Raw genomic sequence first — 68,689 nt, forward strand, 5'->3', positions numbered from 1 at the left:
AGAGATAGTGCTAGGGGCTAGAGTAGAGATAGTGCTAGAGGCTAGGAACTAGATTAGATAGTGCTAGGGGTTTGGGGCTAGAGTAGAGAGAGTGCTAGGGCCTAGGGGCTAGAGTAGAGATAGTGCTAAGAGCTAGAGTAAAGACAGTGCTAGGGGCTAGAGTAGAGATAGTGCTAGGGGTTGGAGCTAGAGTAGAGATAGTGCTAGAGGATTGGCACTAGAGTAGAGATAGTGCGAGGGGCTAGATTAGAAATAGTGCTAGGGGTTAGGGGCTAGAGTATAGATAATGCTAGGGGCTAGAGTAGAGATATTGCTAGGGGCTAGAGTAGAGAAAGTGCTAGAGGCTAGAGTAGAGATAGTGCTAGAGGCTAGGAACTAGAGTAGCGATAGCGCTAGACGCTAGGAGCTAGAGTACAGATAGTGCTAGGGGCTAGAGTGGAGATAGGGCTAGTGTTTAGGGGCTAGAGTAGAGATTGTGCTAGAGGTTAGGAGCTTGAGTAGAGATAGTGCTAGGGGTTAGGAGCTAGAGTAGAGATAGTGCTAGGCACTAGAATATAGATAGTGCTCGGGGTTAACGGCTTGAGTTGATATAGTGCTACTGGCTAGGAGCTAGAGTAGAGAGTGAGCTAGGGCCTAGGGGCTAGTGTAGAGATAGTGCTAGGAGCTAGAGTAGAGACAGTGCTAGAGTAGAGATAGTGCTAGGGACTAGGAGCCTAGGGGTTAGGAGCTAGAGAAGAGATAGTGCTAGGGGCTAGCAGCTAGAGTAGAGATAGTGCTAGGAGCTAGAGTGGAGATAGTGCTTGGGGCTAGGGGCTAGACTAGAGATAGTGGTAGGGGCTAGTCACTAGAGTAGAGATAGTGATAGGGGCTAGGAGCGAGAGTAGAGATACTGTAGTGCTAGGGCCTAGGGGCTAGAGTAGGGATTGTGCTTGTGGCTAGGCACTGGAGTAGAGATAGTGCTAGGGGCTAGAGTAGAGATAGTGCTTGGGTTAGGAGCTAGAGTAGAGATAGTGTTGGGGGTTAGGAGCTAGATTAGAGATAGTACTAGGGGTTAGGAGCTAGAGTATAGATAGTGCTTGGGGCTAGAATGTAGATAGTGCTAGGGGCTAGGGGCTAGAGTAGAGATAGACCTAGGGGCTAGAGTAGAGATAGTGCTAGGGGTTAGGAGCTAGAGTAGAGATAGTACTAGGGGTTAGGAGCTAGAGTAGAGATAGTGCTTTGGGCTAGAATATAGATAGTGCTAGGGGCTAAGGGCTAGAGTAGAGAAAGTGGTAGGGCATGGGAGCTAGAGTAGAGATAGTGCTAGGGGCTGGGGGATAGAGTAGAGATAGTGCTAGGGCCTAGGGGCTAGAGAAGAGATAGTGCTAGGGGCTAGGCACTAGAGTAGAGATAGTGCTAGGAGCTAGAGTAGAGACAGTGCTAGGGGTTATCAGCTAGAGTAGACATAGTGCTAGGGGCTAGAGTAGAGATAGTGCTAGGAGCTAGATTAAAGATAATGCTAGGGGCTAGAGTAGAGATACTGCTTGGGGTTAGGAGCTAGAGTAGAGATAGTGCCGGGGGTTAGCAGCCAGAGTAGAGATATTGCTTGGGGTTAGGAGCTAGAGTAGAGATAGTGCTAGGGGCTAGAATAGAGATCGTGCTTGAGGTTAGGGGCTAGAGTAGAGATATTGCCAGGAGCTAGAGTAGAGATAGTGCTAGGGGTTAGGAGCTAGAGTAGAGATAGTGCTAGGGGGTAGAGTAGAGATAGTGCTAGGGGTTAGGAACTAGAGTGGAGATAGTTTTAGGAGCTAGGAGCTAGAGTAGAGATAGTGCTAGTGCTAGGGGTTAGGAGCTAGAGTAGAGATATTGTTGGGGGTTAGGAGCTAGATTAGAGATAGTGCTAGTGGTTAGGAGCTAGAGTAGAGATAGTGCTAGGGGGTTAAGAGCTAGAGTAGAGATAGTGCTTGGGGCTAGAATATAGATAGTGCTAGGGGCTAGGGGCTAGAATAGAGATCGTGCTTGAGGTTAGGGGCTAGAGTAGAGATATTGCCAGGTGCTAGAGTAGAGATAGTGCTAGGGGTTAGGAGCTAGAGTAGAGATAGTGCTAGCGGTTAGGAGCTAGAGTAGAGATAGTGCTACGGGGTAGAGTAGAGATAGTGCTAGGGGTTAGGAGCTAGAGTGGAGATAGTGCTAGGAGCTAGGAGCTAGAGTATAGATAGTGCTAGGTGCTAGGGGTTAGGAGCTAGAGTAGAGCTATTGTTGGGGGTTAGGAGCTAGATTAGAGATAGTGCTAGTGGTTAGGAGCTAGAGTAGAGATAGTGCTAGGGGCTAGAGTAGAGATAGAGCTTGGGGTTAGGAGCTAGAGTAGAGATAGTGCTTGGGGCTAGAATATAGATAGTGCTAGGGGCTAGGGGCTAGAGTAGAGAAAATGGTAGGGCCTGGGAGCTTGAGTAGAGATAGTGCTAGGAGCTAGGGGATAGAGTAGAGATAGTGCTAGGAGCTAGAGTAGAGACAGTGCTGGGGGCTAGCAGCTAGAGTAGACATAGTGCTAGGGGCTAGAGTAGAGATAGTGCTAGGAGCTAGAGTAGAGATAATGCTAGGGGCTAGAGTATATATAGTGCTAGAGGCTAGGAACGAGAATAGAAATAGTGCTAGGGGCTAGAGTAGAGAGACAGTAGTGCTAGGAGCTAGAGTATATATAGTGCAAATGGTTAGGGGCTAGAGTAGAGATAGTGCTATGAGCTAGAGTAAAGATAGTGCTAGGAGCTAGAGTAGAGATAGTGCAAATGGTTAGGGGCTAGAGTAGAGATAGTGCTAGGGGCTAGAGTAGAGATAGTGTAAATGGTTAGGGGCTAGAGTAGAGATAATGCTAGGGGCTAGAGTAAAGATAATGCTAGGGGCTAGAGTAGAGATAGTGCTAGGGGCTAGAGTAGAGATAGTGCTAGAGGCTAGGAACTAGATTAGATAGTGCTAGGGGTTTGGGGCTAGAGTAGAGAGAGTGCTAGGGCCTAGGGGCTAGAGTAGAGATAGTGCTAAGAGCTAGAGTAAAGACAGTGCTAGGGGCTAGAGTAGCGATAGTGCTAGGGGTTGGAGCTAGAGTAGAGATAGTGCTAGAGGATTGGCACTAGAGTAGAGATAGTGCGAGGGGCTAGATTAGAAATAGTGCTAGGGGTTAGGGGCTAGAGTATAGACAATGCTAGGGCCTAGAGTAGAGATATTGCTAGGGGCTAGAGTAGAGATAGTGCTAGAGGCTAGAGTAGAGATAGTGCTAGAGGCTAGGAACTAGAGTAGCGATAGCGCTAGACGCTAGGAGCTAGAGTACAGATAGTGCTAGGGGCTAGAGTGGAGATAGTGCTAGTGTTTAGGGGCTAGAGTAGAGATTGTGCTAGGGGTTAGGAGCTAGAGTAGAGATAGTGCTAGAGGTTAGGAGCTTGAGTAGAGATAGTGCTAGGGGTTAGGAGCTAGAGTAGAGATAGTGCTAGGCACTAGAATAGAGATAGTGCTCGGGGTTAACGGCTTGAGTTGATATAGTGCTACTGGCTAGGAGCTAGAGTAGAGAGTGAGCTAGGGCCTAGGGGCTAGTGTAGAGATAGTGCTAGGAGCTAGAGTAGAGACAGTGCTAGAGTAGAGATAGTGCTAGGGACTAGGAGCCTAGGGGTTAGGAGCTAGAGAAGAGATAGTGCTAGGGGCTAGCAGCTAGAGTAGAGATAGTGCTAGGAGCTAGAGTGGAGATAGTGCTTGGGGCTAGGGGCTAGACTAGAGATAGTGGTAGGGGCTAGTCACTAGAGTAGAGATAGTGATAGGGGCTAGGAGCGAGAGTAGAGATACTGTAGTGCTAGGGCCTAGGGGCTAGAGTAGGGATTGTGCTTGTGGCTAGGCACTGGAGTAGAGATAGTGTTAGGGGCTAGAGTAGAGATAGTGCTTGGGTTAGGAGCTAGAGTAGAGATAGTGTTGGGGGTTAGGAGCTAGATTAGAGATAGTACTAGGGGTTAGGAGCTAGAGTATAGATAGTGCTTGGGGCTAGAATGTAGATAGTGCTAGGGGCTAGGGGCTAGAGTAGAGATAGACCTAGGGGCTAGAGTAGAGATAGTGCTAGGGGTTAGGAGCTAGAGTAGAGATAGTACTAGGGGTTAGGAGCTAGAGTAGAGATAGTGCTTTGGGCTAGAATATAAATAGTGCTAGGGGCTAAGGGCTAGAGTAGAGAAAGTGGTAGGGCATGGGAGCTAGAGTAGAGATAGTGCTAGGGGCTGGGGGATAGAGTAGAGATAGTGCTAGGGCCTAGGGGCTAGAGAAGAGATAGTGCTAGGGGCTAGGCACTAGAGTAGAGATAGTGCTAGGAGCTAGAGTAGAGACAGTGCTAGGGGTTAGGAGCTAGAGTAGAGATAGTGCTAGGGGGTAGAGTAGAGATAGTGCTAGGGGTTAGGAACTAGAGTGGAGATAGTTTTAGGAGCTAGGAGCTAGAGTAGAGATAGTGCTAGTGCTAGGGGTTAGGAGCTAGAGTAGAGATATTGTTGGGGGTTAGGAGCTAGATTAGAGATAGTGCTAGTGGTTAGGAGCTAGAGTAGAGATAGTGCTAGGGGGTTAAGAGCTAGAGTAGAGATAGTGCTTGGGGCTAGAATATAGATAGTGCTAGGGGCTAGGGGCTAGAATAGAGATCGTGCTTGAGGTTAGGGGCTAGAGTAGAGATATTGCCAGGTGCTAGAGTAGAGATAGTGCTAGGGGTTAGGAGCTAGAGTAGAGATAGTGCTAGCGGTTAGGAGCTAGAGTAGAGATAGTGCTACGGGGTAGAGTAGAGATAGTGCTAGGGGTTAGGAGCTAGAGTGGAGCTAGTGCTAGGAGCTAGGAGCTAGAGTATAGATAGTGCTAGTGCTAGGGGTTAGGAGCTAGAGTAGAGATATTGTTGGGGGTTAGGAGCTAGATTAGAGATAGTGCTAGTGGTTAGGAGCTAGAGTAGAGATAGTGCTAGGGGCTAGAGTAGAGATAGAGCTTGGGGTTAGGAGCTAGAGTAGAGATAGTGCTTGGGGCTAGAATATAGATAGTGCTAGGGGCTAGGGGCTAGAGTAGAGAAAATGGTAGGGCCTGGGAGCTTGAGTAGAGATAGTGCTAGGAGCTAGGGGATAGAGTAGAGATAGTGCTAGGAGCTAGAGTAGAGACAGTGCTGGGGGCTAGCAGCTAGAGTAGACATAGTGCTAGGGGCTAGAGTAGAGATAGTGCTAGGAGCTAGAGTAGAGATAATGCTAGGGGCTAGAGTATATATAGTGCTAGAGGCTAGGAACGAGAATAGAAATAGTGCTAGGGGCTAGAGTAGAGAGACAGTAGTGCTAGGAGCTAGAGTATATATAGTGCAAATGGTTAGGGGCTAGAGTAGAGATAGTGCTATGAGCTAGAGTAAAGATAGTGCTAGGAGCTAGAGTAGAGATAGTGCAAATGGTTAGGGGCTAGAGTAGAGATAGTGCTAGGAGCTAGAGTAGAGATAGTGCTAGGAGCTAGAGTAGAGATAGTGCTAGGGGCTAGAGTAGAGATAGTGTAAATGGTTAGGGGCTAGAGTAGAGATAATGCTAGGGGCTAGAGTAGAGATAATGCTAGGGGCTAGAGTAGAGATAGTGCTAGGGGCTAGAGTAGAGATAGTGCTAGGGGCTAGGAACTAGATTAGATAGTGCTAGGGGTTTGGGGCTAGAGTAGAGAGAGTGCTAGGGCCTAGGGGCTAGAGTAGAGATAGTGCTAAGAGCTAGAGTAAAGACAGTGCTAGGGGCTAGAGTAGAGATAGTGCTAGGGGTTGGAGCTAGAGTAGAGATAGTGCTAGAGGATTGGCACTAGAGTAGAGATAGTGCGAGGGGCTAGATTAGAAATAGTGCTAGGGGTTAGGGGCTAGAGTATAGATAATGCTAGGGGCTAGAGTAGAGATATTGCTAGGGGCTAGAGTAGAGATAGTGCTAGAGGCTAGGAACTAGAGTAGCGATAGCGCTAGACGCTAGGAGCTAGAGTACAGATATTGCTAGGGGCTAGAGTAGAGATAGTGCTAGTGTTTAGGGGCTAGAGTAGAGATTGTGCTAGGGGTTAGGAGCTAGAGTAGAGATAGTGCTAGAGGTTAGGAGCTTGAGTAGGGATAGTGCTAGGGGTTAGGAGCTAGAGTAGAGATAGTGCTAGGCACTAGAATAGAGATAGTGCTCGGGGTTAACGGCTTGAGTTGATATAGTGCTACTGGCTAGGAGCTAGAGTAGAGAGTGAGCTAGGGCCTAGGGGCTAGTGTAGAGATAGTGCTAGGAGCTAGAGTAGAGACAGTGCTAGAGTAGAGATAGTGCTAGGGACTAGGAGCCTAGGGGTTAGGAGCTAGAGAAGAGATAGTGCTAGGGGCTAGCAGCTAGAGTAGAGATAGTGCTAGGAGCTAGAGTGGAGATAGTGCTTGGGGCTAGGGGCTAGACTAGAGATAGTGGTATGGGCTAGTCACTAGAGTAGAGATAGTGATAGGGGCTAGGAGCGAGAGTAGAGATACTGTAGTGCTAGGGCCTAGGGGCTAGAGTAGGGATTGTGCTTGTGGCTAGGCACTGGAGTAGAGATAGTGCTAGGGGCTAGAGTAGAGATAGTGCTAGAGGCTAGGAACTAGAGTAGCGATAGCGCTAGACGCTAGGAGCTAGAGTACAGATATTGCTAGGAGCTAGAGTAGAGATACTGTAGTGCTAGGGCCTATGGGTAGAGTAGAGATTGTGCTAGGGGCTAGAGTAGAGATTGTGCTAGGGGCTAGGCACTAGAGAAAATACTGGTACAGGAGCTGAGGAGAGTAAGTGAGTGAAGCCTGACCTCTGCTGGTGGAAAGAAGGAGTTTCATCTGTCATGGAAATGTTCTGTAGCCCTCACTAAGGAATAAGGCTACTCTGTTGTTCAATATATCAAACCCATTCACAAAATCATGAAATCATGTGATTAATGGATACAGTATTATGTGTGTGAGGGGCCATGTCAGGACCTATGACGTGGTAGCCTAAAAAGCACTAGTTTTATCTTCAATCTATTTATGCTGTATAAATATTAACATAATTTCACATCTGTGTTTTTTTTGTTGACTTTTATAAGCAAGTAAAGTAGACTCTGTATTCGTTAAATTGTCATATTTATACAGTTACAAATAAATAAATATGAATCAATCTAATATAAGAAGCTAGATAAGGATAAGTATTGCTTGCTCAATTTACAAGACACATTCATTGTCCTATTTCTGTGCATTTCGTCACATCTTTCTGTGATGTATAATTAATGCCCAAACAAGTCAGATGATCAGTGGTCACCACTCGATGAGTCCCATTCACTAGACTCTCACCGCTCTTCGCCCTGATTGGTCCGTGAAAACAACGACCATTCACCACAGTCAACCAGTGAAATGTGTTTTCCCTACGCAAACCCCTCGCACCACCATTGGGATGACGTCACGGGTCCCACACAACGGAGAGATACGCACTGAGTTTTAAGACAAGGTGGTCGTTCAGTGCGGTAAAAAAAAAAGACAAGAAATTAGCATTATAGATCACGCCGAAGAGTTTTTTTGAAGACGATCTGGACTGTCTGTTGATAAGGGATATCATTTCTCTTAAGGTAGGTGATAATATTTTATTGAACACCATATGTCTGTGAACATTGCCTAACTCGAAGTCGCGGACTGTTGGACAATTGCAACTCGACATGGTTGTTCTTGGGCTGTGGCCCTGTGCAGGTGTTGTATTATTTCATCATTATCTTGTTGTAGCGAGCACGCAGTGGGCTGTTTCTCCGCAAGCATTGTATCCAACAATCATTTTTCACGTAAATTGCCGCTATTGAATGAGAAAGTCGTGTCGGACATATTATTAGCTATGATAGAATTCGTGATAAATTATTTTTTTTATTCTTTTTATAAATGACTTCTTTTTATTTAGGCCACTTTCAAAATATTAAGCTATCATAGCAAATCAACAATTGGCCTATATACGACGCTGTAGAAAAAAATGGTATCAAGCAGTTAGTTGTTGATAAAACCGAAGATATTAATGGAACAAAACACTCTACTCATATGTCATCAATGCAACAACACTGTAGGCTAACATGAGACCCTCCAACAACACTGTAGAGACGCCTGATAATAGACTATTACACCGCAAAGCCATATACATTTTGCCTATAAAGGACGTGGCAGGAAAAATAAACCTAATCGAGAGCGTATTTCAGACTATCAACCGCACAATGTTGAAATATCATCCCAGTTCTTTCCATTTGAACAGTCATCTCTTGATGAGTGTGATCTATGCCCCAGGCGGCTGTGCTTCTATTAGGCCTAGTTCACTACTATAACCCTGGACATTTACTCATTTAGGAATGGGATCTTATTGTGTTAGAGATGTTCCGTTCTCTCACCATTTACTGGAACCATACACTCACAGTGTAATCCTGGAACCATACGTTAGGGTTGGGCTGTATCCAATATGTCATCATACCAAGACGTTAGGGTTGGGCTGTATCCAATATGTTGTCATACCAAGACGTTAGGGTTGGGCTGTATCCAGTATGTTGTCATACCAAGACGTTAGGGTTGGGCTGTATCCAATATGTTGTCATACCAAGACGTTAGGGTTGGGCTGTATCCAATATGTCATCATACCAAGACGTTAGGGTTGGGCTGTATCCAATATGTCGTCATACCAAGACGTTAGGGTTGGGCTGTATCCAGTATGTCGTCATACTGTCCTTAAGATATATGGTATTACCGTTTAGGGGTTGCTAAAATAGGAAAAAAATCCCATTGGGCGTCTACCAGAATGCTAATAAAATATGCACAAGTAATAGCGCATTTCAATGGAGGCTTCTAACTACATATGCTAATGAGCACAAAGAAAAATAAATGAATTGCAAAGACAGGCAATCCAGCTAAACTCAACAAAAAAAGAAACATCCCTTTTTCAGGACCTTGTCTTTCAAAGATAATTCGTAAAAATCCAAATATCCTCACAGATCTTCATTGTAAAGGGTTTAAACACTGTTTCCTATGCTTGTTCAATGAACCATATGAATATGCACCAGTGGAACGGTCGTTAAGACACTAACAGCTTGCAGACGGTAGGCAATTAAGGTCAAAGTTATGAAAACTTAGGACACTAAAGAGGCCTTTCTACTGACTCTGAAAAACACCAAAAGAAAAATGCCCAGGGTCCCTGCTCATCTGCATGAACGTGCCTTAGGCATGCTGCAAGGAGGCATGAGGACTGCAGATGTGGCCAGGGCAATAAATTGCAATGTTTGTACTGTGAGACGCCTAAGACAGCGCTACAGGGAGACAGGACGGACAGCTGATCGTCCTTGCAGTGACAGACCACGTGTAACAACACCTGCACAGGATCGGTACATCCGAACATCACACCTGCGGGACAGGTACAGGATGGCAACAACAACTGCCTGAGTTACACCAGGAACGCACAATCCCTCCATCAGTGCTCAGACTGTCCACAATAGGCTGAGAGAGGCTGGATTGAGGGCTTGTAGGCCTGTTGTAAGGCAGGACATCACCAGATATCACCGGCAACATTGTCGCCTATGGGCACAAACCCACCGTCGCTGGACCAGTCAGGACTGGCAAAAAGTGATCTTCACTCACGAGTTGCGGTTTTGTCTCACCAGGGGTGATGGTCGGATTTGCGTTTATCGTCGAAGGAGTGGGCGTTACACCGATGCCTGTACTCTGGAGCGGGATCGATTTGGAGGTGGAGGGTCCGTCGTGGTCTGGGGCGGTGTGTCACAGCATCATCGGACTGAGCTTGTTGTCATTGCAGGCAATCTCAACGCTGTGCGTTAGAGGGAAGATATCCTCCCTCATGTAGTACCTTTCCTGCAGGCACATCCTGACATGACCCTCTAGCATGACAATGCCACCAGCCATACTGCTTGTTCTGTGCGTGATTTCCTGCAAGACAGGAATGTCAGTGTTCTGCCATGGCCAGTGAAGAGCCCAGATCTCAGTTCCATTGAGCACGTCTGAGACCTGTTGGATCGGAGGGTGAGGGCTAGGGCCATTCCCCCCAGAAATGTCTGGGAACTTGCAGGTGCCTTGGTGGAAGAGTGGGGTAACATCTCACAGCAAGAACTGGCAAATCTGGTGCAGTCCATGAGGAGGAGATGCACTGCAGTACTTAATGCAGCTGGTGGCCACACCAGATACTGACTGTTACTTTTGATTTTGACTCCCCTTTGTTCAGGGACACTTCCATTTCTGTTAGTCTCATGTCTGTGGAACTTGTTCAGTTTATGTCTCAGTTGTTGAATCTTATGTTCATACAAATATTTACACATGTTAAGATTTCTGAAAATAAACGCAGTTGACAGTGAGAGGACGTTTATTTTTTTGCTGAGTTTACATGTATAGGTAGGAGCTACTGAATGTCATTTTTGGTGAGTTTGGACATTTACAAGCGAATGTGAACGAGAGACATTGTGCAAATGAACAAAGTTTTGATGCGTGCTGGTCTGAAGGAAGAACAGCATGAGGACAGGAGCAGCGTGTGTAGGCTACACACTGTCTGTGTGTAGTCGTTAGGGCAACGGGCCTGTGCTCTGCTCGGAGATGAGGGGAGAGGAGAAAAAATGCAAGGAAATCAAGATGGTGGCAGCTGTACAAATAACTAATCGAAAGAGCTTTGACTTTGCCAACACGGCAGAAAGCTAACACAATATGATGCCCGTCACCATATTAATTCAGCCACTTACTTAGATTAACTAGCAAGTTAAACTTAGGGGTCTCATTAATGCAGGAAAAAAGATTAAAGAAGATTAAACACATAAGAAATATGTTGCTGTGTTTTGTAAACACAGATGTAAAATGCTTCTTATTGTAATTTTAGCTCAGCGTCAGACATTTTGTGCTTCAGTTACACCTCTCCACTCGGATGAGAATTCAGGAACTGGCATTCTGTCAGCAGACAGCGCTGGATGTGTAGCTCATTTTCTCCGGTACTTTTCTCTGCGTAACCAGCCTCCTTTTCTCTGGTATAATGCAAGATTAACTTTAAAGAAAACATTAGGTAATGTAGCTAGCTACATTCTTTCTGTGATAAACATTATAAATATGATGGCCATGCATCGTTTTTGCAAAAAAGTCTTGGCTTTTTTCATTGTAAGCTCATTTACTTGTGAGGCTGCCAGACAAATAGCATTGCACTTCTGTTGTCATCTGAGGAAAATGAAGCTATTTTCTGCTGAATGTGTTACATTATTTTCTGTGAAGGAAAACTAGACGTCCCTACAGAAGAGTATTATTACTGAGAGCTCAAGAGGTATGTTTAGATATTCAGAAAAATTAACATATATATATTTTTTTACATAGAACTAAGTATAATGATTATGGCTCTGGAGGAAAAGGCTTGAAACATCGATAGGATGGGTGTCTCTATCGCACACTTGAAACATCCAAAATTCTCCAATTTACAGACTTGGCATAACCCCCTCCGGACCACCTACCAGCCATCCTCATGTACTTTGTGCCCCCTCAGATTTTTGGGGTGCATGACGCCCCTGTGTGTAGGCCTAATTTATTGAATAGAAACAAAGCACAGCACTGCATATATAATGTAATTGTGTTTTGGTTCTTAACCACACATTTTGAACAAAAATCATTCTACTGTAGCCTACCTTGGGAATCTTCTGGAAGAGTATTAGGGCCAAGTGATGAACAAAAACTAAACAGCCGTGGGAGGTGGTACTGGATATATTTTTTTTGCATGGATAGTACTTTAAAAAAGAGGCAATATTTTGAGAATAAAGTCAACATTTTTTGAATTAAGTCACAGGTATATTTCAAGATTAAAGTAAAGGATAACTGCATGTCTCCCTGTCCCTTTTTGTGTGCTCTCCACCGTTGAAATGCCTGCGTTAGAAGACTGGTGAAAGTATACTTTAGAATTGGCTTTAGTAAGAAGGAAATCCTTGCTGTTTTAGCACATAATAACCATATTATTATAATCATTAGGACCTGGAAGAGGTTGTGCCACAGATTGTGTCTTTTCAGGAGGAATCACACAGACTGGATGAGGTATTTCATCCAAGTACGTGTGGCTACATACATAGGTAGAGATGTGTGTGTGCTGGTGGAGGGAGGGGTGTCTCTATCGCACTCGTTCACACATGGGTCACTGCACTGCACACACACACACACACACACACGGTATCCCCACAGCAATACCGTTTTATTGGCCATGGTGCGTTGTCAGAATGTGAAGAGACCCTGTCATCAGTCCCTGTCATGGTGCCCTTTTGAATACGCTAAAATGTTATCGTCAATCCCCTGCGTATGCCAACACCTTGCATAGTATTTTAGAGAGAACAGCGAGGCCAGCAGCCTACATGGCAAAATGAAAGGTTAACTCTTTGTGTGATGGCAAGGTGTTTTATGTACAATTCCAGTGCAGTAACCTCATAGGCCTATGTGTATTATCTTGTGAATCTAAGCTATGGATTGCGTGGAGAAGAATATCGCTTCCCTGTCGGGTTCATAGGCTGCCCCCAAACCCCTGTCATGTACCTTGCATAGCCATGGGGCAGGGGGACAGGGGTTTGGCTAAAGCCCCGTCTGAAACCGTAATTTTACGGTCCATTATTCTAACCTAACAGGTCTAGCCACTAGCCTCTATAAGGTCAAGCAGCGGTTGCCTAAATTACCGTCATAACTAGGATGATGCCCCTGTTTTGGGATAACCTACGCGTCCTTCATTCCTCACATCCTTGAAGACATCAGCGATAGAAAGGACATATTATGCTAGGCTACCAACCAAGTCATGTCAGATCAGTGATCATGGGTCCAAAAAGTTGGACACGATCTGGGGCTTTCCCACCCGGACCCCATATGCATAAAACTTTTTAAAAATATAGAGACCCGTTCCGAACGGACACAAGGAACACTAGACACGTTGTGAATAAACCTGGTCGGATCCAGAACCGATCCGATCCCAGTGAGGGAAGCAGCAGAAAATCTTTTTTTTAAACTACTTAATTAACCGGAGCTGATGAGGCGTGAGAGGAGGGAGAGGGGTGCCACTCTAGCAGGCAGGGGAGGGATCATACTCTGAACGAGTGCCGTGGGGAGCAGGGAGGAGGGAGGGAGAGGCACCAAGCCGACTCACGCTATAGTAGACTAATAACTGCCATAGCTAAGTTATTTATCATCAAATATGTCTTGACTGCATCAAACCGTAACGAGAAGCTAGTTAAGCTAGCTAACGTTAGCTAGCTAGGCTAATTGAGGCTACAGTGCATGTGCTTTCACATCCTACAGTTACAAATAACAACTCCATTCAGAATATTAAGTAGCAGCCAACCTGTTGGCTCTTGTGCATTGTAGCCTATCCTTCACCTTTAACTTTTAATTCCATCATTTTAATTCCTTCTTCCATTGATTAGATATCTCCTAACTCTTGCCACACAATGAGCAAGGCTCTGTCTGTAGCCTATTGCCGCCTTGATGACTTGTGATTGGTCAGCAGCAAGCTACACGTCCTACGCTCCTCTCCAAAGCAAGAGCAGCAGCAGCACTATAAATTACTCTCTCTCTCTCTCTCTCTCTCTCTCTCTCTCTCTCTCTCTCTCTCTCTGTCTCTCTCTCTCTCTCTGTCTCTCTGTCTCTCTGTCTCTGTCTCTGTCTCTCTCTCCCTCTACTGCAGCAGTGACGTTCGGAAATGCACGGGCCATTCCAGACGAGTCCGTTAAAATTACACATACCTGAGACCCGTGACGATCAGATTCGACCCAGATCAGTGGCATGGGACATCAGCTTGACATGGGACATACACACACAATCCCCGGTCCCCAGGATCCCACGTTAATTTGTTTTATTTAGTGTGTTCACATAGCCTGCTAGCCTGTAGTCATTAGGAGGCCATAAGGGGGAAATACTACCCATAGTAAAGCACCATGGGTAAAGTCATTAATAGTTGCCATTATGCACCGATTTCGCCTAGGCTACTCAGCAGAATGTTGGAGCAAATTCACAAGGCAGACTGACAGGGACTCAACCCCAGGTCTCTTCTCATTCGGTGACAGACGGACTCAACCCCAGATCTCTTCTCATTCGGTGACAGACGGACTCAACCCCAAGTCTCTTCTCATTCAGTGGCTGACAGGGACTCAACCCCAGGTCTCTTCTCATTCAGTGACTGACAGGGACTCAACCCCAGGTCTCTTCTCATTCGGTGACAGACAGGGACTCAACCCCAGGTCTCTTCTCATTCAGTGACAGACAGGGACTCAACCACAGGTCTCTTCTCATTCAGTGACTGGCAGGGACTCAACCCCAGGTCTCGTCTCATTCATTCAGTCAATCAATCAAATGTATTTATAAAGACCTTCTTACATCAGCTGATGTCACAAAGTGCTGTACAGAAACCCAGCCTAAAACCCCAAACAGCAAGCAATGCAGTTGTAGAAGCACGGTGGCTAGGAAAAACTCCCTAGAAAGGCCGGAACCTAGAAAGAAACCTAGAGGGAATCCAGGCTATGAGGGGTGGCCAGTCCTCTTCTGGCTGTGCCGGGTGGAGATTATAACATATGTTCAAATGTTCATAGATGACCAGCAGGGTCAAATAATAATAATCACAGTGGTTGTCGAGGGTGCAAAAAGTCAGCACCTCAGGAGTAAATGTCAGTTGGCTTTTCATAGCCGATCATTCAGAGTATCTTTACCGCTCCTGCTGTCTCTAGAGAGTTGAAAACAGCAGGTCTGGGCCAAGGTAGCACGTCCGGTGAACAGGTCAGGGTTCCATAGCCGCAGGCAGAACAGTTGAGACTGGAGCAGCAGCACGACCAGGTGGACTGGGGACAGCAAGGAGTCATCGAGTGAGCGAGAGAGTGTACATACTTAAATTCACACAGGACACCGGATAAGACAGGAGAAATACTCCAGTTATAACAGACGGACCCTAGCCCCCCGACACATAAACTATTGCAGCATAAATACTGGAGGCTGAGACAGGAGGGGTTAGGAGACACTGTGGCCCCATCCGACGATACCCCCGGAGAGGACCAACCAGGCAGGATATAACCCCACCCACTTTGCCAAAGCACAGCCCCCACACCACTAGAGGGATATCTTCAACCACCAACTTACTATACTGACACCGAGTATAGCCCACAAGATCTCTCCCACGGCACGAACCCAAGGGGGGCGCCAACCCGGACAGGAAGATCACGTCAGTGACTCAACCAGTGTCAACCAGTGTGCTCCAGTGTCTTTCCGTTCACCTTCACACTCCTGGGCCAGACTACACTCAATCATAGGACCTACTGAAGAGATGATTCTTCAGTAAAGACTTAAAGGTCGCTCTCACATGGGCAGGCAGACCATTCCATAAAAATGGAGCTCTATAGGAGAAAGCCCTGCCTCCAGCTGTTTGCTTAGAAATTCTAGGAACAGTAAGGAGGCCTGTGTCTTGTGACTGTAGCGTCCAGTAGGTATGTACGACAGGGCCAAATTGGAAAGATAGGTAGGAGCAAGTCCATGTAATGCTTTGTTGGTTAGCAGTAAAACCTTGAAATCAGCCCTAGCCTTAACAGGAAGCCAGTGTAGAGAGGCTAGCACTGGAGTAATATGATCACATTTTTGGGTTTTAGTTAAGATTCTAGCAGCCGTGTTTAGCCCTAATTGAAGTTTTATTTGGTGCCTTATCTGGGTAGCTGGAACGTAGAGCATTCGGGTGTCTAACCCAGTAGTGACAAAAGCATGGATACGTTTTTCTGCATCATTTTTGGACATAAAGTTTCTGATTTTTGCAATGTTACGTAGTTGGAAAAAAGATGTCCTTGAAACAGTCTTGATATGTTCGTCAAAAGAGAGATCAGGGTCCAGAGTAACGCCGAGGTCCTTCACAGTTTTATTTGAGACGACTGTACCACCATCAAGATTAATTGTCAGATTCAACAGAAGATCTCTTTGTTTCTTGGGACCTAGAACAAGCTTTACTGTTTTGTCCGAGTTTAAAAGTAGAACATTTGCCGCCATCCACTTCCTTTTGTCTGAAACACAGGTTTTTCAGTGACAAGAACGTTGTCTGTTTGTGCTCATAAAGCACCATGGCTGTTGGCGTGTTTGCCTACAGTCTGAAATTGCCAGGGGGAAAAATGGTGTGTGCGTGAGTTAGTAGATAGATAAGCGCGAGTGAGCAGTGACGCCTGTTTGAATGAGTTATTAGATCGTTAAATTGATAAGCATTAGTGCACAGTGACGCCTGTTTGAACGAGTGTATTAGATTAATGGCCATTTGCTGGTTTTTCCCCTACTTTTAACCACCCACACACACAACCTGAATACACACACACACACACCTGCATACGTACAACCTGCATTCACACACAACCCGCCCGTCTCTACCTATATATGTAACCATGGTTTCTCCTTCTGAAAACAATCTGTGGCACAACCTCTTCCAGGTCCTAATGATTATAATAATATGGTTATTATGTGCTAAAACATCAAGGATTTCCTTCTTACTTAAGCCAATTCTAAAGTATACTTTCACCAGTCTTCTAACGCAGGCATTTCAACGGTGGAGAGCACACAAAAAGGGACAGGGAGACATGCAGTTATCCTTTACTTTAATCTTGAAATATACCTGTGACTTAATTCAAAAAATGTAAACTCTATTCTACAAATTTTGACTTTATTTTCAAAATTACATTTTAAGTTTATTCTCGAGATATTGCCACTTTAAAGTAGGATCGTGCAATTTTTAAAAATCCAAGTACCACCACCCGTTGCGGTTTATTTCTTTTTTCGTTTGACTTGGCCTCAATACTCTTCTTTACGTCCCTGATCAATCTATTGAAGCAAAAAAAAAACTGCTGACTTACAATAGAAAACGTGCCTCCTGTCAACACAGCTGCTCCAGCTTCATCCTGTTGGGCTGTTTACAAACAAACACATGACTGGCTCAACTGCTCTGGCTAATCTTCATAATGTCACAGGTGAAATTAAGGTGATCTGCTTTATCTCTTAACGTATTGTACAAGTTGACTGCAGGTATTTACTTAAGTAGCTACGAATATTAAAATGTGTTGAAAAACTTCCAGGAAATAGATTCAACGATATTGAAAAAGGGTCTTCAGTTGTACAGTCAGGAGTCTCTCTCCTACAGTTGGTAGTGGTACAAACAGCTAGGTCTTCAGTTGTACAGTCAGGAGTCTCTCTCCCACAGTTGGTAGTGGTACAAACAGCTAGGTCTTCAGTTGTACAGTCAGGAGTCTCTCTCCCACAGTTGGTAGTGGTACAAACAGCCAGGTCTTCAGTTGTACAGTCAGGAGTCTTTCTCCTACAGTTGGTAGTGGTACAAACAGCTAGGTCTTCAGTTGTACAGTCAGGAGTCTCTCTCCCACAGTTGGTAGTGGTACAAACAGCTAGGTCTTCAGTTGTACAGTCAGGAGTCTCTCTCCTACAGTTGGTAGTGGTACAAACAGCTAGGTCTTCAGTTGTACAGTCAGGAGTCTCTCTCCCACAGTTGGTAGTGGTACAAACAGCCAGGTCTTCAGTTGTACAGTCAGGAGTCTCCTACAGTTGGTAGTGGTACAAACAGCTAGGTCTTCAGTTGTACAGTCAGGAGTCTCTCTCCTACAGTTGGTAGTGGTACAAACAGCCAGGTCTTCAGTTGTACAGTCAGGAGTCTCCTACAGTTGGTAGTGGTACAAACAGCTAGGTCTTCAGTTGTACAGTCAGGAGTCTCTCTCCTACAGTTGGTAGTGGTACAAACAGCTAGGTCTTCAGTTGTACAGTCAGGAGTCTCTCTCCCACAGTTGGTAGTGGTACAAACAGCTAGGTCTTCAGTTGTACAGTCAGGAGTCTCTCTCCCACAGTTGGTAGTGGTACAAACAGCTAGGTCTTCAGTTGTACAGTCAGGAGTCTCTCTCCTACAGTTGGTAGTGGTACAAACAGCTAGGTCTTCAGTTGTACAGTCAGGAGTCTCTCTCCTACAGTTGGTAGTGGTACAAACAGCCAGGTCTTCAGTTGTACAGTCAGTCTCTCTCCTACAGTTGGGTCTTTGTTTTTCAGATTTCAGTTTTATACTGAGATCACTCTCTATAAAACTGTATGGTAGGCTTGGGCGGTGTACTGGGGTATTTGGAAATGTTTTCAATATCGTTGAAGTTATTTTGTCTGTTCAGCTGTTCGATCCTTTGGGTGAATAAACTTGGTTTGAGCTTTACTAATCGTCCGTGAGTTTTACTTGGTTCATTTAGAACCTAACACTGTACAACTGAAGACCTAGCTGTTTGTACCACTATCAAGTCATTAAATGATATTTCTGTAAAGGGTGGGTTAAATGGAGAGATAAGAGAGGCACACTCTAGCTTTTCACTGGGACAAATGAGTCAGTGTGGTGCAGGGTTTGCCAGGTGACCGGTACAGCCAGGAACAGGTGAGGTCCGTTTTGCCTGATGACTATAATACGGATCAGGGAGAAGGAGGTTAGAGGTTGTTGTATGTGTTGTTGTCTGTGTCACACTGCTTTGCTTCATCTTGGCCAGGTCGCAGTTGTAAATGACAACTTGTTCTCAACTGGCCTACCTGGTTAAATAAAACAAATTCAAAAAGAGAGGTCATGTGGTGTTGTTTTAGATGCTAGTTTCTGTGAGTATACACTACTGTTCAAAAGTTTGGGGTCACTTAGAAATGTCCTTGTTTTTTGAAAGAAAATAACATTTTCTGTCCATTAAAATAACATCAAATTGATCAGAAGTACAGTGTAGACATTGTTAATGTTGTAAATGACTATTGTAGCTGGAAATGGCTGATTTTGAATAGAATATCTACATAGTTTTAGGGATTTTTGAATTCAGTAGAATACCTTTGTCTGACAATCCTACTGTGTGTGTATGTGTGGTCAATCTCTATTACACACTCAACTCGACTACCTACCATCTGTTAACAGTGTGTACAGGTGATGTTTTTATTTAACTTTATTTAAGTCAGTTAATGACGGCCTAGCAACAGTGGGTTAACTGCCTTGTTCAGGGGCAGAATGACAGATTTGGATTTAGCAACCTTTCGGTTACTGGCCCAACGCTCTAACCACTAGGCTACCTGCCGGGTTTAATAACCCTTCAGGTCACATTAAGGCACACACACAGAATGTGTGGTGATTATTCATATTTTCAGCAGGTGAAGATTAGGACTACTCAACACACAGATGACAGGAAGATTAGGACTACTCACAACACACAGATTACAGGAAGATTAGGACTACTCAACACACAGATTACAGGAAGATTAGGACTACTCACAACACACAGATTACAGGAAGATTAGGACTACTCACAACACACAGATTACAGGAAGATTAGGACTACTCACAACACACAGATTACAGGAAGATTAGGACTACTCACAACACACAGATTAGAGGAAGATTAGGACTACTCACAACACACAGATTACAGGAAGATTAGGACTACTCACAACACACAGGTTACAGGAAAATTAGGACTACTCACAACACACAGATGACAGGAAGATTAGGACTACTCACAACACACAGATTAGAGGAAGATTAGGACTACTCACAACACACAGATTAGAGGAAGATTAGGACTACTCACAACACACAGATTACAGGAAGATTAGGACTACTCACAACACACAGATTACAGGAAGATTAGGACTACTCACAACACACAGATTACAGGAAGATTAGGACTACTCACAACACACAGATTACAGGAAGATTAGGACTACTCACAACACACAGATTACAGGAAGATTAGGACTACTCACAACACACAGATTACAGGAAGATTAGGACTACTCACAACACACAGATTACAGGAAGATTAGGACTACTCACAACACACAGGTTACAGGAAAATTAGGACTACTCACAACACACAGATTACAGGAAGATTAGGACTACTCACAACACACAGATGACAGGAAGATTAGGACTACTCACAACACACAGATTAGAGGAAGATTAGGACTACTCACAACACACAGATTAGAGGAAGATTAGGACTACTCACAACACACAGATTACAGGAAGATTAGGACTACTCACAACACACAGATTACAGGAAGATTAGGACTACTCACAACACACAGATTACAGGAAGATTAGGACTACTCACAACACACAGATTAGAGGAAGATTAGGACTACTCACAACACACAGATTAGAGGAAGATTAGGACTACTCACAACACACAGATTAGAGGAAGATTAGGACTACTCACAACACACAGATTACAGGAAGATTAGGACTACTCACAACACACAGATTACAGGAAGATTAGGACTAGTCACAACACACAGATTACAGGAAGATTAGGACTACTCACAACACACAGATGACAGGAAGATTAGGTTAAAAATGTAAAGAAAATATTCTTCTTGATCTGACCGGTCTCAATTGGAACTTGTGGTTTTCTATCATGTTCTTAGTAGACTGTTAAGGCTCTGTGTTTTGGACAATCATCTGACATGTGTGGATGTTAACCTCTATTTAAAGACCCACCCCAGCTTCCCTAGAACCTCATTTATCACCTGATTTACTTAACAAAAGGCCCATCTCCAATAGGAGGTCCAGGCACTAGCTAGTTAGGTAATAACTACACACAATAATACCAAAGACTGTCAGCATGTAAAGAAGCTAGTTAGCTGTAAAACATTCAGGAGTTTACAATCTCACCATGTTCAACCTGCAGATTGATGTGCCTCACAGAGTGGAGTTTGACATTGGCAATTGCACCATGCAATGCACCCTGGACTGAAGAGGCAGACGGACAGGAGAAATGTTAGACCCTCTGTTAAATGAAAGCTTTCTTGAGATAGGAATATCGTTAAAAAAATAAGACCAATGGCTCGAAGACAACCTCCGTCATGATAACATCAGCCAGTATTGAAATCTGACATGTATGATAGACTTTTTACATCTGAAAGTCATATTCCTATTAACTTCCAGTGTAGTGAGAGAGACTTTATCACGGTGCTACGTCACACCGGACGGATTTCTACCTGCTTGAACGCCAATAACTCGGATAAACATGAAAACATGAAATGACCCCGAGATGACCTGGTCAGGTGATGTTCTCCAGTGTGAGTGGGAGGAAGGGAGGTAGGACTGACGCTCGGCTTTAGGTATTTCCAGTAAACACTGTGTGTGTGAAAATAGCCCAGCGAGGGATGGAGGGACAGCACTGGCCCACTTCCTTCTGTCCTCCAGTTTGTTGTGCTGTGGTATTTCCAGCTGATGGGGGAGAGGCAGTGTTTCACTACTAAACAGACCCAACGTAGGACTTAATGGTCTTCTAGGCCTAGAATCTAAACCAGCAGAATGTTTTACATGTACGTCTACCTTGTTACATATACTTTATTTCTTGAGTCCGCTCGCTCACACACAGCTAGTAGTCACAGCCAGTAGCTACTTCATTGTTTTACAGTGTGTATTATTTACTCCATTTACTGTGTTTTAGTCTCTCCTTACTCTCTCTCGTGTGTGTGTGTGTGTGTGTGTGTGTGTGTGTGTGTGTGTGTGTGTGTGTGTGTGTGTGTGTGTGTGTTGTTAGCTGGGCAGAGAGGCTAGGCCACTCCATTTCAGGTTCCGGGGTGTGAGTCACGATGCACTCAGGCTTTGTATGATGTCATGAGAAAGATATGCAATACTAGTCTCTTTGCACTTTACTACTTCCTTTAGGGTGTTAGCAAATGTATACGTTGGAAGATCGTGTGTGTGTGTAAACACTTCCTCATAGAAGGGTTAAAACTGCTAGCTGGCAGATTTCTCTGGTATGACGGCTCTGTTTGTACTAGCTGTGAACAGAGCTTTGTGTTTCTAGAAATACAACTAGAAGGATGTGGCCATGCGCAGGGGTGCAACTTTGGTTTTAGAAGTTGGGGGGGACATAATTATTATTATTTATTTTTTTATCCAATCACATAAACACTCCAAACACCTGACCGGTCGGAGGCGTCCGCATGGTCCTAAAGCCCACCGTTGCCTTGTTTTGTATCACATTCCAATAATAAAACTTGGAGGGACAGAAATGCAGTGAAAGTTGCGCCCCTGGCCATGCGTATGACTTACACAGGGAAACCGGTGATACGCCAGTGATACTAAGGTTATTAACCTGGACATGTACTAAACCTCTACTACTGGAGAGCTTTGCTGCAGACCTTCTGTCACAAAAGCCTGCACTGTCTGTAGCTGTCCAGGAGTAGGGTTGACCACCCCTGACCTAGTTCATAGCTCTCTAGGGGGGGAAAGCTTTATGTTCTAGAAACGTGTGTTGTCATGGCAACAGTTAAATCACCAAGGGACTCTTTTCAGAATGTCTTTAACTATGGACTCCTGGCCAACCGCTGGCTAATGGGACTCTTAAGGCCTCCGTGCCATGACAACCGCTGGCTAATGGGACTCTTATCTCCGTCCTGTGTTTATTTTGCAGGGCTGTGAAACTGCAACACTTCTTTTGTTTGTTCCTCTCCTCCAATCTCTCTCCTTTCTTTTCCATTTACTTTCATAAATGGTCCTTCCTCATTCTCTCTCAGTTCAGTCACATTCAAATGAGCTCTTCCCCTCCTTTCCCCTCTCTTTCTCCAGGTGTCTCTGTTGTCTAGCAGATGAATTTTGAGCAGCCTCCTCCGTACCAGGGCCCAGGCCCCACGGCCCCCAATTACCCTGCGCAGGGCTATCCTCAGCAGGGATACCCTCCCCAGGGCTACCCGGTCAACATGGAGCAGCCTGGTGGATTCCCTCCTCAAAACCCGGCCTACCCCAACTACCCTGCTGGCCCCGGGGGCCCTCCTGGACCCTACCCTGGCCAGGGACAAGCAGGCCCCTACCAGGGGGCGTACCCAGGACAGCCCCAGTTTGGATGGCAGGGAGGACCACCCCCAGGACCCATGTATGGAGAGGCACCCAAAAACACAGGTGAGAGAGAGGGGATGAAGAGGGAGAAGGAGGGGAGAAAGAGAAGAGGGGTGAGGAAGGGAGGGGAGGAAGATAAGCACGAGAAGGTGAGGGGAGGAAGAGGAGAGCGAGGGGTGGAGAGGGTAGGATAGGATATTGTTTGCCTTGACTACTTGGTATGCAAACAGACTGGATGTGCTTTGGGAACAATGTTTATACCAGTGGTTCTCAAACCTCTCCTCGGGGACCCCAAGCCGTTCCAGGTATTTGATCTATTCTAGAGCTAGCACACCTGATTCAACTTGTCAACTAATCATCAGGCCATTGACTAGGTGAATCAGATGAGCTACTTCAGGCCATTGAATAGGTGAATCAGATGAGCTACTTCAGGCCCTTGACTTGGTGAATCAGATGAGCTACTTCAGGCCATTGAATAGGTGAATCAGATGAGCTACTTCAGGCCCTTGACTTGGTGAATCAGATAAGCTACTCCAGGCCCTTGACTAGTTGAATCAAATGAGCTACTTCAGGCCCTTGACTAGGTGAATCAGATGAGCTACTTCAGGCCCTTGACTAGGTGATTCAGATGAGCTACTTCAGGCCCCTTGACTAGGTGAATCAGATGAGCTACTTCAGGCCCTTGACTAGGTGAATCAGATGAGCTACTTCAGGCCCTTGACTAGTTGAATCAGATGAGCTACTTCAGGCCCTTGACTAGGTGAATCAGATGAGCTACTTCAGGCCCTTGACTAGTTGAATCAGATGAGCTACTTCAGGCCCCTTGACTAGTTGAATCAGATGAGCTACTTCAGGCCCTTGACTAGTTGAATCAGATGAGCTACTTCAGGCCCTTGACTAGGTGAATCCAGTAAGGGAACCAGTGGTTCAGACAGTTCTGACTAGGGCTGAAAAGCTACCAGTAATTTACCAGAATCTTCAGTAATTTAGGTAATTAACAGAACATTTATGGCAATCTATCATCAATTTGGTCATTTATACTTGAATATGTTTTCCAAAAATGTATTCATTCAGTGCCTTTGGAAAGTATTCAGACCCCTTGACTTTTTCCACATTTTGTTACTTTACAGCCTTATTCTAAAATTGATTCAATTGTTTTTTTCCCCTCAATCTACCCACAATACCCCATAACGACAAAGCAAAAACAGGTTTTTATACATTTTTATACACCAGTTTGATGCCAAAGCATTGACGACAAATACATACTGACGTAGTCAAATCAATAGGTGTGTAAAAAGATAAAGGATATTTCATGCTGAAATCCTCATATTAAACACATATGGTATTCACTAAGTTGATAGTTCATATTTGCGACTCATTTCAGGAAACCAGGCGTTTAAATATAAACAATTTAAAAAAAAATCCAAATGCTTATTTTGGGCAGAAATGGCTTCTGGAACATGTGAACTTTCATGTGCCTTAATAACAAACTTGTAGGTCATCTGCAAATATGAATACAATTGTTAAATTACGAGCCTAGTTGGTTTAGCCACTGAAAAATACAGGAACCTTCCAGCTAGCCATGATTGGCTGAGATAATGGTTGTGCTGGACATGCCAAGATATGAGTTCGGATTGGTCTGCCATGTAGGACGCTTCTGTCTATAACATGAGCTGGTCAGTATGTGTAGGTAGTCCTTTCTAACGCAGCTTTTTTGAAAGACATCATGTAGTAGAACTGCAAACATGTTGGTCTCCACTTTCTGGAGGACTGGGTTTTGAAATCAGTGAAATGCCCGGTTGAATTAGAATATGATAGCTAAGGAGATGGAGAACATTCTGGCTTTTGATTGCAAATATGCAGACGAAGTCGAAAAGAGAACGCAGAAGGCTGTTGTATAAAACACCTGTCTCCGGATTACATCTTCAAACTAAGGGCAACCATGGCAGAGAGGGAGAAGCGTCCATCCAAGATAAAATAGTCTAGCTAGCTACATTTTCAGATATTACACGTTTCTAATTTTGTCAAAGTTAACTGGCTGACTCGCTAGCTAACGTTACGTGTATGGGCTGTGTAGTAATATTATTTGTGTCTCAGAGCCATTTGCATTGCTAGTTATAGCTAGCTAGCTAACATTGAACCTGGTTAGTTAGCTCCTTGCAGATTCATGCAGGGTAGTAATGTTATGAGATGGGATTATGGTTCATAGCTAGCTACATGTCTAAACAAAAGACTCCGCTATGCAAGTAACAATTTCAATAGAATGTTAACGATGTCGCTGCGACAACTGTCGATAGACGTAGCTGGTAAATTTGCTCTGGCTATGTACTCCGATTCCAGAGAGCAGAATAACTGACGAATATGCAAACGCTTAACACCCGTTGAATATGGCTGGTGTCAGTAAAAAAGCATGATTAAATTGTTGCCAGCAGCACAGTTGCAGTCACCAACGCTCTGGATAACATAAAACAGCCTAATCAGCTCTGCTAGGCCGAGTAAAATGGGCAGAGTGAGCTGTTCCTTCATTTGTGTCTGGAAGTAGCTAGCCAACATTAGCTTGGGTGCTTGACTGTTGTTGTTAGATCAGAACGCTCGGATCAACCCTACTCCTTGGCCAGAGCGTCCAGTGTGCATTCTGAATGCTCCGAGAGCAAAACGCTCTGAGTTACGAACGCCTGGAGTGCACTCTCAGCAAACTTTGGCGCTCCAAATTGAATTTACGAGCACACCCCTAGTATAAACCAGCCTTTAGTCTTGAAATCTTTGGTTGTTTAGTACATGGCCTCACATGTGAATCCTTAAAGAGCTGGGTGGGGATAAAGCTTAAGAAGGTGTGAACGATACTGAATGGGTGTAGACAAAGAGCTCTCCAGTAGGTGCACCAAAATATTCAAGGTCCATTTTCTCAAAAGTGGGGTTACAAGTTTATCAACTTTCAAAGCAGAATTACTTTCCCAATGTTCCTCGACTGTAGTGTATGATATACCATTTTCTAGCTATTTATTTGATGTGAAAAACACAATTTCAAATGTTGCTACATAACCCCGAATCGAGCCACGTTGGTTAAATTTAGGGTAATGTTTTGCAGCTTTTATCATTCAATTTATTTAAAATCATCGTATTTAATGATTTCATATATTTTACGTGTGATAAACCCACACAGAGGGCCAGAGATAATTACAGACACCTGTGATAAGTACCCAAAAGGGTCACTAGATAGATGTCTTGTGATTACATAACATCTTTGAAAGATACCAAAATTCTGGTAGTTTGCTGGTAAAATCTGAATGTTTCCAGTAATACACCCTCCCTCTGCAACCCTAATTCTAACACAATTGTCTTTCATTCAGTAAGTTTCCATTACCTCTGCTATTAGAATTGGCAAGTATTAGGATTGGCAAGTATTAGGCTATTATTGTGTCTTTGGCATCATTAAACTGAAGACTTCTATTTTTTATCAAAGATTCTCTGTAATTAGTATTACGCGATTAAACTGATTAATCATGTAACTGTAATTAACTGGGAAATCGGGGCACCAAGGAAAATATTCAGATTACAAAGTTATAATTTCCTAATAACTTTTCAGATATTTTATATCTGATCAATTAGTCTTCGAATTAATGAATTATTTACTTTACCTCACGTTAGTCTCATTCCAAACGTCGTAAATTGTTGGTTATCTGCACGAACCCAGTCTTCACTGAGTCATCCATACATCAATTTTCTTAAATCATTTATTTACTAACTAAGTAATTCACAGAAATGCATACAAAGTAAATATGGTTACAAGAAATGATAGGGGAATTTGCCTAGTGGGATAAACCGGTATCGCGGCTTGGTGGACAAAAAGGGAAGTGGGGGTCAACTGAGATGAGACACTACAAAGTTGATAATTATAACAATTGAAATGCTAATCCTTTGCACTTGAACGCTCACTCATTCGGGAACAATTGCAATCAATATATATATTTACGCTCAGTGTGTCGTCTTGATCGCTGTTGAAAAGTTTGTTTCTTTTGTAGAATTGTCCGTCTCTCTCTCTCTGTCGTGGTTAGAGGGGATAGTTCAGAGTGACATTCATTCATGTTGTTGTAGAATGGATGTTTAAGCGGTTGTCGTTCTTCGTGTTCAATGATACCGAATTCCTAGCTGCAGACTAGTAATTAATATCAAAGACCTGTTCTTATTCTGTCGGTATCGATAATCTAAGAGTTTAACCACGTGGTATGGTTAAAAGATTCAGCAATGGTCTGCAACCTTTGTCCTCCCGCAATGGAGAAAAACATGGTCTACTGAGAATTTCTCAAAGTTGGGGTTTTATTCGGAATTTGCAGAAAAGGGCCTGTCCCAGGATGCCCGACCCTAACTGGGCTCATGGGCGGTCCTCTGATTTAGTTAAACTCAAAAGGGAATTGGAGTTTCCTTCATTAAACAGTCCAAAATCACATTACACAATTTTACAAACAGTATCATCCTCACTCATTCATCTTATACAACAATTAGATGTAAACCTCATATCTGAGGCTATTATATAAACAGCGTTATGGTAATGTGGCTGCACCGTTTCCCATGACTTTTACCAAGTTGTAACAAACGGACCAGTTCATAGCTGGATTCTTCACCGATCTTTTATACCTTCTCCGGAACATTAAATGTTGTTCGGACATCAAGTTCTGTGAGGTGGAAGAAATTCCTTTGTTCTCTATGAAACTTCACTCCGTCTCTATACTGTGTGGCCATGAGGCAGGGTCTTCCCTAGGAATTTACGACCTCTCTGACCACAGCAGCCTGGATGTAGGAGCAGAGAGAGGCAGGGAGAGGGGGATGGGGCTTGCTGTACCCAAAGAGGGCAACGTCATGACACTATTCAAATGACACTATTCAAAGGTCAAAGGTCAATTTGATAGAACACTATCAGCGTCCAAAGTAAAAGATTAACAAGGCTGTTTTATATTGTCCTTTTTATATCAGTATCCTGGTGTGTGTTCTTAAAGTGGAAGGTTTTTATTTTGAAGCTAATCACATGATAGCCAGATCAGTTTCTGCTTGAATCAACTTTTTTGTCCTGGTCATACCGTGATTAAAGGGGTATTGTTTTAAAGGAGTTGTCTAAAGCAGGAAGTGAACTTTCCAGACTGCCCTTTGTTTATCTGTGTAAGACCCTATCAGCGGTGAATAGTGGACTGCACATTTAAGAAACCAAGCAATGGGAGGTTAATGCTGCATTCATAACCAAGTGGGAGGTGGACAATTTACCAGTTGTGAAGTCGTAAATACTAGTTGGATGCATTTATGTGCTTTGAACTTGAGAAACACTGATTGGCTAATGGCCAACAATTTGCCTAAGCCATAAACTAAAGTACAGCTATCATGCTTGTAAACAAATTATAGTGTTAAAAAAACATTAATAGATTGCTTTTTATAAATACATTTTTGTTGCACTAAACTGCCGAGAAATGCTGTTTATCGAGGTAATTACCTTAATAGATGACGTCAGAGGTCAGCATGTGGGAGAAGTGGGAGCTCAGGATGATAGATGAGTTTCACACTAGTAATTACCAGTTGGAGGGCCATTCAAATATATTTTTTCTAGTTGTACTTGGTAAATACTACCTTCCCACTTGGCTATGAACGCAACATAACTTACTGCCTGGCAACTGTTGCTAGAGCGCAGTCCCTTTGTACTGCGGCAGTACCTTGTCACTCAGGTAACACACAGCTTACCTCACTCAAGATGGCAGCTTTCAGAAGTTTTGTGTGTGTGTGTGTGTGCACATTAATGACTAACAGCAAATGTACCAAAGATAACAAGAAGAGTAGGTTGTTAGGCCGACGTGTCTGTCACGTGTGTATTCCAAGGGTGGTAGGTAGCCTAGCGGTTAGAGTTGGGCCAGTAACTGAAAGGTCGTTGGTCTGAATACCCAAGCCGACAAGGTGAAAAATCTGTCTGTACCCTTGAGCAGGTCTATTAACCATAATTTGCTCCGGGGGCACCGTACTATATGGCTGACCCTGTAAAATAACACATTTTACCGCACTTTTCCGGTGTATGTGACAATAAAACATGTTTTACTGGCAGTTGTAAAGATTTAACTTTAAATGAATGTCTACCTCTCTTTCTCCTCTCTCTAGTGTACGTGGTGGAGGAGAGGAGAAGAGATGATTCAGGAGACACGTGTCTGACTGCCTGTTGGACGGCTCTCTGCTGCTGCTGCTTGTGGGACATGCTCACATAACCTCTGACCCCTGACATTTACCTTTGACCCTTACCTGCTCTGACCCATAGCCTCCTAACCCTTAACGCAAAGTCCCTTTCATCTTAACCTAACCTTTGACCCCTGAGTCTAAACCACTGACCCAGTCTCACCTAACACACTATCCCTCCATCTGACATTACCACCTTAATCCTTCTCTCTCTCCTTAACTGTTGCACTCCTGCTGTCCAGCCCCAACCCCTGTACCTCCTGACCCATGGTAGCATTATATGATAAGCTCTATCTTCTTGTGCTCCCGCACCTGACCTAGCCCCTCCCAGGGCTGTGCTCTGCTCTGTAGCAGTGTAGCCGGTGTATGTTCCCTAAATCTCAGGCGCTGTACTGTAGATAATGATTCTTGTGGAACACAAACTCCTGCTCAAAGACGACACACAGAATATGCACTCAGATCTCAGGCGTTCTGCTGTAGATGGCACGCATGCACGAACGAACACCCACACATGCTTACACGCTCTCTCCTGGGCACTTTAACCTCTTACCTCTGCAAGGTACTTCTCCTGCCTCCCTCCATCCCTCCTCCCAAACAAACCTCTAGTCAAACCACCCCTTATTCCCTACACCATAAATCCTAAAACACCATATCAAATGACTCTCTCTACGCCCTATCCGTCATGGCTACCTTGCCCAATGGTAGCCAGTAAGCTACAGTGTCCCCCACCCCCCACTGTACGATGATGAAGTTTGAATCGTCCTCTCTGTTATGTTTGCACAACAGCTACTGTGGTTGCCTGTTTTTCTTAGGATGAATCCTACGACAACAAATTGAATGCATTTTGAAAGACCATGACAATGAAGATTTCATGTTTGATTTTGTGTAATATTGTTCCTATGCTTGCAAAAAATGTTCCTGTTTGAATTTTTAAATCCTGAATGAATATGATTTGATTGCTATTTTCTTTTAAATACCCTCATTCCTTGAAGGAGAGAACATGAAACATATTTTAAATGGTGAATGTTTATGTCGATGACTTTGCCTTACATGAGAATCTTGCGTTAAGAATAAATTATTCCCAAAACAGTCAACATTGTCTGGTGTCTTTCACTCTCTGGTGGTCTTAGTCAGTAGAGGTAGTATCTGGTGTGTGTTTTACAGTAGAGGTAGTATCTGGTGTGTTTTACAGTAGAGGTAGTATCTGGTGTGTGTGTTTTACAGTGGAGGTAGTATCTGGTGTGTGTTTTACAGTAGAGGTAGTATCTGGTGTGTGTTTTACAGTAGAGGTAGTATCTGGTGTGTGTTTTACAGTAGAGGTAGTATCTGGTGTGTGTTTTACAGTAGAGGTAGTATCTGGTGTGTGTTTTACAGTAGAGGTAGTATCTGGTGTGTGTTTTACGGTAGAGGTTGTTTCTGGTGTGTGTTTTACAGTAGAGGTTGTATCTGGTGTGTGTTTTACAGTAGAGGTAGTATCTGGTGTGTGTTTTACAGTGGAGATAGTATCTGGTGTGTGTTTTACAGTAGAGGTTGTATCTGGTGTGTGTTTTACAGTAGAGGTTGTATCTGGTGTGTGTTTTACAGTAGAGGTAGTATCTGGTGTGTGTGTGTTTTACAGTAGAGGTAGTATCTGGTGTGTGTGTGTTTTACTGTAGAGGTAGTATCTGGTGTGTGTTTTACTGTAGAGGTAGTATCTGGTGTATGTTTTACTGTAGTAGAGGTTGTGAGTGTGTTTATAGATTTCTATGGTTAGTAATTGGTTCCAGGATAGATCCGAGTCTTTTTATACTGCTGAACTGCCATGACCTTGGCTGGGGAGTCAAGTTGGACTGCCGTGACCTTGGCTGGCGAGTCACTTTGGACTGCCGTGACCTTGGCTGGGGAGTGGGGAGGTGGATGCAGGGATGGAACCCCAGTGGGGAGGAAGACAGGAGGTGGATTTGACGGGTGATTGCAGGGATTGAACCCCCGTGGGGAGGCAGACAGGAGGTGGACACAGGGATTGAACCCCCGTGGGGAGGCAGACAGGAGGTGGACACAGGGATTGAACCCCAGTGGGGAGGCAGACAGGAGGTGGATTTGACGCGTGATTGCAGGGATTGAACCCCAGTGGGAAGGCAGACAGGAGGTGGACACAGGGGTTGAACCCCAGTGGGGAGGCAGACAGGTTATAGCAGGGATGAACTCCAGTGGGGAGGCAGACAGGTTATAGCAGGGATGAACCCCATTGGGGAGGCAGACAGGTTATAGCAGGGGTTGAACCCCAGTGGGGAGGCAGACAGGTTATAGCAGGGGTTGAACCCCAGTGGGGAGGCAGACAGGTTATAGCAGGGATGAACCCCATTGGGGAGGCAGACAGGAGGTGGACGCAGGGATTGAACTCCAGTGGGGAGGCAGACAGGTGGACGCAGGGATTGAACTCCAGTGGGGAGGCAGACAGGTGATAGCAGAGATTGAACTTCAGTGGGGAGGCAGACAGGTGATAGCAGGGATTGAACTGCAGTGGGAAGGCAGACAGGTTATAGCAGGTATTGAACCCCAGTGGGGAGGCAGACAGGTTATAGCAGGTATTGAACCCCAGTGGGGAGGCAGACAGGTTATAGCAGGGATTGAACTCCAGTGGGGAGGCAGACAGGTTATAGCAGGGATTGAACTCCAGTGGGGAGGCAGACAGGTTATAGCAGGGATGAACCCCAGTGGGGAGGCAGACAGGTTATAGCAGGGATTGAACCCCAGTGGGGAGGCAGACAGGTTATAGCAGGGATTGAACCTCAGTGGGGAGGCAGACAGGTTATAGCAGGGATTGAACCCCAGTGGGGAGGCAGACAGGTTATAGCAGGGATTGAACCTCAGTGGGGAGGCAGACAGGTTATAGCAGGGATTGAACTCCAGTGGGGAGGCAGACAGGAGGTGGACACAGGGATTGAACCCCAGTGGGAAGGTGGATTTAACAGGTGGTTGCAGGGATGAACCCCAGTGGGGAGGCAGACAGGAGGTGGACACAGGGATTGAACCCCAGTGGGGAGGCAGACAGGAGGTGGACACAGGGATTGAACCTCAGTGGGGAGGCAGACAGGAGGTGGACACAGGGATTGAACCCCAGTGGGGAGGCAGACAGGTTATAGCAGGGATGAACCCCAGTGGGGAGGCAGACAGGTTATAGCAGGGATGAACCCCAGTGGGGAGGCAGACAGGTTATCAATCAATCAATCAATCAATTTTATTATATATAGCCCTTCGTACATCAGATAATATCTCAAAGTGCTGTACAGAAACCCAGCCTAAAACCCCAAACAGCTAGAATGCAGGTGTAGAAGCACGGTGGCTAGGAAAAACTCCCTAGAAAGGCCAAAACCTAGGAAGAAACCTAGAGAGGAACCAGGCTATGAGGGGTGGCCAGTCCTCTTCTGGCTGTGCCGGGTGGAGATTATAACAGAACTATGCCAAGATGTTCAAAAATGTTCATAAGTGACAAGCATGGTCAAATAATAATCATGAATAATTTTCAGTTGGCTTTTCATAGTTGATCATTAAGAGTTGAAAAACAACAGGTCTGGGACAGGTGGCGGTTCCATAACCGCAGGCAGAACAGCTGAAACTGGAATAGCAGCAAGGCCAGGCGGACTGGGGACAGCAAGGAGTCACCACGGGCGGCAGTCCCGACGCATGGTCCTAGGGCCCAGGTCCTCCGAGAGAAAGAAAGAGAGAAGGAGAAAATTAGAGAGAGCCAAGATTTTCAAAATGTTCATAAATGACAAACATGGTCAAATAATAATCAGGAATAAATCTCAGTTGGCTTTTCATAGCCGATCATTAAGAGTTGAAAACAGCAGGTCTGGGACAGGTAGGGGTTCCATAACCGCAGGCAGAAGAGTTGTAGCAGGGATGAACCCCAGTGGGGAGGCAGACAGGTTATAGCAGGGATTGAACTCCAGTGGGGAGGCAGACAGGTGATAGCAGGGATTGAACTATTTTTCTTGGTCTCTAAATATGTATCAGCCAAATAACATTGGCGTAGATGCACATGATCAAACGCTGTATAGCGTTCAGACTTAGGAATGTTAAGCCTTTCATACTCACTTCTCAGCTGAAAACCCTCCCACTTGCTGGCAACATATTTTCTTGTGGAGTTTTCATTCAATAGTGTTTTCAGTACATTTATCTAAAGCCATCCCTTTAAATTTGGTGTACCTTTTCATTTGAATTTTCTCAACAGAGAAACCAGTTCAGAATATTAGGGATCAATGTATGAAAGCCATATAACTATACACAAAGACCAATTCGTGGATCTTTTATTGTGACTGCCGTTAAAAGAAGAGCACCAAGGTGCAGCGTACATTTTCTCTTTATTTGGAAAAAAAAGACACCGAACAAAACAATAAACACTACAAAAACAAACTGTGAAGCTATAGGCTATGTGCCCTAAACAAAGTCAACTTCACACAAAGACAGGTGTAAAAAAGGGCTGCCTAAGTATGGTTCTCAATCAGAGACAACGATAGACAGCTGCCTCTGATTGAGAACCACACCCGGCCAAACACAAAGAAATAGAAAACATAGAAATAAAGAAACTAGAATGCCAACCCTAGTCACACCCTGGCCCAACCAAAATAGAGAATAAAGCCTCTCTATGGCCAGGGTGTGACATTTATATTATTTAAGGTTAGCAAAATATTTTATTTATAATAATTAAAGGTTGGAGAGACTTTATGCACTAAATATATTGGTGAATCAAAAACACAGTGGTTTGATTCATCCTGAAAGTTTCCATATTCAATTGTTCAATCCAAGAAATATTGGAAGGTGAGAAAAGAGTACAGTAGGGGTTGGACAGTAGTCATTAGAGTAGTCTAAATACACCCTAATAATCCTAACTGGTTATACAATTAAAACATCCTAGAAATCTATTCGGTAGGTTTGGCGCCATACTGTCATGTGCACATGGCTATAGAAGCATTTCATAAACTTCACTGTGGAAAAGGTGATATTGTTGATGTGCTTCAGTTGTAAGCCATGTGACTGGCTTCACATTTGTCTCCAGCGATCGTAAGGTAAAATAGATCTAAAGCAATTGTCAGTTATATTTACAATCCCCTTATCCAAACGGTTTAATCATTTACCTGGCTCTTATCAATAGCTCTTATCAATAGCTCTTATCAATAGCTCTTATCAATTTGTAAATGACAGTGTAAGGAGAACAGTGTCATTTCTATTAGAAATGTTTTTCCACTTGGAACCAACAGGTTACTCATCCTTACTCATTGTTTTATTGCGTGTAAAAGTGTTTGGAATTACGAGGGAATTAATTCAAGGTCAGAATACAGCGTATCTGTAGACAGACAAACCTTCATTTGATCGCCACACCCAATGTATAGCGGGTGAATATCGTGATTTAAATCAAGGTCAGAATACGCATAGAGAGAAAGGTGCATAAAAAGAGAATTACGTTCTATTTACGCGCTCTTAACTCGTATCGGAATTCTCCCCTATGTTAGCTGTTCCCGTCAGATAATCTGGCAGACATAGCCCTATGCTAACCTGTACAACTGGCTGTGATTATATTCGGCTCAAATTCCGTATTAGACAATTGAAATCATAGACGTAGTTCGACACGATCCAACACTTGTTCATGAAAGCGTCCTTAAATAAATCAAATCAATCAAATCAGATTTTATTGGTCACATACACATATTTCACAGATCGTATTGCAGGTGTAGTGAAATGCTTGTGTTCCTAGCTCCAACAGTGCAGTAGTATCTAACAATTCACAACAATATACAAATGAAATTAAGATATACATAAATATTGGGATGAGTAATGTCAGAGTGGCATTGACTAAAATACAGTAGAATAGAATACAGTATATACATATGAGATGAGTAAAGCATTATGTAAACATTATTAAAGTGATTGGTGTTCCATTATTAAAGTGGCCAGTGATTCCATGTCTATGTATATGGGGCAGCAGCCTCTAAGGTACAGGGTTGAGTAACCGGGTGAGAGCCGGCTATTGATGGCTATTTAACAGTCTGATGGCCTTGAGATAGAAGCTGTTTTTCAGTTTCTCGGTCCGAGCTTTGATGCACCTGTACTGACCTCGCCTTCTGGAGGATAGCGGTGTGAACAGGCAGTGGCTCGGGTGGTTGATGTCCTTGATTATCTTTTTGGCCTTCCTGTGACATCGGGTGCTGTAGGTGTCCTGGAGGGCAGGTGGTTTGCCCCCGGTGATGCGTTGGGCAGACCGCACCGCCCTCTCGAGAGCCTTGCGGTTGTGGGTGGTGCAGTTGCCGTACCAGGCAGTGATACAGCCCGACAGGATGATTTCAATTGTGCATCTGTAAAAGTATGTGAGGGTCTTAGGGGCCAAGTCGAATTTCTTCAGTCTCCTGAGGTTGAAGAGGCGCTAATACGCCTTCTTCATCACACTGTCTGTGTGGGTGGAACATTTCAGATTGTCAGTGAACTTGAAGCTTTTCACCTTCTCCACTGCGGTCCAGTCTATGTGGATAGGGGCGTACTCCCTCTGCTGTTTCCCGGAGTGATCAGCTCCTTCGTTTTGTTGAGGGAGAGGTTATTTTCCTGGCACTACTCCGCCAGGGTCCCCACCTCCTCCCAGTAGGCTGTCTCATCATTGTTACTACTATGGTTGTGTCGTCTGCAAACTTGATGATTGAGTTGGAGGCGTGCGGGGCCACATTGTCATGGGTGAACTGGGAGTACAGGGGAGGGCTGCGAACGCACCCTTGTGGGGCCTCTGTGTTGAGGATCAGCGAAGTGGAGGTGTTGTTTCCTACCTTCTCCACCTGGAGGCGGCCCGTCAGGAAGTCCAGGACCCAGTTGCACAGGACTGGAATCAGACCCAGGGCCCCAAGCTTAATGATGAGCTTGGAGAGTACTATGGTGTTGAAGGCTGAGCTATAGTCAATAAACAATATTCTGACGTAGGTATCCTTCTTGTCCAGATGGGATAAGGCAGTGTGCAGTGCAATGGCGATTGCATCATCTGTGAACCTATTGGGGCAGTAAGCAGTGGGTCTAAGGTGTCAGGTAAGGTAGAAGTGACATGATCCTTAAGTAGCCTCTCAAAGTACTTAATGATGACAGAAGTGAGTGCTACGTGGCGATAGTCATTTAGTTCAGTTACCTTTGCTTTCCTGGGTACAGGAACAATGGTGGCCATCCTGAAGCATGTGGGGACAGCAGACTGGGATAGGGAGAGATTGAATATGTCCATTAACACTCCAGCCAGCTGGTTTGAGCATGCTCTGAGGACACGGCTAAGGATGCCATCTGGGCCGGCAGCCTTGTAAGGGTTAACACGCTTAAATGTCTTACTTACATTGGCCACGGAGAACGAGAACCCACACTCCTTGGGAGTGAGCAGCGTCGGTGGCACTATGTTATCCTCAAAGCTGATGAAGGTGTTTAGCTTGTCTGGGAGCAGGACGTCAGTGTCCGCGACATGGCTGGTTTTCCCTTTGTAATTTGTGATTGTCTGTAGATCTCGTGTATGAGCTGTTAATTTGCCACTCCACTTTGTCTCTGTACCGAGATTTTGCCTGTTTGATTGCCTAACAGAGGGAATAACTACACTGTTTGTGTTCAACCATATTCCCAGTCACCTTGCCATGGTTAAATGTGGTGGTTCGCACTTTCAGTTTTGCGTGGATGCTGCCATCAATCCACTGTTTCTGGTTTGGGTAGGTTTTATTAGTCACCGTGGGAACAACATCCCCTATACACTTCCTGATGAATTCAGTCACCGTGTCCGTGTATATGTCAATGTTATTCTCAGAGGCTACCTGGAACATATCCCAGTCTGCGTGATCATTTGTCAGACCAGCATTGAATAGACCTTAGCATGGGTACTTCCTGTTTGAGTTTCTGCCTATAGGAAGGGAGGAGCAAAATTGAGTCGTGATCTGATTTGCTAAAGGGAGGACGGGGGAGGGCCTTGTAGGTATCTTGAAAGGGTGAGTAGCAGCGGACTAGTGTTTTTTCCAGAGCGAGTAGTACAACCAATGTGTTGATACAACTTTGGTAGCATTTTCCTCAAATTTGTTTTGTTAAAATCCTCAGCTACAATAAATGCGGCCTCAGGATATGTCGTTTACAGTGTAGTTCCTTGAGGGCCATCGTGGTATCGGCTTGGGGGAATATACGTGGCTGTGACTATAACCCGAAGATAATTCTCTTGGGAGGTAATATGGTTAAGATTTGATTGTGAGGTATTCTAGGTCGGGTGAACAAAAGGAATTGAGTTTCTGTATGTTATCACAATCACACCATGAGTAGTTGATCATGAAACATACACCACTGCCTTTCTTCTTCCCGGAGAGTTCTTTATTCCTGTCTGTACTGAGAACCCAGCTGGCTGTATGGATGGGGACACTATATACCGAGACAGCCATGATTCTGTGAAATAGAGTATGTTACAGTCCCTGATGTCTATCTAGAAGGAGATCCTTGCCCTGAGCTCGTCTACTTTATTGTCCAGAGACTGAACATTACGTAAGTAAGATGACGCAGACAAACATTGCCGCTCTGCCTCTAGCTCCTAAGCAACTTTGCAGTATTTTTCTTTTTTTTGTGGATATTTCTTACATTATTAGGCCAGAACGTTTTATGTGTTATTACATACAGCTGGAAATAACTTTTGGATATAAGAGCATCATTATTGCGACCAAGAATACGACTTTCCCGAATTGGATACTTTGTTCGTACCCCCCAGGACAATTGAACTCATCCCAGAGGTTTCTCCAAAACGCCGCCGGCGGAGAAGAGATAGTCGGAGTGGACTTCTAGTCCGACTCAGGAGGCGTGCACACCATCCGCCGCTTCCGAGTATATTACTCGCTAATCTCCAACCCCACATTATGATAATCTAAGCAACCGTTTGACCATCTAGTCAAATAGTTTTTTGTGTAGTGTGTCAAACTCCACGTAATTGTCGCAGATTGTGACAACGGTTCAAATCTCACAAGTTTTAACCCCCCTTTGAAATGTAGAATTACGTTTATTGTGTTAGTATTTTGAGAAGAGAATTGCAGGCAAAACCTTGTAAATGAAGATTACGAATACATAATGAGGAGCTTCTTGTTGAGAGTCCCTCCTGCAGACAACACATAGGCTACTGGTACTGTTACATAAATCATTGTCGTTATTATAGGCTATATTATACTGAACAAAAATATAAACGCAACATGTAAAGTGTTGGTCCCATGTTTCATGAGCTGAAATAAAAGATCACAGAAAATGTTCCAAAAGCACAAAAAGCTTATTTCTCTCAAATGTTGTCCACAAATTTGTCTACATCCCTGTTAGTGAGCATTTCTCCGTTGCCAAGATAATCCACCCACCTGACTGCAGGAATGTCCACCAGAGCTGTTGCCAGATAATGTAATGTTAATTTCTCTACCATAAACCGCCTCCAAAGTTGTTTTAGAGAATTTGAAAGTACGGCCTCACAACCGCAGACCACGTGTAACCAGGACCTCCATATCTGGCTTCTTCATCTGCGGAATCATCTGAGACCAGCCACTCGGACAGCTGATGAACCTGTGGGTTTACACAACCGAAGAACTTCTGCACGAACTGTCAGAAACCGTCTCAGGGAAGCTCCTCTGCATGCTCATTGTCTTCACCAGAGTCTTGACCTGACTGCAGTTCGGCATCGTAACCGTCTTCAGCTTCGATGGCCACTGACACGCTGGAGAAGTGTGTTCTTCACAGAGGAATCCTAGTTTCAACTGTACAGGACAGATGGCAGACAGCGTGTATGGCATTGTGTGGATGAGTGGTTTGCTGATGTCAACGTTGTGAACAGAGTGCCCCATGGTGGCGGTGGGGCTACGGTATCGGCAGGCATAAGCTACAGACAACGAACACAATTTAATTTTGGCAATTGGCAATTTCAATGCACAGAGATACCGTGATGATACCGCACTCTACCTTTGAGACCGACCAAGAGGAACGAAAGGAAACCTTGAATTTTGAGGTTTAAAATATCCCTCTGCTTGGTGGATATAAAGTTTAAGATCTTTGATAGGCTGATGCAGAATTTGTTACAGGAAATAATCACTGCCAGCTGGATCAGTTTAAAATAGCAGGTTATTTGATGAGAAAAGCTAATATGCAGCGTTTGATCACGTGCAACTATGTCAACGATTTTAATTGGCTGAGAGAAAAATGTCAACTTATTCTAATGTTTGCAAGTATGAGCCCCCAGTAAAGAGGAAAATAAAACTTGACGCCAATAAATGAAGTAAACAATTACTTTTTATTGATAAGGTTCTCAGAAGAGTCTCTTTTCAGTGTATAAGAATCATTGTCATTCCTTTCTTACTATTATTATTATTAATCAATAATACTGATTTGGTACATTATGACATCCAGTACTGAACGAGCCTCTTCACAGTGACATGAATCAATCCACTTCTACGCTTTTTGGGATCTAGAACTGGGGATTGATATTGTAGATATTGGGATAATAGATATGATTAGAGTCACACAACTCTAGAGTAGGTAATACCAGCTAAAGGTTAGCACGTTACAAGCCACTTCCTCAATAGAAATATAAAACTGGATATTCTGAACAATATTCTACTGTGCTGCTGCTGCATAAAGGTAAGTCTATACACTGTACATCCAGATATATATATAAAAAAAAACAATTTTCACAGTTGAATGACTTTATTTAAAGAATAAACCATTTTTTAAACCATTTTATTACATAAACTATTATTTTGGAGTGTGACTATTATTTGCTCTGGGAGCAAATGTTTTAATTAATACAACAACAAAAACATATTGAACAAATAAAATAAACGTAATGTCCTTTTCGATAAAACTAGTGACTCCCTTCATGATTGTCATTTAGTACTACAAATAATAAATACATGTAAAAATAATAAAATAAAATAAATAGGTTTTGATAATACTAGTTCTGTATGCATTCTGGACTTAGTGTATGGTAGGTGTTTTTAGATTGTTTCTGTACAGAAGTGCCTTGGTGAAAGTTTCACAATTCTACTGCGACTGAAACATACACAACTACTGCTTCTACCGCTACTATACGTAACACCCTGACCTGTAGTATAGTAGTCTGAACTGCAGTATAGTAGTCTGAACTGTAGTATAGTAGTCTGAACTGTAGTATAGTAGTCTGAACTGTAGTATAGTAGTCTGAACTGTAGTGTAGTAGTTTGAACTGTAGTATAGTAGTCTGAACTGTAGTATAGTAGTCTGAACTGCAGTATAATAGTCTGAACTGTAGTAGTCTGAACTGTAGTATAGTAGTCTGAACTGTAGTATAGTAGTCTGAACTGTAGTGTAGTAGTTTGAACTGTAGTATAGTATTCTGAACTGTAGTATAGTAGTCTGAACTGTAGTATAGTAGTCTGAACTGTAGTATAGTAGTCTGAACTGTAGTATAGTAGTCTGAACTGCAGTATAGTAGTCTGAACTGTAGTGTAGTAGTTTGAACTGTAGTATAGTAGTCTGAACTGTAGTATAGTAGTCTGAACTGCAGTATAATAGTCTGAACTGTAGTAGTCTGAACTGTAGTATAGTAGTCTGAACTGTAGTATAATAGTCTGAACTGTAGTGTAGTAGTCTGAACTGTAGTATAGTAGTCTGAACTGCAGTATAATAGTCTGAACTGTAGTATAATAGTCTGAACTGTAGTATAGTAGTCTGAACTGTAGTATAGTAGTCTGAACTGCAGTATAGTAGTCTGAACTGTAGTAGTCTGAACTGTAGTATAGTAGTCTGAACTGTAGTAGTCTGAACTGTAGTATAGTAGTCTGAACTGCATTGTAGTAGTCTGAACTGTAGTAGTCTGAACTGTAGTAGTCTGAACTGTAGTATAGTAGTCTGAACTGTAGTAGTCTGAACTGTAGTATAGTAGTCTGAACTGTAGTATAGTAGTCTGAACTGTAGTATAATAGTCTGAACTGTAGTATAATAGTCTGAACTGTAGTATAGTAGTCTGAACTGTAGTATAGTAGTCTGAACTGTAGTAGTCTGAACTGTAGTATAGTAGTCTGAACTGTAGTAGTCTGAACTGTAGTATAGTAGTCTGAACTGTAGTATAGTAGTCTGAACTGTAGTATAATAGTCTGAACTGTAGTATAGTAGTCTGAACTGTAGTATAATAGTCTGAACTGTAGTATAGTAGTCTGAACTGTAGTAGTCTGAACTGTAGTATAGTAGTCTGAACTGTAGTAGTCTGAACTGTAGTATAGTAGTCTGAACTGCATTGTAGTAGTCTGAACTGTAGTATAGTAGTCTGAACTGTAGTATAGTAGTCTGAACTGTAGTAGTCTGAACTGTAGTATAGTAGTCTGAACTGTAGTATAGTAGTCTGAACTGTAGTATAGTAGTCTGAACTGTAGTGTAGTAGTCTGAACTGTAGTATCGTAGTCTGAACTGCATTGTAGTAGTCTGAACTGTAGTATAGTAGTCTGAACTGTAGTATAATAGTCTGAACTGTAGTGTAGTAGTCTGAACTGTAGTATAGTAGTCTGAACTGCATTGTAGTAGTCTGATCTGTAGTATAATAGTCTGAACTGTAGTATAGTAGTCTGAACTGTAGTATAGTAGTCTGAACTGTAGTATAGTAGTCTGAACTGCATTGTAGTAGTCTGAACTGTAGTATAATAGTCTGAACTGTAGTATAGTAGTCTGAACTGTGGTATAATAGTCTGAACTGTAGTAGTCTGAACTGTAGTATAGTAGTCTGAACTGTAGTATAGTATTCTGAACTGTAGTAGTCTGAACTGTAGTGTAGTAGTTTGAACTGTAGTATAGTAGTCTGAACTGTAGTATAGTAGTCTGAACTGTATTGTAGTAGTCTGAACTGTAGTATAGTAGTCTGAACTGTAGTGTAGTAGTCTGAACTGTAGTAGTCTGAACTGTAGTAGTCTGAACTGTAGTATAGTAGTCTGAACTGTAGTATAGTAGTCTGAACTGTATTGTAGTAGTCTGAAATGTAGTATAGTAGTCTGAACTGTAGTGTAGTAGTCTGAACTGTAGTATAGTAGTCTGAACTGTAGTGTAGTAGTCTGAACTGTAGTAGTCTGAACTGTAGTATAGTATTCTGAACTGTAGTAGTCTGAACTGTAGTATAGTAGTCTGAACTGTAGTATAGTAGTCTGAACTGTAGTATAGTATTCTGAACTGTAGTGTAGTAGTCTGAACTGTAGTATAGTATTCTGAACTGTAGTGTAGTAGTCTGATCTGTAGTATAGTAGTCTGAACTGTAGTATAGTATTCTGAACTGTAGTATAGTAGTCTGAACTGTAGTATAATAGTCTGAACTGTAGTATAGTAGTCTGAACTGTAGTATAGTAGTCTGAACTGTAGTATAGTAGTCTGAACTGTAGTATAGTAGTCTGAACTGTAGTATAGTAGTCTGAACTGTAGTATAATAGTCTGAACTGTAGTATAGTAGTCTGAACTGTAGTATAGTAGTCTGAACTGTAGTATAGTAGTCTGAACTGTGGTATAATAGTCTGAACTGTAGTAGTCTGAACTGTAGTAGTCTGAACTGTAGTATAGTAGTCTGAACTGTAGTATAGTAGTCTGAGCTGTAGTATAGTAGTCTGAATTGCAGTATAGTAGTCTGAACTGTAGTATAATAGTCTGAACTGTAGTATAGTAGTCTGAACTGTAGTAGTCTGAACTGTAGTATAGTAGTCTGAACTGTAGTAGTCTGAACTGTAGTATAGTAGTCTGAACTGTAGTAGTCTGAACTGTAGTAGTCTGAACTGTAGTAGTCTGAACTGTAGTATAGTAGTCTGAACTGTAGTATCGTAGTCTGAACTGTATTGTAGTAGTCTGAACTGTAGTGTAGTACTCTGAACTGTAGTGTAGTATTCTGAACAGTACTATAATAGTCTGAACTGTAGTAGTCTGAACTGTAGTATAGTTGTCTGAAATGTTGTACTCTGAACTGTATTGTAGTAGTCTGAACTGTAGTGTAGTACTCTGAACTGTAGTGTAGTATTCTGAACAGTACTATAATAGTCTGAACTGTAGTAGTCTGAACTGTTCTGTACTAGTCTGAACTGTAGTAGTCTGAACTGCATTGTAGTAGTCTGAACTGTAGTATAATCGTCTGAACTGTAGTATAGTAGTCTGAACTGTGGTATAATAGTCTGAACTGTAGTAGTCTGAACTGTAGTATAGTAGTCTGAACTGTAGTATAGTATTCTGAACTGTAGTAGTCTGAACTGTAGTGTAGTAGTTTGAACTGTAGTATAGTAGTCTGACCTGTAGTATAGTAGTCTGACCTGTAGTATAGTAGTCTGAACTGTAGTATAGTAGTCTGAACTGTAGTAGTCTGAACTGTAGTATAGTAGTCTGAACTGTAGTATAATAGTCTGAACTGTAGTATAGTGTCTGAACTGTAGTATAATAGTCTGAACTGTAGTATAGTAGTCTGAACTGTATTCTAGTAGTCTGAACTGTAGTATAGTAGTCTGAACTGTAGTAGTCTGAACTGTAGTATAGTAGTCTGAACTGTAGTATAGTAGTCTGAACTGTAGTGTAGTAGTCTGAACTGTAGTAGTCTGAACTGTAGTAGTCTGAACTGTAGTATAGTAGTCTGAACTGTAGTATAGTAGTCTGAACTGTATTGTAGTAGTCTGAACTGTAGTATAGTAGTCTGAACTGTAGTGTAGTAGTCTGAACTGTAGTATAGTAGTCTGAACTGTAGTGTAGTAGTCTGAACTGTAGTGTAGTACTCTGAACTGTAGTGTAGTATTCTGAACAGTACTATAATAGTCTGAACTGTAGTAGTCTGAACTGTTCTGTACTAGTCTGAACTGTAGTAGTCTGAACTGCATTGTAGTAGTCTGATCTGTAGTGTAGTAGTCTGAACTGTAGTAGTCTGAACTGTAGTAGTCTGAACTGTAGTGTAGTATTCTGAACAGTACTATAATAGTCTGAACTGTAGTAGTCTGAACTGTTGTGTAGTAGTCTGATCTGTAGTGTAGTTGTCTGAACTGTAGTAGTCTGAACTGTAGTATAATAGTCTGAACTGTAGTATAGTAGTCTGATCTGTAGTGTAGTTGTCTGAACTGTAGTATAGTAGTCTGAACTGTGGTAGTCTGAACTGTAGTGTAGTATTCTGAACAGTACTATAATAGTCTGAACTGTAGTGCTCTGAACTGTTGTGTAGTAGTCTGAACTGTAGTGTAGTATTCTGAACAGTACTATAATAGTCTGAACTGTAGTAGTCTGAACTGTTCTGTAGTAGTCTGAACTGTAGTGTAGTATTCTGAACAGTACTATAATAGTCTGAAATGTGGTACTCTGAACTGTAGTGTAGTACTCTGAACTGTAGTGTAGTATTCTGAACAGTACTATAATAGTCTGAACTGTAGTAGTCTGAACTGTTCTGTAGTAGTCTGAACTGTAGTGTAGTATTCTGAACAGTACTATAATAGTCTGAACTGTAGTAGTCTGAACTGTTCTGTAGTAGTCTGAACTGTAGTGTAGTATTCTGAACAGTACTATAATAGTCTGAACTGTAGTAGTCTGAACTTTTGTGTAGTACTTTGTAGTGTAGTATTCTGAACAGTACTATAATAGTCTGAACTGTAGTAGTCTGAACTGTATTGTAGTAGTCTGATCTGTAGTATCATACCCTGAACTGTAATACTCTGAACTGTTGTGTAGTACTCTGAACTATGTGGAGCTATTACAGTAGTATAATAATCTCACCAATTTCAAAATAAAACCTTGTGATACTATTTATGATATCTGCAAATATACAAAAAAAATCCTCCAACTTATGTGTGTCTAAAAAGTTTTCGTTTTCTTTAGTTTGAAGTCTTTTAAAGGATCTCAGTGGTGTGAGTGTTGGTTGCTAGGATATGTTGCTGCAGTAGCTAAGAACAGTTCTGTGGTGGAGAATGGGAGGCCTGAGACAGTGAGATGACTCATCGTTTTACTCCATTTTACGTCCCTAAGCTGCGTTGCTTGTTGCCGTTGGTGATTTTCTCTTCCGATCAGTGTTGTGATTGGCCGGGCCCTGTGGTGGCTCTGTCTCCCTATTGGTCCCTTTGCTCTACAAGTTCATTTCAGAGGCAGGCCCTTATCAGAGCACCCAGCACAACACAGCGCCACCATCAGTTCAGAGTCTGTCATTACGCCCTCATAGTGACCCCCAAAAATATGGGTGAAAATATTGATTTATTTTTTAAAAAGGGGTATCTTAGTTATTATGCAACAGTTTGTTTGTCAAGGTTCATGAGTGCCTTTCACCACAGTCTGTTTTCAACATCAACAAAAAATTAAAATAAAATAAACTTCTGTCTAAATGTTAGATTTTTTGCCCTTGGCAGAAAAAGTAAAAAAAAAAAAAAAGTTTTCTAGTATATTCTTCTTTTCAAAAGTCCCTGCAGCGTTCAGTGAGAAACCCCGTTTGTTGGTTTGTTTTCTGTGGGGTTGGAGGGGAAAGGAGGAGAAGGCAAGGAGGGGGGGAGCGAAGAGAGGAAGGAACTAGTAACTAGGACGAGGGGATGAAAGGGAGGAGGAGGAGAAGGGGAGGAGGAGAGTCAGTGAGAGAGAGAGAAAGAGTCAGCCAGTCCTCCATCCCAGTCCAGGTGGGCTGTTACCTCTTGCCCATCTCGTTCTGTCTCAGGAACTGGATGTTGGTGCTGCTGTCAGCCAGTTCTGGGTACTGTTCCACAGGTAGAACATAATACCCGTCGTACCCCTGTACCCTCCCCGCGGTCAGCAGCTGTTGCTTCTCTCCCTCCGTCCACAGCCGGCTCCCCTCCTTCCCATCTTTGGCCCTCTGCTGCTCCCTCAGCCAGGCCCCAGCCAGGGCCCTCTGCCGGGCTAGTTCCAGCATCCTCACCCTCTCCTCGTCCACCACGTCCAGCGCTAGCCCATACCGCACGCTGAGGGCTAATGACTGCACCGCAAATTCCACTGTGGCGCCACGCCGCGACCTCCCGCTCACAGTCACGTTGATCCCACTCTCCAGCGCCATGCGTCCGCTGGTCAGCCCCAGCACCAGTAGATCACTATCGGCCGAACCGACTTTAACGAAGTAGTGACAGTCACATCCATCCTGCGTGTAGTGCGTTCCATCCAGGTAGATGGCGCCGTTGAGGACCATGGACACCTTTCGGCTGTCGTCGGTTGCCATGGAGCTAACTGCCGCCACCACACGTCCTTCCTTCAATGCTAGCATCACTCCCCGGCCGATGATGGGCGTTGATGTGCCGAACCAGTGTCCGGGCTTGTCGCGGCGGTCGCGAGGGTCCTTGTTAAGGAGCCGTCCCTCCAGGGCCATGAATGCCTGGTTGTGGCGCTCCGCTGCCTGCTGCACCCCCGTTATCAGCTACAAGAGAGACAGGGGTAGGAGAGAGGTTAAAGGTCACTGGTCAAGCAGAAGAATGCAGACGAGGATGCACTTATACTGTCTGGTCTACAGCTCATCTATTCATGTCCAGATTTCACTGTAATCATTGAAGGTTCATATTACTGATTCTGTATTCAATGTCGCATCTAATTGGCATCCGACTCTGAGAGAAAGAGAGAGGACCGTTTATCTATAATAGCAGGCCGCATTTGGCTCAATATAATCAATATAGTGCAATGGAGCTGTAGGCTGTCTCAGGCCTTCTCACCTGTCCGTTCTCACAGTCCTGGCTGGCCTGCAGCTCGTAGGGAGGGTCTACGAAGTAGAGGGTGTGACGGGGGAACCCTGGAATGATGTTACTGAGCTGGAAACCAAACATCACCAGCCAACTCTTCACGTCTGGGAGCAAAGAAAACAGAATGAATGAAAAATAAAGAAAGAGAAGTACAGATTGACAATGATAAAACAACGCCACACACTCAGCTCTCTCTCCTTTACCTTCAGTAACAATGATAATACAACGCCACACACTCAGCTCTCTCTCCTTTACCTTCAGTAACAATGATAACACAACGCCACACACTCAGCTCTCTCTCCTTTACCTTCAGTAACAATGATAATACAACGCCACACACTCAGCTCTCTCTCCTTTACCTTCAGTAACAATGATAACACAACGCCACACACTCAGCTCTCTCTCCTTTACCTTCAGTAACAATGATAATACAACGCCACCCACTCAGCTCTCTCTCCTTTACCTTCAGTAACAATGATAACACAACGCCACACACTCAGCTCTCTCTCCTTTACCTTCAGTAACAATGATAACACAACGCCACACACTCAGCTCTCTCTCCTTTACCTTCAGTAACAACGATGCATGGGTTTTATAAAGCGCTTTTCAAGGATCCAAAGACGCTCTACCTGTGACGTAGTTCTTGATGTCCAACACGTCGCTGAGGGGGTTGTTGTTCTTGAACATATACAGGTTGAAGGGTGCAGGGTCCTTGCCGATCTTGGGCCAGGTGGCATAGTCTGGCGAGGTCCAGCGGCCTGCCAGGACATCATAGTCCCTCTGGGTGAAGTGGACCAGCTTGGTCAGGGTGTCATAGAGACCACCATGGAACCCAACCACCAGCTGGAACTCTGGGTTAGAGTCCAGGTACACCTCCCCGTACGCTGTGTACTGCACCTGGAGGTCACAACAAACACAGGCGCATGTTTCACTTCAATTCACTACAACTTTATCCCCTCTGGGGCAATTAGGAAAGACTAAGTTGGTTTATTTGTCAATTTTTGTATTTTTTATTTGAATAATCAAATTGACCTCTCTGGACATCAAGTACTAACTTATCTTATCTTGGCTTATCTTAACATGTGGATAATGGGCCTTGAGATATTTAACAATCATTAATAGTATTATTATTACTGTCATCATGATTACCTGTTTGATCATCTGTCCGTTGCTGCTGAAGACAGCCAGTGGCGTTCCTGTGTTGTCTGAGGCGATGTAATACTCCTCTCCACTACTCACCTCCATAGCAAACAGATGACCCTGAGGGGAAGCAGTATAGGCTTTACATCACCATAACTCCCATCACCATAACTCACACACAGTCAGGTCACCATAACTCACAGACAGTCAGGTCACCATAACTCACAGACAGTCAGGTCACCATAACTCACACACAGTCAGGTCATCATAAATCACAGACAGTCAGGTCACCATAACTCACACACAGTCAGGTCACCATAACTCACAGACAGTCACGTCACCATAACTCACAGACAGTCAGGTCACCATAACTCACAGACAGTCAGGTCACCATAACTCACACACAGTCAGGTCACCATAACTCACAGACAGTCACGTCACCATAACTCACAGACAGTCAGGTCACCATAACTCACAGACAGTCAGGTCATCATAACTCACAGACAGTCAGGTCACCATAACTCACAGACAGTCACGTCACCATAACTCACAGACAGTCACGTCACCATAACTCACAGACAGTCACGTCACCATAACTCAGACAGTCACTTCACAGACAGTCACTTCACCATAACTGGGTGATAATAGTTATAAGATTAAAGTAATGATAGTGTCCCTGACTCAGTTAGGCTATATCCCAATAAGTTAAATAGTGATAGTATCCCTGACTCAGTTAGGCTATATCCCAATAAGTTAAATAATGATTGTATCCCTGACTCAGTTAGGCTATATCCCAATAAGTTAAATAATGATAGTATCCCTGACTCAGTTAGGCTATATCCCAATAAGTTAAATAATGATAGTATCCCTGACTCAGTTAGGCTATATCACAATAAGTCAGAGATGGTGACATCACCATTAATGTGTGATAATAGTTATGTGATATACTCTGTAATGATAGCATCACAACAACTTGGTTATATGACAACCACAACAACTTGGTTATATGACAACGATAACAAGGTCATAAGACAATCACGATGAACAGTATTTAGCACATGTAGCCTGTTGATGAACACACGTTTCTCTAATAATCTGGTAGCCTACCTGCAAGTCATAGTACAGTGAAGCGATATCTGAACTGGAGTGGTTAAATATATGTGTGACTCTAGCCGGGTGGTTCAGATCAGCGTAAAAGAACTGGAGGTGTTGTCCCAGACTGGTCCGAGTGGACACTCTCCTTCCCAGTCCGTCATAGCGGTACTGGACACTCCAACCTCCCGGTAGCTTGTTATATGCTCTAAGGAGCTGGCCCTTGGAGTTGTAGTCAAAGACATCCGAGCCTCGCTGGCTCAGGAAGCCGTCCTCATCCAGACGGTACTGAACGTCACCCAGGCGTGTGATCCGGTCTCGGAGGTCGTAGCGGAGCGGCGTGAGGCGGGCGCTGTTCCCGGGGTTGAGGAGGTGCAGGTTACCGTTCAGGTCGTAGCTGTAGCGCCACGTGGACCAGTCGTTCACCTGGAGGCATAGAGAATGAAAAGAACTTTGACACACCTGAAGTCATCTCTTTAATACCAAACCTGAAGTCATCTCTTTATTTTTTTTGTATTTTCTATTAATAAAAAGTCTACCCCTTTTTCTCTCCAATTTTGTGGTATCCAATTGGTAGTTACGGTCTTGTCCCATCGCTGCAACTCCCATATGGACTCAGGAGAGGCGAAGGTCAAGAGCCGTGCGTCCTCCGAAACACAAACCCAGCCAAGCCACACTGCTTCTTGACACAATGCCTGTTTAACCCGGAAGCCAGCCTCACCAATGTGTCGGGCGATTCACCGTACACCTGGCAACTGTGTCAGCGTGCATTGCGCCCGGCCCGTCATAGAAGTCACTAGTGCGCGATGGGACAAGAACGTCCCTGCTTGCCAAACCCTCCCCTAACCCAGATGATGCTGGGCCAATTGTGCGCTGCCCAATGGGTCTCTCGGTCGCGGGATCTCTAGTGGCACAGCTATCACTGCGATGCAGTGCCTTAGACCAATGTGCCACTCGGGAGGCCGAAATCATCTCTTTAAATCCAAACCTGAAGTCATCTCTTTAATACCAAAGGTGAGTAGATGAATCAACGGCCTATGCTCCTTATAGGAACCAAGGGCTTTGTCATAACTCTGAAGGATCAGGTTACAGTGGGTCCTCTATACAGCGTGCTTTCTCTCGTAGAGGGGGAATGTCATGACTCTCCTGTGATGATCTGATCAAGTTACAGTGGGTCCTCTATACAGCGTGCTTTTTCTCGTAGAGGGGGAGAACGGGAAGTTGGCTGTTTTATGGAAGTTGTAAATACAGAAACTCCTTTCCCCACTCTGCCAAGATGAGAGAATCCCTTTGTTACTACAGAGAAAGCAGTACGGTAACCTCAAAAGGTTTTCTAATGTAACAATATTTCTGTATTCCAACCATTTGGAATGGTTTGTGGGTATTTAAACAATAATCATGTCCAACCTTTACTGTGTGGTGATATCATTAAAGATGTTATAACGGAAACATTGTAACTTTAAGAGCTTTCACAATGTATATATCAGATGTATATCTACATGGGCTATCACTCTAGAGACCTAAACATGCCAGGTGAAACTGGTGTGTGAAGTGGTTTAAACTACAACTTTACCAAAGGACAAGTTCAGAAAACACAAAGCAGTAGCTATATGTTGAAATGGTTGGCGACTCAACAAGAGTAAAAAACGCAGGGACGAGGTCCCCATGTTGAAATGGCTAATACATCTACAAACTAAAGAACAATTATTCAGGCTGCAGCTATTTAAATACTTTAGTCTGGTAACCAGATCCGTTCTAAGAACATTTCCGAATGGTACTCGGAAGTATCCATTATAACAACTACAACCACGAAAAAGACCTTGGGACTCCTGGGGAACGCACCCCTTTCCTTTGTCTATTAAGCCATCATATCAGCTTAGCTGACTAGGGACTTTTCTATCATGTCAGTAACCAATGTGTGTGTGTTTCTGTAATTCTGTGATTGATTAAGTTTAAGTAAATAAATAATTAAGACAATTTGTATATCGCTGATTCATGATCTAGGCTAGGGTTTGCGACATTCAGAATATGACTGATGAGGTAATAATACATTAATAAGTGACTGTAATTGATAATATAGGAAAATATCTGAAGAGTTATATTCTGGAAATTCACACTCTATAAAAAAAAAATTCCCGTGGTGCCCCGACTTGATAATTAAAGTTACATGATTAGTTTAATCGCGTAATTAAATTACACACAGAGAATTGATTTGATAATATACAGTCTTCACATTTAATGATAGTCAACGCTACGACAGCTTAAATCAGGTAAGTCAACGTAGGAGAATCAAAAACTGAAGTGTAAAGTGAAAAGGAAAAATGTTCTCTGTATTTGCAATGAAAACCAATATTTAATCAAGCCCAATGTTTCAGGAAGGGGTCTGTAGTAATCTTCTAGGATTGTGATTTGGTGCTCAACTACTGCAGGACTAGTATCACACTGGTCAAGTCAGATCTCCTACCTTCACCCCGCTGAGCTGTCCGTCCCCGTCATACTCATAGCGATACTGTGTTGTGTTGGCATACGGTCCAATCTTCAGCTCTCGCTTCACCACCCGTCCCATACTGTCGTACTGCACCGTCATCCAGTACATCAGGGACCTGAAGATCTCGTACTGCACCTCCTTGATGCGCCCGTGGGTGTCGAAGTGCTTGCTGAGGGTCATCACAGCCGTGGTAATGATCTGGTTGATGTCATAGTAGATCACACCAAACTTCCCAAAGTGTTCCACCTGTAGCCAAGACAACAGTCAAGAGTTAAGTCAAATATTGTACAGAGTCTCTAGGTCCCACTTTTACTGGATAGTCCAGTATAGATGATTTATGCTCAGTCTATCAACTGTAACTGACATCCTGCAATGGGTTGGGTTGGGTTGTGGCTGGAGTTAGGTTTGGGTTTGGGTTGTGGCTGGAGCTGGAGCTAGGTTTAGGGTTGTGGCTAGAGCTGGAGCTAGGGTTAGGGTTGTGGCTGGAGCTAGGGTTAGGGTTGATGCTGGAGCTAGGGTTAAGGTGTTTGCTGGAGCTAGGGTTAAGGTGTTTGCTGGATCTTGGGTTGTGGCTGATGCTAGGGTTAGGGTTGTGGCTGAAGCTAGGGTTAGGGTTGTGGCTGGAGCTAGGGTTAGGGTTGTGGCTGAAGCTAGGGTTAGGGTTAGGGTTGTGGCTGGAGCTAGGTTTGTGGCTGGAGCTAGGGTTAGGGTTGTGGCTGGAGCTAGTGTTGAGGGCTAGAGTTAGGGTTGTGGCTGGAGCTAGGTTTAAGGTTGTGGCTGGAGCTAGGTTTACAGTTGTGGCTGGAGCTATGGTTAGTTTGGATTTTGGCTGGAGTTCAGGGCTAGGGTTAAGGGTTAGGGTTGAACCAGGATGTGGACATGAAGCTAGGTTTAGGGTTAGGGGTTGAGGTTAGGTTTGAGGCTAGGGTTAGGGTTGAAGCTAGGGTTAGGGTTGAACCAGAATGTGAACATGAAGCTAGGTTTAGAGTTAGTGTTGAGGGTTGGGGTTGAAGCTAGGTTTAGGGTTGTGGTTGGAACTAGGGTTAGGGTTAGAAGTATAGTTTTCTACCCACCTTTCCAGAGATCTCGTCATAGCGGTAGAGGTCCACAGGCAGAGGAGTCTCACTGATGACAGGCTTCATACTAGCAATACGGAAGCTGTTGTCATGGTATGTGTAGTCAAACCTAGCATTCACCATCCCCTCTTCACTGAACCGGTAGATCTGCTTGTCGATCAACGGACCCATCTTACGGTAACGTATTGTACAGGAGAACCCGCCGCTCTGTAAGTTCACCATCTTCAGCACCCCAGCTGTCTCGTCGTAACCGAACGTCACCACGGTGCTGTCGTAGAGGATCTCAGCTAGCTTGACCAGCTTTCCGTACTTGTAGAGGACACGTCGGCCGGTGCCGAGGTAGTGGGTGGCCTTGGGGCGGCCGTCTTCGCTGAAGTCATGGATGATGGAGGCGTTGCTCTCTGGAGGGTTGTAGGTGTTGCGGATGTAACCGATAGAGACGTGGGTGGACATGGTGTGGCGAGCTACACTAGGCATGGTGACGGCCGTGACGCGCCCCGAGGCGTCAAACTCGAATATGTACTGTCTCTGGCTCTGCAGGAGAAGGACCATGGACTGGAGAGAGAGAAGGAGGGAGAGAAGGAGGGAGAGAGGAGGGAGAGGGAACATAAGTCATCATCATCACCAACAGCATCATTTTATGCACTTTTCACTTCTCACAACCAGCCTGTTTTTACTATCCCTGCTACAGGTGCTATGATGCACTGACCCTATCCAGGTGGCTGTAGCTCCACACAGATGATAGCAACAGTACCAGTACCAGTAACAGTATCAGTAAAAGTACCAGTACCGGTAACAGTAACAGTATCAGTTAAAGTAACAGTACCTGTACCAGTAACAGTATCAATAAAAGTACCAATACCAGTACCTGTAACAGTACCGGTAACAGTAACAGTAACGGTACCAGTACCTGTACCTGTACCAGTAACAGTACCAGTACCAGTAAAAGTACCAAACAGTGCTATGTCCTTACCTTATCCAGATAACTATAGCTCCACACCTTGCCATCTATGAACGACCGTGACAGAATACGTCCCTGAGGGTCAAACTCTGTCCTCTCGCTCATACTGCCCCTCTGCAGCCCCACCAGCTGACCCGTGGTCGAGTACGACACGTTCACCACTGCCAGGCTGCTGCTAGGCAACCACATGGCGGGCCGGCCCTGCATGTCGTACATGATGCGGAGCGTGAACTTGCGGTGGTCGTCGTAGATCTTCTCTGTCCGAGTGTTGCGGTCGAAGTCGATGGAGAGGAGGTTACGACCATGTGCCTGGAGGAAGATAGAGAGTGATGTAAGGGAAAGCCCTCATGAAATGGACAAAAATTAATGGCAACATAATGCCATTGGACGAAACATATACATGATTGCAAATAAAAAATCCAAAGATCGCGAGCGTGCTCCACCGTAAATTTTCATATTGCAAATGAACATAAAGTCAAGACCCAAAGGTCAAATTTTGATATATATATTTTTTCTTCCAAAAATACAACTTCTTCTAAAAAAGTGCTTTTATGGACCGTTTTTCGAAATCTTTTCGATGTTTTTGTTGTCAATAATACATATATAACAACCATATGAACATACCTTTGTCTTATTTTATTGAGTTGTCCATAAGGCATTTGTAATATACTATCATAGGAAGTCAAATGTCAGTGAACCATGGCCAAATGGCATAAGAAATGTCCAAATGCCATATATAAGCATTGAAAGTGCCATATCAGGATGTTATGTCCATTTGCCATATATGATCATAGGAAGTCGGTTTCCGAACCCAAAAGTCAGTGATATATATATCACCATGTTAAGCCCTGAATCAACCTAGAAAGTCTATTTATCATGTTTTATGAGAAGGAAGTCTGTCGTTTTTTAAAAGATTTTTGAAAAACGTCCAAAATAACCAGGGGTGTCCTCTATTGGTTGGTCACGGGTGGGGGGTGCTCCCTTCCTGGCCATGGACTCATTGCACCCCCCTAAAGTTATTAAAAACAATTTAAAGAATGTGCTCCTGGTAACCCGTTCCAATCACCAGGTGCACGGCTGTCCATTTACAATGTCTTACAATGGGCATTTAGCATCACGAAGTTGACATGCTCTAATATACTGCAGAAATGCCCAACTGACTGGCCCGTTGAACTCGGGATGGCCGGGAAGTTCCTCTCCATCGCTCGTTGTGTTGATTTCATCATGTCCATTTGGTGATGGTATATCCCTCATTAAAAACATTGAAAATGTACTGTTCATTTGCAATGTGTTACAATGGACATTTACCATCACGAATTTGACATGCTCTAATATACTGCAGAAATGCCCAATTGACTGGCCTGTTGAACACGGGATGGTTGGGCAGTGATAGTTGTTCCTCTCCATCGCTCATTGGTGCTTTGAGAGAGAAGTGGGAGTGGGACTGTCGTTTTTTAAAGAATTTTTGAAAAACGTCCAAAATGACCAGGGGTGCCCTCTATTGGTTGGGCACGGGTGGGGGGTGCTCCCTTCCCAGCCATGGAGCCATTGCACACCCCTAAAGGCATTAAAACCATTTCAAAAATTTACTCCTGGTAACCTGTTCCGATCACCAGGTGCACGGCTGTCCATTTGCAATTTCTTACAATGGGCATTTACCGTCATGAATTTGACATGCTCTAATATACTGCAGAAATGCCCAATTGACTAGCCCGTTGAACTCGGGATGGCCGGGCAGTGATAGTGGTTCCTCTCCATCGCACGTTGTTGTTGATTTCAGCATGTCAATTTGGTGATGGTTTATCACTGTTTAAACTTATTGCAAATGTACTGTCAATTTGCAATGGGTTTCAATGGGCATTTACCATCACGAATTTGACATGCTCTAATATACTGCAGAAATGCCCAATTGACTGACCCATTGAACTCGGGATGGCTGGGCAGTGATAGTGGTTCCTCTCCATCGCTTGTTGTGTTACTCCATCCTTGCTGTGTGTGTGTGAGTTTGTCTTGGACATCTGATGGGATAAATGACTGATTTACAGTTCATGAGGGTTGCCTAATCACACATATGAAGTTTTGGAAAGATATGACCTTTTTAACCCTTTGAAACAGCCCCTATGACCCGAATTTAAGGCACTTCCGATGGCACAGGAAGCTGAATTGACATTGTACGATTTCTCGTAAATTACGATAGATAAATGGCTGTTATTTTTTTCCTGACACTGTAGGTTCATGTACTTTGACGTGAAGCGGTCAAATTAGCGCTCTATGACCGTTTTTGACCTTTAATCCCAGAAAAGGGGCCTTAACTCAAAAAGCATTGAGGCCTCGACACCATCTTGTTTCTGGGCTAACAGCCCATTTGGCCAAACCTGTGCTCACCGAGTTTTGTCTTCAAAGTTTTTTCTGTTTAGGAGAAATGGCCATGTCACTGGTGATGTTTTGTCCATTTGCAATAACCAGCCACTCGCCATCTGGTGGAATTTTCCCAAACAGCGGAAAAATTACCAAAATTAAAAAATAAATAAAACGGAAACCAAATGTCCGAGAGACTTCCTTCGATGACTTCCCGGTAGAACCGGCCATGGGGCACGGACCGAGGCCGTTGGCCTATTTTAAAAACATTTGCGGGCATCTAGTAAGGGACCGTACATTTGCAATATGGAGATCCTCATCAATCATACTGCAAATGCCGAAGAGTGCCCTTAGGTATGTAATCTCTGTAGCCAGAGTCAGTGATGTCATCTCTGTAGCCAGTCAGTGATGTCATCTCTGTAGGCAGGTTCAGTGATGTCATCTCTGTAGCCAGAGTAGTGATGTCATCGCTGTAGCCAGAGTCAGTGATGTCATCTCTGTAGCCAGACTCCGTTATGTCATCTCTGTAGCCAGAGTCAGTGATGTCATCTCTACACACAGAGTAAGTGATGTCATCTTTACACAAAGTAACTGATGTCATCGCTACACACAGAGAAAGTGATGTCATCTCTACACATACTGTAGAGTATGTGATGTCATCGCTAATGATTAAATGATGCACAGAAAGGAAGCGAGGTCATCTCAGCTCACCCTCAGCTTTCTGCCAAACACAGTGACCTTCCCTTTGGTCTGTTCCTTGCGGAGCCGCCACTCAATGGAGTTGAGTCCGTTGTCTGTGGGTAGTGTGATGTTCCTACGGCCAATAGTAGGACTGACCGATCCGGCCAGGATGTGGGGCTCAGTGTGGAAGCTGATGCCCATCCCATTGGCATACATCACCCGCAGGGTGCCGTTGTTACACAGCTGGTAGCTGTTCCTCACCTGGTCTGTAGGGGGCGATGGGGACAAGGAGAGAGAAGGGAGTTGTCATATGAGTTGGCTCTTTTACTGGCGTCTTCCTCTGTTATGCTGAAAAAAGATAAAGTTGCAGATTAACTTCTTTGGGCTGCAAGCCCTAAGTCGGGATCAATAAAACAACAGCCAGTCCAAGTCCAGGGCGCCAAATTCAAAATATATTTTTTAGAAATATTTAACTTTCACACATTAACAAGTCCAATACAGCAAATGAAAGATAAACATCTTGTGAATCCAGCCAACATGTCCGATTTTTTAAATGTTTTACAGCGAAAACACCACGTATATTTATGTTAGCTCACCACCAAATACAAAAAAGCACAGACATTTTTCACAGCACAGGTAGCTTTCACAAAACCAACCAAACTAACCAAGAACCAACCAAACTAACCAAGAAACAACTTCATCAGATGACAGTCTTATAACATGTTATACAATAAATATATGTTTTGTTTGAAAAATGTGCATATTTGAGGTATAAATCATAGTTTTACATTGCAGCTACCATCACAAATAGCACCGAAGCAGCCAGAGTAATTACAGAGACCAACGTGAAATACCTAAATACTCATCATAAAACATTTATGAAAAATACATGGTGTACAGCAAATGAAAGACAAACATTTTGTGAATCCAGCCAATATTTCAGATGTTTTAAGTGTTTTACAGTGAAAACACAATATAGCATTATATTAGCTTACCACAATAGCCAAAAACACAACCCATTTATCAGCAGCAAAAGTTAGCGATCGCAAAAAAACAGCAAAAGATATATAATTTTTCACTAACCTTGATAAACTTCATCAGATGACAGTCCTATAACATCAGGTTATACAACACACTTATGTTTTGTTCGAAAATGTGCATATTTAGAGCTGAAATACGTGGTTATACATTGTGAAAACGTAGCAACTTTTTTCCAGAATCTCCGGATATATTTCTGACACTCACCTATTCTGACCAAATAATCTGACCATCATAAACTTTACTAAAAAATACATGTTGTACAGCAAATGATAGATACATTAGTTCTTAATGCAATCGCCGTGTTAGAATTCTAAAAATAACTTTAGTAAGACATACAGCTTACGTTATAGCGAGACAGCGCCCAAAATCTGTGCGGAAAATAATACTAAACATTTTCGGCAGAAATACGAAATAACATCATAAATGGGTCCTACTTTTGGTGAGCTTCCATCAGAATCTTGTACAAGGGGTCCTTTGTCCAGAATAATCCAGAATAATTTAGATTTAGAATGTTCTCTTCGTCTCTCGAATTAGCAAGCAAAGCTAGCCAAGTGGCGCGAAGCTGTCCATTGTCACCAAACGCAGAGAACGGAACACGCCAAAACTCCCGATAAACTTTCAATAATCTGATAAAACTATATTGAAAAAACATACTTTACGATGATATTATCACATTTATCAAATAAAATCAAAGCCGGAGATATTAGCCGTCTATAACGAAAACTTTTCAGAAGGCAATCCAGAGTTCCTTCCCGCGCCTTCCTGAACAAAGGAAACTGGGGTCATGTCATTCCAAGACCTCTCTTTTGACCTCAGATAAAGCTAGACTCCCCATTCCACCTCTCACTGCCTATTGACATCTAGTGGAAGGCGTATGAAGCATGTATAGTCATAAATGTCAAGCAAATTAATAGGGAGGCCCTGGAACAGAGCCTTGATTTCAGATTTTTCACTTTCTGACAGGAAGTTTGCTGCAAAATGAGTTTTGTTTTACTCACAGATATAATTTAAACGGTTTTAGAAACTTGAGTGTTTTCTATCCAATAGTAATAATAATATGTATATTGTACGAGCAAGAATAGAGTACGAGGCCGTTTAAATTGGGCACGATTTTTCCCAAAGTGAAAATAGCGCCCTCTATCCTTAACAGGTTTTAAATTGAAATGGATTTTTGCTGCCCTTCACAAGCAGAACTCTTTCCTTGAACAAAAAAATGAACAATTTGTCGTATGATTTGTTTGGCAACTTGTCAGTATCATTTCTGATCAGGCAATTCCACACTCAGAGTGACTCATAATGAAAGTAAATGTGCGTCTGGTTTATAGAACAGCTTGCAAGCTTGGTAAATGAATAATCTGGCAGTCTGTCATTTCAGTTTTTTCTATCCCCCACTCAACCACTCAAAAACCATGTTCCCTATAAACTATGCGTGTGCATGAGCACAATAGCCCCTAGACTGCCATGCAGAATAAATACTGTATCAGCCCACGGAGAGAAGAACGAGATTGAACTTCACTCAAATTTCTAGAGTTTTCCCTGTTAGTTTCCCTATCAAGTCTCATGTAATGTAGGCCTACATTGAGCACCACACATTGGCTGCTACTGTAGGCTGAATGATAAAACAGCTATTTCTCTGTTAAAACCTCTTTGGGCTAGGGGGCAGTATTTTGACGTCTGGATGAAAAGCGTGCCCAAAGTAGGATATGCAGATAATTGGTAGATTTGGATAGAAAACACTCGAAAGTTTCTAAAATTGTTAAAAATAATGTCTGTGAGTATAACAGAACTAATATGGCAGGAAAAACCCGAGGACAAACAATCCCCCCCAAAATAATGTTCAGTCTACCACTGTTTCCAATGGCTGTCATGTTTATTATGAGGCGAAAACCTCCCAGATTGCAGTTCCTAGGGCTGCCACTAGATGTCAACAGTCTTTAGAAAGAGTTTGAGGCTTGTTTTTGGAAAAATTAGCTAGAATTTGTAGTGGCTCCCATTTTGGCTGTAGTGTTTTCATAAGCGTGGATGAGAGCGCGTTCTTTGTTGTTTATCTCCGGTAAAGACAATAACGATTCTCCGTCTTAAATTGTATTGTTTATTTACGTATTAGGGTAGCTGAGGTTTGATTATAAACGTTGTTTGACTTGTTTGGAGAAGTTTATTGGTAACGTTTGGGATTCATTTTGTATGCATTTTGAAGGAGGGAAACCGGTGGATTATTGAATGAAGCGTGCCAGATAAACTGAGTTTTTATGGATATTAAGAAGGACTTTATCGAACTAAAGGACCATTTGTGATGTAGCTGGGATGTTTTGGAGTGCCACAGAAGAAGATCTTCAAAGGTAAGGAATATATTATATCGCTATTTCTGTCTTTCGTGGTGCACCTGCCTGGTTGAAAAATGTTTTTCATGCTTTTGTATGCGGGGCGCTGTCCTCAGATAATCGCATGGCGTGCTTTCGCCGTAAAGCCTTTTTGAAATTTGACACAGCGGCTGGATTAACAAGAAGTTAAGCTTTGTTTTGATGTATGATACTTGTATTTTCATGAATGTTAAATATTTATATTTCTGTAATTTGAATTTCGCGTTCAGCAATTTCACCGGATGTTGTCGAGGTGGGTTGCTAGCAAAACGCCTACGCCAGAAAGGTTAACATGTTATGGGATGCATTTTCTCCATTGTTTTTGATGGGCCACTCTGGTAGGTCTACATTATGATCAAATAGCCACAATAGCCTACTTGACCACTGTTAAAACCGTAACTTAAAGCAGGTACAGTCTCAGTGTTCACAGTAAACACACGCTGGAAATTGCACAGAATTTTCACAAAATTCCTGAAATTTGGTCAGTGCTGAGAGAAATTTAAGGGAACATTGCTCTTAAACATAGAGTCGGAAATTTACAAACACCTTAGCCAAATACATTTAAACTCAGTTTTTCACAATTCCTGACATTTAATCCTAGTAAAAATTCACTGTCTTAGGTCAGTTAGGATCACCACTTTATTTTAAGAATGTGAAATGTCAGAATAATAGTAGAGAGAATTATTTATTTCAGCTTTTATTTCTTTCATCCTATTCCCAATGTCGACAGTCAGTGAGAGAAGAAATGGAGTGTATAAAGTTGAAGTTGTCAGAAGTTGACATACACTCAATTAGTATTTGGTAGCATTGCCTATAAATTGTTTAACTTAGGTCAAATGTTTAGGGTAGCCTACCACAAGCTTCCCACAATAAGTTGGGTGAATTTTGGCCCATTCCTCCTGACAGAGCTGGTGTAACTGAGTCAGGTTTGTAGGTCTCCTTGCTCGCACTCACTTTTTCAGTTCTGCCCACACATTTTCTATAGGATTGAGGTCAGGGCTTTGTGATGGCCACTCCAATACCTTGACATTGTTGTCCTTAAGCCATTTTGCCACAACGTTGGAAGTATGCTTGGGGTCATTGTCCATTTGGAAGACCCATTTGCGACCAAGCTTTAACTTCCTGACTGATGTCTTGAGATGTTGTTACCTACCTCATGATGCCATCTATTTTGTGAAGTGCACCAGTCCCTCCTGCAGCAAAGCACCCCCACAACATGATGCTGCCACCCCCGTGCTTCATAGTTGGGATGGTGTTCTTCGGCTTGCAAGCCTCCCCCTTTTTCCTCCAAACATAACGATGGTCATTATGGCCAAACAGTTCTTTTTTTGTTTCATCAGACCAGAGGACATTTCTCCAAAAAGTACGATCTTTGTCCCCATGTGCAGTTGCAAACCCTAGTCTGGCTTTTTTATGACTGTTTTGGAGCAGTGGATTCTTCCTTGCTGAGCGTCCTTTCAGGTTGTGTCTATATAGGACTCGTTTTACTGTAATTATAGATACTTTTGTACCTGTTTCCTCCAGCATCTTCACAAGGTGTTTTTGCTGTTGTTCTGGGATTGATTTGCACTTTTCGCACCAAAGTACGTTCATCTCTAGGAGACAGAATGCGTCCCCTTCCTGATCGGCATGCCGGCTGCGTGGTCCCATGGTGTTTATACTTGCGTACTATTGTTTGAACGTGGTACCTTCAGGCGTTTGGAAATTGCTCCCAAGGATGAACCAGACTTGTGGAGGTCTACATTTTTTTTCTGAGGTCTTGGCTGATTTCTTTTGATTTTCCCATGATGTCAAGCAAAGAGGCACTGAGTTTGAAGGTAGGCCTTGAAATACATCCACAGGTACACCTCCAATTGAAATTATGTCAATTAGCCTATCAGAAGCTTCTAAAGCCACGACATAATTTCTGGAATTTTCCAAAGCTGTTTAAAGGCACAGTCAACTTAGTGCATGTTAACTTCTGACCCACTGGAATTGTGATACAGTGAATTATAAGTGAAATAATCTGTCTGTAAACAATTGTTTGAAAGATTACTTTTGTCATGCACAAGTAGATGTCCTAACCAACTTGCCAAAACTATAGTTTGTTAACAAGAAATTTGTGGATCATACACACACACACACACACACACACACACACACACACACACACACACACACACACATACACACACACACACACACACACACACACACACACACACACACACACACACACACACACACACACACACACACACACACACACACACACACACACACACACACACACACACACACACACACACAGTGGCTTTGATCCTCCATCACCATAAACGGCAGTAATCCATAAAGCCAATTTGTTATAAACCTCCAGGCAGCGTTTTACCAACACTTCAAACACACAGAGATGGCTTTCTGTCGACTCTGCAGTAGACTACCCTCTCACTATCGGACAAATCTCTTTGTAAAAAAAACAGAGAGAGAGAGAGAGAGAGAGCAGTGCCGAGGAAGAGAGAGACAGAGAGAGATCGGAGCAAAGCAAGCTTTCAAAACCAGTGTCTCAGCACAGCAGACCAGAACACTGTGCTGTAATACACCCAACACACACACACGGAGACACACACACACACACACACACACACACACACACACACACACACACACACACACACACACACACACACACACACACACACACACACACACACACACACACACACACACACACACACACACACACACACACAGAGACACACACACACACACACACACACACACACACACACACACACACACACACACACACACACACACACACACACACACACACACACACACACACACACACACAGAGAGAGATAGAGACAGAGGCCTTAGACAACTGATGTGTGTGCATGTCCCACCTTGCACCACGGTGTATGAGGCCTCCACAGAGGACAGGTTGGTGATCACGGTGATGTCATCGTCTCTGCTGGAGCTCTCTATGTCAATGTTGATGGAACGTTCTATCTCCCGGTGCAGACTGGTCACCATGCCAGTAGGATAGGTTACATTGGTCAGACGACCCCCACTGTCATACCTGGTGGAGAAATATAGAGGTTACTTCTCACAGTCATACCTGGTGGAGAGAGAAATATAGAGGTTACTTCTCACAGTCATACCTGGTGGAGAGAGAAATATAGAGGTTACTTCTCACAGTCATACCTGGTGGAGAGAGAAATATAGAGGTTACTTCTCACTGTCATACCTGGAGGAGAAATATAGAGGTTACTTCTCACTGTCATACCTGGTGGAGAGAGAAATATAGAGGTTACTTCTCACAGTCATACCTGGAGGAGAAATATAGAGGTTACTTCTCACAGTCATACCTGGAGGAAGAATATAGAGGTTACTTCTCACTGTCATACCTGGAGGAGAAATATAGAGGTTACTTCTCACAGTCATACCTGGAGGAGAAATATAGAGGTTACTTCTCACAGTCATACCTGGAGGAGAAATATAGAGGTTACTTCTCACTGTCATACCTGGAGGAGAGGGAAATACAGAGGTTACTTCTCACTGTCATACCTGGAGGAGAAATATAGAGGTTACTTCTCACAGTCATACCTGGTGGAGAGAGAAATATAGAGGTTACTTCTCACAGTTATACCTGGAGGAGAAATATAGAGGTTACTTCTCACAGTCATACCTGGAGGAGAAATATAGAGGTTACTTCTCACTGTCATACCTGGAGGAGAAATATAGAGGTTACTTCTCACTGTCATACCTGGAGGAGAGAGAGATATAGAGGTTACTTCTCACAGTCATACCTGGAGGAGAGAGAAATATAGAGGTTACTTCTCACTGTCATACCTAGTGGAGAGGGAAATATAGAGGTTACTTCTCACTGTCATACCTGGAGGAGACATATAGAGGTTACTTCTCACTGTCATACCTGGAGGAGAGAGAAATGTAGAGGTTACTTCTCAGTGTCATACCTGGAGGAGAAATATAGAGGTTACTTCTCGCTGTCATACCTGGAGGAGAAATATAGAGGTTACTTCTCACTGTCATACCTGGAGGAGAAATATAGAGGTTACTTCTCACTGTCATACCTGGAGGAGAGAGAGATATAGAGGTTACTTCTCACTGTCATACCTGGAGGAGAGAGAAATATAGAGGTTACTTCTCACTGTCATACCTGGTGGAGAGAGAAATTTAGAGGTTACTTCTCACTGTCATACCTGGAGGAGAAATATAGAGATTACTTCTCAGTGTCATACCTGGTGGAGAGAGAAATGTAGAGGTTACCTCTCAGTGTCATACCTGGTGGAGAGAGACATATAGAGATTACTTCTCACTGTCATACCTGGAGAAGAGAGACATATAGAGATGACTTCTTACTGTCATACCTGGAGGAGAGAGAAATGTAGAGGTTACTTCTCAGTGTCATACCTGGAGGAGAAATATAGAGGTTACTTCTCACTGTCATACCTGTAGGAGAGAGTAATGTAGACGTTACTTCTCAGTGTCATACCTGGAGGAGAGAGAGATATAGAGGTTACTTCTCACTGTCATACCTGGAGGAGAGAGAAATATAGAGGTTACTTCTCAGTGTCATACCTGGAGGAGAGAGATATATAGAGGTTACTTCTCACTGTCATACCTGGAGGAGAGAGAAATGTAGAGGTTACTTCTCAGTGTCATACCTGGTGGAGAGAGACATATAGAGATTACTTCTCACTGTCATACCTGGAGGAGAGAGACATATAGAGATTACTTTTCACTGTCATACCTGGTGGAGAGAGAGATGTAGAGGTTACTTCTCACTGTCATACCTGGTGGAGAGAGACATATAGAGATTACTTCTCACTGTCATACATGGAGGAGAAATATAGAGGTTACTTCTCACTGTCATACCTGGAGGAGAGAGAAATATAGAGATTACATCTCACTGTCATTCCTGGTGGAGAGATATAGAGGTTTCTTCTCACTGTCATACCTGGAGGAGAAATATAGAGTTTACTTCTCACTGTCATACCTGGAGGAGAAATATAGAGGTTACTTCTCACTGTCATACCTGGAGGAGAGAGAGATATAGAGGTTACTTCTCACAGTCATACCCGGAGGAGAGAGAAATATAGAGGTTACTTCTCACTGTCATACCTAGTGGAAAGAGAAATATAGAGGTTACTTCTCACTGTCATACCTGGAGGAGAAATATAGAGGTTACTTCTCAGTGTCATACCTGGTGGAGAGAGACATATAGAGGTTACTTCTCAGTGTCATACCTGGAGGAGAGAGAAATGTAGAGGTTACTTCTCAGTGTCATACCTGGAGGAGAAATATAGAGGTTACTTCTCGCTGTCATACCTGGAGGAGAAATATAGAGGTTACTTCTCACTGTCATACCTGGAGGAGAAATATAGAGGTTACTTCTCACTGTCATACCTGGAGGAGAGAGAGATATAGAGGTTACTTCTCACTGTCATACCTGGAGGAGAGAGAAATATAGAGGTTACTTCTCACTGTCATACCTGGCGGAGAGAGAAATATAGAGGTTACTTCTCACTGTCATACCTGGAGGAGAAATATAGAGGTTACTTCTCAGTGTCATACCTGGTGGAGAGAGACATATAGAGGTTACTTCTCAGTGTCATACCTGGAGGAGAGAGAAATGTAGAGGTTACTTCTCAGTGTCATACCTGGTGGAGAGAGAAATATAGAGATTACTTCTCACTGTCATACCTGGAGGAGAGAGACATATAGAGATGACTTCTTACTGTCATACCTGGAGGAGAGAGAAATGTAGAGGTTACTTCTCACTGTCATACCTGGAGGAGAAATATAGAGGTTACTTCTCACTGTCATACCTGGAGGAGAGAGACATATAGAGATGACTTCTTACTGTCATACCTGGAGGAGAGAGAAATGTAGAGGTTACTTCTCACTGTCATACCTGGAGGAGAAATATAGAGGTTACTTCTCACTGTCATACCTGGAGGAGAGAGTAATGTAGATGTTACTTCTCAGTGTCATACCTGGAGGAGAGAGAGATATAGAGGTTACTTCTCACTGTCATACCTGGAGGAGAGAGAAATATAGAGGTTCCTTCTCAGTGTCATACCTGGAGGAGAGAGAGATATAGAGGTTACTTCTCACTGTCATACCTGGAATAGAGAGAAATGTAGAGGTTACTTCTCAGTGTCATACCTGGTGGAGAGAGACATATAGAGATTACTTCTCACTGTCATACCTGGAGGAGAGAGACATATAGAGATTACTTCTCACTGTCATACCTGGAGGAGAGAGACATATAGAGATTACTTCTCACTGTCATACCTGGTGGAGAGAGAGATGTAGAGGTTACTTCTCACTGTCATACCTGGTGGAGAGAGACATATAGAGATTACTTCTCACTGTCATACCTGGAGGAGAAATATAGAGGTTACTTCTCACTGTCATACCTGGAGGAGAGAGAAATATAGAGATTACATCTCACTGTCATTCCTGGTGGAGAGATATAGAGGTTTCTTCTCACTGTCATACCTGGAGGAGAAATATAGAGGTTACTTCTCACTGTCATACCTGGAGGAGAAATATAGAGGTTACTTCTCAGTGTCATACCTGGAGGAGAGAGACAAATATAAGTTACTTCTCACTGTCCAATCTGAGAAGATGGGGACAACTAGTGACAAAATGTAGTTATTCAATAATTTTATCAACACTGCTCACACGCGTCAATGAGCATCTGCGTAGCCAGGCGCTAAAGTAGAACTTGGTTCTATTTGTGACGCTTGAAGAGCTGCAAGTCCCGCCTCTCCCATCTCCTCATTGGTTTTAGGAGCATATACCACGTGTGTGATTGAATGATGAACTGAGGTCCACACTCCAGTCCAGTGTGTAGTGGTAATGCACCTTAAAATTGGTTGCCAACCACCATATAAAGTCCACAGAAGAAGAAGATCAAAGGAGAAGAGATTACTAGAAACAAACTTTACCCTTTTATCTGTGGATTAATTGTCAGAGTAGAGGACCTTGTGCATTTCAGGTAAAATTAAAACACTATGTTTATTTACCAGGACAAATTAGCTAGCAACAGCAAGCTAGCTAGCTAAATTGCCATGAATGTTTAATGCTTTTCGACGTGTCTCCTCTCCTTTCCTCTCCTCTCCTCTCCTCTCCTCTCCTCTCCTCTCCTCTCCTCTCCTCTCCTCTCCTCTCCTCTCCTCTCCTCTCCTCTCCTCTCCTCTCACAGTTTACAGAGGAGTACTGGGAATAGCTGGTCTCTGCGGATTTCTCTTAACATGGCAGATATCGGAACAGCAAAAACTGTGTGTGTGTGTGTGTGTGTGTGTGCAGTGACAAAAGCAAACCACTATGGACCTCTAACATCTGTCAGTTCTGTGAGCTCTGACTGAAGCAAACTCGAGGGTGCAGTGACAGAAGTTAACTCCAGGGGGCAGCAGTGGGCTGTGAACAAATCCTAGCTACAGTAGCTGTGTGCTAGGCAATGCAGCTATGAGACCCTGAGTTCCGCTGTAGTTTCCACTTTTGACAGATGCATAAAAAAACACTCCCACTCACTGGTAGAAGGTGGTCCATCCGGTCTCGTCAGCCTTGGTGGCCAGTAGTCCTGTACTCCCAGAGTACCCAAGTAGGGCCACCTCCTGTCCCTGTGCTGAGACACTCTTCAGCCCCCCAGCAGGGTCCAAACCCAGGGTCACCACCTGGTTCTCTGGCAGTAACACCAGCCTGAGGAGGCCAGAACTCCCCCCCTGGCCCAGACCCTCCCTTCTCACCCTGACAGTGTTGTTGCAGTTGTCCACCACCGTGGCTAGCTCTCTGTCCGGCCCGTAGGTGAAGTTATATAACGGTTCTCCCGTGACCAGACTCACGGTCTGTAGATGTTGACCGTCACCGTTGAACACGTAAAGCTCCTGTTCCCGTGGAGACGCAACTTCGTATTGTCCCATCATCGATCCTGATCCCGAGGCGGATGGGCCGGGCCGATTGGCTCGCACGGCTCTGATGCGTATGTTGTTAAGATCGGCGATGAAAAGCGTTCCGTCGGGTGAGACGGCGAGCGAGGCGGGGCAGTTGAGGCCGGCATCGGACGCATAACCGTCGTCGCCATGGAAACAGTTGCAGTTAACGTCATTCTTGCAGTCGCAGTCCGACGAGGTGCCGGCTAGCAGAGAGATCTCGCCGTTAGTGGACACCTGAGTTAGAGGGAAGGGGAGAAAGACAACAAACAAGAAAGAGAGGAAACACAGAAGGTTTTAGAATAGAGATGGAGGAAAGAAAAGTAAAGTTTCAAGTTTTAATGTCACGTACAGTGAAATGCCTTTCTTACGAGCTCTAAACCCAACAAAGCAGTAAGGTGAAGTTACTTTTTTTAATGTAAAAATGAACCTGTGTTGTCATACCTGTCTGACGCGGTTGATTTTCTTCTCGTCCGTCTCAGCGATGTAGAGAACTCCGGTGTAAGACAGGGCGATGGCTGTAGCACTCTCCAACGCAGCGTGGATGGCAAGCTTACTCAGGCTGTAGTCTATACCTGGAACCTGACAATGCATGGGCCGCCCTGCTATGATGCTCACCTGGGGGCGATAATGTTATGTTATTTAAGATAATAATACATATATGATAATAGCATCATGATATCGTGTATATCACAATAACCGCTTGTATCGCAATAACTGATTACATTGTAATAACTGATTATATGGTGGTAACTGATTATATGGTGATAACTGCTTACATGGTGATGACTGATTATATGGTGATAAATGATTATATCGTGTCAGTTGTTTATATTAC

General features: G+C 43.5%; 2 protein-coding genes across 3 annotated transcripts in view; one reads left to right on the forward strand and one right to left on the reverse strand.

Moving 5' to 3' along the window:
• Positions 1–7,387: 7,387 nt before the first annotated feature.
• Positions 7,388–30,127, forward strand: LOC129827404 (cysteine-rich and transmembrane domain-containing protein 1-like). Its single transcript, XM_055888224.1, has 3 exons — positions 7,388–7,566; positions 22,563–22,892; positions 28,962–30,127. Exons 2-3 carry the CDS (start codon positions 22,583–22,585, stop codon positions 29,063–29,065), a joined length of 414 nt encoding a protein of 137 aa, XP_055744199.1. The 5' UTR covers positions 7,388–7,566; positions 22,563–22,582; the 3' UTR covers positions 29,066–30,127.
• Positions 30,128–39,293: 9,166 nt separating this feature from the next.
• The window catches only part of LOC129827405 (teneurin-2-like), a 103,480-nt gene continuing 74,084 nt past the window's right edge, over positions 39,294–68,689 (reverse strand). For both annotated transcript variants that reach the window (XM_055888225.1, XM_055888226.1), the window contains 12 exons: positions 68,296–68,469; positions 67,454–68,088; positions 62,791–62,966; positions 56,535–56,770; positions 53,478–53,774; positions 52,502–53,059; positions 51,405–51,674; positions 48,956–49,366; positions 47,858–47,968; positions 47,338–47,605; positions 46,682–46,812; positions 39,294–46,392 (listed from right to left, as the gene is read on the reverse strand). In XM_055888225.1, the coding sequence (XP_055744200.1) occupies positions 45,655–46,392; positions 46,682–46,812; positions 47,338–47,605; positions 47,858–47,968; positions 48,956–49,366; positions 51,405–51,674; positions 52,502–53,059; positions 53,478–53,774; positions 56,535–56,770; positions 62,791–62,966; positions 67,454–68,088; positions 68,296–68,469 (4,005 nt within the window). In that variant the 3' untranslated portion in view covers positions 39,294–45,654. The remainder of the gene's footprint in view (positions 46,393–46,681; positions 46,813–47,337; positions 47,606–47,857; positions 47,969–48,955; positions 49,367–51,404; positions 51,675–52,501; positions 53,060–53,477; positions 53,775–56,534; positions 56,771–62,790; positions 62,967–67,453; positions 68,089–68,295; positions 68,470–68,689) is intronic.

Source organism: Salvelinus fontinalis, chromosome 29 (assembly GCF_029448725.1).
Source record: "Salvelinus fontinalis isolate EN_2023a chromosome 29, ASM2944872v1, whole genome shotgun sequence".
Taxonomy (NCBI): domain Eukaryota; kingdom Metazoa; phylum Chordata; class Actinopteri; order Salmoniformes; family Salmonidae; genus Salvelinus; species Salvelinus fontinalis.

What these genes read in the sequence shown, in the direction of transcription:
- LOC129827404 (XM_055888224.1), top strand. Translation starts at nt 22,583, where the DNA reads ATGAATTTTGAGCAGCCTCCTCCGTACCAGGGCCCAGGCCCCACGGCC. An exon ending in AGAGGCACCCAAAAACACAG is followed by an intron (nt 22,893 to 28,961) that starts GTGAGAGAGAGG and finishes TCCTCTCTCTAG; the next exon opens with TGTACGTGGTGGAGGAGAGG.